The 72,089-nt window shown below is 31.2% G+C and overlaps 4 protein-coding genes across 6 annotated transcripts; 1 reads left to right on the top strand and 3 right to left on the bottom strand.

Moving 5' to 3' along the window:
- Positions 1-389: 389 nt before the first annotated feature.
- Positions 390-6,258, top strand: LOC105126395 (26S proteasome non-ATPase regulatory subunit 12 homolog A). 3 transcript variants are annotated; one of them, XM_011027254.1, is made up of 12 exons: positions 390-507; positions 620-814; positions 967-1,074; positions 1,211-1,315; positions 1,394-1,450; positions 1,735-1,931; positions 3,563-3,662; positions 3,745-3,857; positions 3,953-4,106; positions 4,212-4,289; positions 5,661-5,907; positions 6,060-6,258. In XM_011027254.1, the coding sequence occupies exons 1-11, from the start codon at positions 505-507 to the stop codon at positions 5,877-5,879; spliced, it is 1,329 nt and encodes a 442-aa protein (XP_011025556.1). In that variant the 5' UTR covers positions 390-504; the 3' UTR covers positions 5,880-5,907; positions 6,060-6,258. The 3 variants fall into 3 exon arrangements, 2 of the variants coding, with proteins under 2 accessions (XP_011025556.1, XP_011025554.1); XR_842422.1 differs by having other exon boundaries at positions 391-507; positions 5,661-5,951; XM_011027252.1 differs by having other exon boundaries at positions 391-507; positions 5,968-6,258.
- A 1,431-nt stretch (positions 6,259-7,689) lies between these two features.
- LOC105126397 (ethylene-responsive transcription factor ABR1-like) lies at positions 7,690-9,129 on the bottom strand. The gene is made up of 2 exons (XM_011027255.1): positions 8,573-9,129; positions 7,690-8,426 (listed from the first exon to the last, which is right to left on the bottom strand). Exons 1-2 carry the CDS (start codon positions 8,829-8,831, stop codon positions 7,717-7,719), a joined length of 969 nt encoding a protein of 322 aa, XP_011025557.1. The 5' UTR covers positions 8,832-9,129; the 3' UTR covers positions 7,690-7,716.
- Positions 9,130-26,513: 17,384 nt separating this feature from the next.
- On the bottom strand, positions 26,514-32,728 carry LOC105126394 (ribonucleoside-diphosphate reductase large subunit). Its single transcript, XM_011027251.1, has 17 exons — positions 32,227-32,728; positions 31,374-31,435; positions 31,195-31,282; positions 30,427-30,690; positions 30,059-30,299; positions 29,895-29,971; positions 29,594-29,764; positions 29,402-29,494; positions 29,165-29,314; positions 28,986-29,072; positions 28,691-28,855; positions 28,484-28,603; positions 27,890-28,092; positions 27,662-27,811; positions 27,426-27,573; positions 26,997-27,080; positions 26,514-26,911 (listed from the first exon to the last, which is right to left on the bottom strand). The coding sequence occupies exons 1-17, from the start codon at positions 32,452-32,454 to the stop codon at positions 26,804-26,806; spliced, it is 2,439 nt and encodes an 812-aa protein (XP_011025553.1). The 5' UTR covers positions 32,455-32,728; the 3' UTR covers positions 26,514-26,803.
- Positions 32,729-50,939: 18,211 nt separating this feature from the next.
- On the bottom strand, positions 50,940-51,650 carry LOC105126393 (uncharacterized). The gene has a single exon (XM_011027250.1). It carries the CDS (start codon positions 51,439-51,441, stop codon positions 51,010-51,012), a length of 432 nt encoding a protein of 143 aa, XP_011025552.1. The 5' UTR covers positions 51,442-51,650; the 3' UTR covers positions 50,940-51,009.
- Positions 51,651-72,089: the final 20,439 nt, after the last annotated feature.

The raw sequence follows: 72,089 nt of genomic DNA, 5'->3' as shown, positions 1-72,089 counted from the left end.
TAAAGAACATATAACACAATTAATCCATAGAATGAAGAAATAAAAAATATATAACACAATTAATCCATAAATTATCTGATTTAGTTTTGAAAATCATAATTTATTTCTTTTATCAGGGTTTTACAATAAACTAACTTTATTAAAATACTCAAGCTACCTTTCAAAAATGGCTTTTTGGTTTGTTTCTAGCTGTAATGCTGGAAATCTTGACTTCAAGTAAGGGTATTTCAGGAAGATAAAATATTGAATTATAAATGGACAAGAAAATACGAGTCGGCTGGTTTCTCAAACAAAAGGGACTAGATTATAATGTTTCTAAGAGCTAGGGACTAAACAAATAGTTTACTCAAATCAATTCTTGCTTGTAAAAGGGGTTTGAGTGCATAAAAAGCACGCAAGGCATTTTTCAGTCTTCACTTTCTCTCAACTTAAACACCACCTCGTCCTCCCCGTCTTCTAGGGTTCGTGGAATACTGAACTGAACAGAACTTTCTCTGGTTTAAGATGGTAAGACTCTCTCTCAGTTCTAAAACTAGATTGTTTGAATCGTTTTTCTCCTATCAATTTCGCTTCCATTTTGTGATTTTGTTTTAATTTATGAAAAAAACAAATCAATCAGGAGGGAAAAGCGAATTTGGAAGCGGCGATTGAGCAACTGCAGAACGTCGAAAAGCAGATGAGGCTCGCCGGAGACGTCGCCGGCACTAAGAAAGCCGTCACCGAGATTCTCCAACTCTGCTTCGAAGCTAAAGATTGGAAAGCTCTAAATGACCAAATTATCCTTCTCTCTAAAAAACGTGGTCAACTCAAACAGGTAATGTTCATTTTAATTAGTATGCAAATAAATTCAATTAAATTAGGTAATTTTTGTGCTATGATTTTTTGGGTGGATTTTGATTTTTTTCTTTCCTGGCGTAGGCTGTAACTGCAATGGTCCAGCAAGCATTTTTTTCTTTCCTGGCTTAGGCTGTAACTGCGATGGTCCAGCAAGCAATGCAATACATTGACGAGACTCCGGATCTTGATACTCGCATCGAACTTATTAAAACACTTAACAGTGTATCTGCTGGCAAGGTCTGACTGATTTTCATGATCCGTTTTATATATTTTTGTTTTTTATTTGATTATTTAATGTGGGGGTAAATATGACTGTTTCTATGAATTATGCTGGTGTTATTTCAGTAAGCTTGTTTATTTATATGACGTGTAGATATATGTTGAAATTGAGAGAGCAAGGTTGATTAGGAAACTAGCTAAGATTAAGGAAGAGCAAGGGCTTATAGCTGAAGCTGCGGATCTGATGCAAGAAGTTGCAGTAAGTTTGTAGTGTTTGCTTCCTTACTTCATAGAGCATGTAAGAAGATTGATGTATTTTCATGTTTTTGGGTTGCAGGTGGAAACTTTTGGTGCTATGGCAAAAACTGAGAAAATTGCCTTCATTCTTGAGCAAGTATGTGCATCTTGTATTTCTGTTTGTGTTTTCTCGTTATTTGTTGCTTGTACTTTAAGTTTCGGTAATGTCTTTGAGATTAAGCAAAGAAATTGGATGCTTAAAATGTCTTCGATATGCAATTAATGACGCATGATATGATTGTATCTAAGGTTCCTTAACCAGGGATCCTGCTTTTGTGGAACATGGATGACCATTGGCCTTTTTATCTTTGATCTGTTAAATTTGAGGCTTTTGTTGTTGGTTGTTTTAATTCTGATGGGGCATCAATTTTGTTGGGACAGGTTCGTCTATGCCTTGACCGCCAAGATTATGTTCGTGCACAAATTCTCTCAAGGAAGATTAGTCCAAGGGTTTTTGATGCTGATACTTCTAAGTCGAAGAAGAAACCAAAGGAAGGTGATAATGTTGTTGAAGAGGCTCCTGCCGATATACCATCATTGTTGGAGTTAAAGCGGATCTACTATGAACTGATGATACGGTATGTAAATTTTGTATATAGTTTGCCCTATTCTTGCTTTAACCTTTTTTTTTTAATAGTTCCACTGAGTTTCTTTAGTATTTGTCTAATACTTAACTAGGTTTTATGTGATGCCCAATCGATTCATGAGCTTCTTGGTTACACTACATTTGTATCTTTATACAGTGCATCTTTGAAAATTTGTGAGCTTATGTGGCTGTGTTTCTGCTTGCTGCCTTTTGGATTAAGCAAAATATACATCTAATGCTAAGAAATTACATAAATGTTGCGCTGTATCTTTATAATCTCTATTTATATACTTGCATTCACCATGAAATGCTGGAAACAGCTGTTTTGAACATGTTTTGAATTCTGTGTTTGGTCTGTATAAGGCCTTTAATTTGGTCTTAATTTGCATGCACCATGTGATGCTCAATCGTTCCATGAGCTCCTGTAACTGCTGTTAACATCATTGAAAGTAAATATTTGGAGGTGCTTTTATAGACAATGTGCTTAAGACCCTGATAGTAAGGTAATCCATATGATAGCATGTTTTCCATGTGAATGCACCATGGCTTCATGTTTGAAGCAGAGGAAAAAGCCCTTTTGCCCCCTCTTTTGAGGTTTTTGGTTTTGGTTCTTAATCTGGAGCAGTAATGCTGATAGATATGTTTGCCCAACTTAGTATTCATGCAAAGCTATGCGCAATGCTATATATCCTGGGAGTAGCTTTCTTTGCCACCATTGATTGCTTTCCAAGGTTTAAAGTCTGGTATCAAGAACTATATAATAGCATTTCCATCCTTACATTTTGCAGCTCATAGTTAGCAAACTGACTGGACGATGCATTTATGGTTTTTATTATGTTAGTGTTCCACATTGTCATTAGTTGTGTTTGCTTTTTTAACAATCAGATTCAATTCAGAAATGCTAGCGAAGTAATATGCATGATTTAAACAATTCTTAAATTGTCAAATATGATCACTAAAAAAAGGTTTGAACATGCATGCTACCAGCTTATGCTGGAAAGCTTCCTTCTTCGCACCATATTTGAGTTTAAAAGAACCTGTTGAAAGGCAAATTAAAGTTCCAGACATCAGAATTCATTGAACTGGAACTTCAAATAACATTGCAATACTATTTTATATTTGTGATTTCAGATGCAAATTGATAGGACCATGCAGCTGTGGATTTCTATAGTCTGAGACATTTCTGTTGAGATTTCATGTTTGTATTTTCTACTGAAAGAATGGTCTCTTCTTTTCCTCTTTTGAACAACAACCTGGGATTTTTTTTTTCAAATACAGTAACAAAACCCTGCAAAAATGATTTTTCTTTGTGGTATCTTTTCCAAAAACTTTCATGACCTGATCGCCTTTGCTTAATTTTTCTAAGAGGCCAAGGTTAATTTGATAATATTTTTTCATTGAAAAGTTCTTTTTGTTGATTTTTTTTTATTTTGTTTAAAGATTAGTAAAATATCCCAAGCATCCAACTTGTCTCTGCCAATTATTATGCAAATTCCCATGTCTGATTTCTTGGTTGCTAAATGCTTTGTAGCCTTCTAGTATTTGTGAACTAGTATATCTGCTGTAGATTTGAATAAGAGCACCATGTAATGCCTGTCTTTGTGCTCTCCACTTTTGTTATAGGTACTACTCCCATGACAATGATTATCTTGAAATTTGCCGTTGCTACAAGGCAATATATGAGATTCCCCCTGTAAAGGAAAATCCTGCCCAATGGATTCCAGTAAGAGCTTATCTTCAATTTTTTTTATCTTTTGAGGTTTCTGTGTGCTCTATTGGACAGCCCTGATATTTTCAACATGCAGGTCTTGAGGAAAATCTGTTGGTACTTGGTACTTTCACCTCACGATCCAATGCAGTCAAGCCTTCTGAATTCCACCTTGGAGGATAAGAATCTTTCTGAAATTCCTAATTTTAAGTACGTGTTGCTTTAATTTGTTTCTGCATTTTGTTGGTCATATAATTTAATAATCTTTTATTTAATACTTCTCTTTGTTGGATGCTGTTCCATAGGTTGCTGTTGAAACAGTTAGTGACGATGGAAGTCATCCAATGGACATCTCTTTGGAATGCATTTATGGATGAGTTTGAAAATGAGAAGAACTTACTTGGAGGATCCTTGGGTGACAAAGCAGCAGAGGATTTAAAGCAAAGAATAATTGAACATGTAATCTACTTTCAATTTTCATATTTGGGGACAATTATGGAATTTCTTCTTCAATCTACTGTTGAGTGTGGTTGTTAATCCATTTGCAACATGTTTTCTTTTCAGAATATCCTTGTTGTTTCAAAGTATTACTCCAGGATTACTGTGAAGAGACTAGCAGAGTTATTGTGTCTCAGCATCCAGGTTCCCCCCCACCCTCTCTCTGTATGTGTGTTTGTGTAGTTGTGTTGCACACATGCTTTTGTTTGCCCACACTAATCTTTGTTTTCGGCAATTGTTTCGATGGTGTCATTATGCCTGATTTTTGTCCTCTGTCTTGTGAACTCGCGCAAATCTCCATGAATGTGTTTCATTTCAAAGATTTGGATTTAATCAGGCGTGGTTAAAATTAATAAAGGCTTCATGGTTGCCTGGTGCTTCTGTTTAACTATTTATTTGGATTTCCATAGTAGTGGATAAAATGTAAGAGATTTGCCTCAGAAATTATTCAGTCAACATAATAATTGAAGTTATATTGTCCATCCTAATTGAAACTTCTGGTGTTCGTATCTGAATTTAGACATTGTGTTCAATTATTGAACAGTCACAGGCAATTTTAGAGCCTCTTTGACCTAATGTCTAGGAATTGGAATCTTACAAATCCCATTAGTTGTAACTTAATTTAATCTCATGGTGGTGGTTAATGTATTTGTGTTTAATCCATGTCTGAAAGTCCAATTAAGTTTCTGATGAGCAGGCCTGTTAATAGTATAAATGATCTTTAATTGACCTAATGACATGAGTGCGAATTTGACAATGGCACCAGGTTTTGCATTCAAGAATGATTGCTCTAATCCTCTTGGAGGCATTCTCCTTTAATCTTGTTTCAAGCATATTCGGAGCAAGCTTACAAACAATCATGAGCTCTGCTCTGCAATTGACGCTCCCAAGCAACCCTCCAGCCTATTCATACTTATACACATCTTTGCCTTGTATAACAATATCTTTCCCTTTCTGTTAGTGCTTGTGGTCCTTGGTATCAGTAATGACTCGTTGCCAATTAATGCTCTTCATAATTTATTTTGTTGTTAGTAAGACAATTTGGCTTGGGGTCAGATTGACTTAGAGAGGAATAAGATCTTTCCACTCACATTGCACGAAATTTAGGTTGATAGTGATTTGCATAATTTGGCAAACAGCCATCCTTTTGCTTTGGTGACTGGAGTTTGAATAAACAGAGGAACAGGGCTTTGTATTCTCTTGAACTATGTAAAGGATCTTACAGGTTTCCCTAAAAGCGTGACTGGAGTTTGAATAAACAGAGGAACAGGGCTTTGTATTCTCTTGAACTATGTAAAGGATCTTACAGGTTTCCCTAAATAATGGTCAGCTTTTATAGACCAGCAATGATTGCTATGTTTTAGTTCGTGCCGAAATCTAAAAAAAAATAGAAGTTAAATTAGTACTTTGAGTGAAATAGTTAGTTTATCAAACATGTTAATAATATGAGAAGTGTGTGCGTTGATCAAGGTACTTTGCATTTAATCTGCCTTTTTTTTTTTTTTTTAAATATAGGAAGCTGAGAAGCATCTTTCTGATATGGTTGTGTCCAAAGCTTTGGTGGCAAAGATTGACAGGCCAATGGGAATTGTGTCTTTCCAAGTAGCGAAGGATAGCAATGACATTCTCAACTCATGGGCAATGAACTTGGAGAAGCTGCTTGATCTTGTTGAGAAGAGTTGCCACCAAATACACAAAGAAACTATGGTCCACAAAGCTGCTCTAAAAGTTTGAAAGGGCTGGTGCCACTGAATGCACGAAGGTCTCTCTCTCACCCCCACGCCCGAAAAAAAAAATCATTTTTAGGTGACAGTACTTCTGTTTTTAATTGTGTTTAGAACCCATTTAAATCTCTGCTGAGTGGGTTTGGTTGGACATTCATCATATCCTGAAGATATTTCTTTTGTTGGTTAGGCTGTGATGATGCTTAGAATTGAGAGTAAAGATTGCTGTATACTTCTGGCACATGCTGTACCACTGACTAATGGCAGGACCCAAATGGGCTTCGTCTGTAGCAGTAGAGGGAAATCTCAATTTCAGCTTTGTTTAAGATTCTTCATTTGTTTAATATGGTTTATCTGTCATTTATCATCATTACCGCGGCATTTTATCATGATGTCTTGAAGTCAATTTGTTTGTCAGCAAACACGCCTTGTTTTCTTGGTTGTTCACGTTTCCTGGACAATGTACGAGACAGCTGGATGTCGTTCCCATTCTGGAGATTGAAATCAGCAAATTTTGTTTTTTATATTAGTGTTGATGTCCGGATTTAAGGGTGTCATCTTCCCATTTGGCGTTGATCAATCAATTCTACGTCACTGCTTCATATTGATCTGTGAAAGTTGAATAGTCCTCATCTTGAAAGAGAATGGGGATCCCTCGTGGAACAAATTGTGATTTGCCTGTTTAAGTTTATTTACAGGTTGTGATTACATGGTCGCATCTTGGTCTTAAAGTTCCAAGGAAGCCTGGGAGGAAGAGGCCTTGTCCGAGATACAAATCTTTGTTTCCTATTTCCCACCCTGGGCACATTCTTGCGCCCTAAAGTTACCTGTCAATTCACCATTGTTTGAAATAGCGAAGATGCTTCTGCTAAACGGCAAGCTATTTTTACTGATTTTCTTCACATTAATTTTTCAAATTTTCTGGTGTTTGTGTAACATTAAAAAAGAAAAATACTATCATGAAAGTATATTTTTTTATTTTAAATTAAAAATGTTTTCTAGAAGTAAAAATTCAAAAATATTGTTATTGGGTAATTTTACCAAGTTTGGTTCTTAATCTTTTAATTATTATATATTTTATTTTGAATTTTTATTTTTTTATTTTTATCCCATAAATTGAAATTTTTTATTTATCATAATTCTTATTTTTTGTTATTTATTTTATTTGAAATAAGTTATTTATTTTATTTTATCATCTTTTAGATTTAGTTTTAATTTTTTTAATTGTTATTTTTCTATTTAAAATAATTTATAGTTTTTTTTTTAAATTTTATCTTCCAATGTTTTTGTATGTCAACTTTAGTTTTTAATTTTTGATAAACTTGAAAAAAATAATTAAAATATTAATAAATTATTTTCTATCTTATAAATCAAACAGAAATAATAAAAAGTATTAAAATTTATTTTTAATGATAATAATAACCATCAAAAAAATAATTTATTTTCTAAAAAATTATTTTTTACTGGAATTGTTTTTTAAAAAGAAACTATTTTTTGGCTAAGTTTTATCCAGACAAATTCATGGTAACAAAAAAAATGCACTACTATCTTATCAATATACCTGAAATTATATAGATGAAAATCTCGAGAAATATATCTTAACTGGTTAGATTTTAAATTTATTTTTTAGATATTATTAATTAAAATCTTATAAATTTTAAAATTATTACAAATTTATATCATTAAAAATTTATATAATTATTAATTTCAAGCTTAATAAAATCAATTAAAATACATTATATAATTATGAATTTCATGTCCTGTAAAATCAATCAAGAAGTATTCGAACATCTATATAAATTTAAAAAAAGAAACTGCATAGAAGAATAAGAGTTGTGGTGTACGGATCATCTCGAAGAGGAGTTATAATGGCTATAACCTGACCAGGCCGGCAACTGACAATCGTTTCCGCCACTCTGACTACTAGTGGCAGGCCTAAACTCACCTGGTTTCTGAGCCGGAAAAGGCATACGATCGGAAGGTTTTGTGGAGGATGATGAAGAATTAGAAGAAGCAAACGAAGATGACAAAAACATTTGGTCGTGTAGACTCACGGGTTGCTTTTCATAACCACCAACACCCAAGATCAATTGAGGTTGGCTAACTTGCTCTCTTGAAATCTCACGGTTTTGCGTATGGTGAAGAGCTTGGGAGTGAAGCATGAACTCAGAGGATGTAGAAAGATATAAAAGGCCGGAACTTGGAGAATCAGAGACAGTCAACTGGTTTGCTGTTGGACTGGGGGGAGGAGATGGTCGAAGCTTGACGTTTTCTGGGAAGTTGAGCTTGGCTTTGCTGCCTCGAAATCTCAGAGCAGCTTCATCGTAGGCTCTAGCTGCAGCCTCAGGTGTATCAAAAGTGCCTAACCAAACTCTAGCTGCCTTCATTGGATCTCTTATTTCAGCAGCCCACTTGCCCCATGGCCTTTGCCTCACTCCCCTATATTTTCTCTGTGGCTCGTCTCTGCGGGTTTCATTGTGTTCATATACTGGAGTGAATGTCATCTGTGTAGATGCCGGTGTTACGGTGCTTGTAGTGACGACGGAAATTCCTGTAGCTGTAGAGACATGGGAGGGGAGAAACAGAGCGTTACATCATTAATGGGGCATTCTAGTGCATAAGACGAGCACAGATTAAGCTAGACAAATTAAAACTAGCTAGCTCGGGAGTAACCCTAGCCAACCGTAAAACTAACTAGCTTACCTCTCCCAGCAGTGGACGAGTCCCCATGTAAGAAGTCATCAGCAAATGCTCTACAGAGCCTTTCATTCTCTTCACTGCAACCACCCTCTTCCTCCCTTTCTCTCTTCGCCGACAAACCACCATGAATAAAGTCTCCATGATTATTTGAAAATGCTGTTGAGGAATCCGAATCATCTGCAGGTACATTTCCAGCCACTACAAGTGTCAAAGCAGTCACCATAATTGACATCTCTCTTTCCCTACTCGAGTCGGGAAGCATAATGGTATAGTTTGGTTTTGCAGCCGCTCTCCAGCACCACCACCTTCTCTCTCTTTTTTATATCAATTTTCTCCTCTTTGTTCGCCACTTTTAGCTCCCACATGGAACCTTGAAAAGCTTTAGCCACCTCCTTACCTAATTAATCCCTCCATTAAAGAAGAAGAAACATGCAAATTTAGTAATATTCTTCTAAGTTTCAATCTACTCTCTAGAAACCAGAACCTTTTAAGAATGTCTCAACGACACAGTTTTAGCGGCACCGAAAAGAAGTTACATGTCAGAATATCAACCTCCATCTTTGACATGACATATTTGTTTGACATTTTGTTATTCAAGTCGGTATCGAGATCTAGCTTCACCGTCAAGCAATCTGGTGTGATTAAGAAATATTATTATTTATTGTCAAAAATCCATTTTAGCTTTCTTTTATTAATTTCAGCGAGTAGGATGGCAATTTAACCCAATATGTATGTATATTTCAAATATGTATATTGTTTTGTTTTATCTTAAATAATTAATGATATTCAGACAATGAATATTCAAATAAAAATATAAAACCATATATTTAATAAATAATAAATATAATAATAATAAAAATCAATTTGTGAATTCTACTTCCTGTTCCTAGCGGCAACAGGTGGCTCTAACATAGCATATAAGTTCAAAGGACAGGCAATCGTTGGTGTGAACCTCGAAAATAAAAAAACACGTTTCTTATTGTTTAGAGTGAGGCATCGGACCGACCGCTTCCACTTGTATTCTGTCTTCGTGTTCTGTGCTGAGATGTGGACCATAATAGCCGACTAAAGAATGTCGGTTCGCTACTCGGACTCATATCCTATTATTATTATTATTATTATTTACATTGTAATATCCTATTATTATTATTATTATTATTATTATTATTATTATTATTTACATTGTATAGCGTATCTTTCAATTACATTGTATATTGTATCTTTCAATTATTATTACGTATATTTGCACAATATAATATCTAGAATACCTTTAAAAATTAAGTTTGTTTAATTATTTATGCAAGGATGTTTTTAGTTTTTTATTTTTCTTAGCACAATTTAATTACTAAGGTATATTTATAAGTAAGAAATCTATAACTTAAAGAGTTTTCTAGTCTTTTTATTATGATTTTTTTATTAATATTATATAGATTTAGAGTAACTTAGATCTTTTAATAAACTAAATAAAAAAATTAAAAAAAATTATTAGTGTCTGCAATGCATATACTAGAATATAGAAGGCATCACATTTTTTAGGCGATATATACAATATTTCTAATAACCAAAAAAAATAATAGCCATCTATTCTAACAGAGCACATGGAGGTATCAAAGGGTGTGCATGTAAGGCGTCCCGCGGTGGTTAAACAATAGTTTGATTTTTCTTCCCGCTCCTTTCCTCTCGCTTCCCCTTGTAAAACATGTCAACCCAACCCAAATTAAAGGGTGTCCTCTATTTTCTTTTTATTTTAATTGTGAATCTTATTCTTTTCATTGCTCTTTATTTGTTTTAAATTATTATTTTTAATTTTATCATTTAATATTTTATTGTATTTTATATTTATATCAAATTTTGCCCTCATTCTTTTTGTTTTTATTTTTTAAAGATTTGTTTCTTAATTTCTTTCCTTATTATTTGATTTGATTTAATTTTTATATATTATTTGGCCATTATTTTTTAATTATTTTTTCTTGGTTCCTTTTTTGAAATTGATTTTATTTTTTTTAATTTTATTCTTTAATATTTAATTTGTTTAGAATTGAATTTCGTTAATTTTTTTTTAATTCAGTGATCCTGATCTCATGATCCAGGTTAAAGGTATGTTGCATGTGGACGCGCGACATCTAGGGGTCATGAGAGTCATTACCTAGTTGTTTGGTTCAAAGTTGCTAGGAACCTGAGTATATTGGTTTTATGAGAGATTTAAAGGTAAGTGACTGATTGTGGATAGGGAGATTATTAACACTCATAGCGCACCCTACCTTTATGGTTTGATTATGTTACTGCCAAATGCTAAATATAGTTTCGATGAATTTTATTGGATCATCATTTGCTTATGTTTCTTTGCCACCCAACTAATTTGAATATTGTTTGTATTCCCTTAGAGGATCCACTGCATTGCTCCCGACTGCTCAATTGTTTAAAAAGTATTGATGTCATTTTCTTCAAGGATTTTACAAACTCGATCCATGGTTTTTTGCTTAAGAATTTTCTTTTATTCTAGAATCAACTTATACCTTTTAAAGATCATGTCTTTTCAAATCTAAATGTTGAAATGAAATAAAAAAGATGTTGGTGTTAAAAGTATTTTTTGAAAATCAAGCTTATTTGGTTAAAGACTCAATATATGCAATTCAACATATACAATCATTTGATTGTCTTGTATTTTGAAAATAGAAATTGACTTATTATAAGATTAAAATAGTTTTTTTATGGTTCTTTGTGTCAATTTTATTCTCTGATTTATGTATATCATTTGATGTTACACAACGACATGATCTTATGTGGATTTTGACAACAGGAGGTTTGAATAAAGAATCGAGGTTCCGTTGAAAATTTGTTTTATTTTCAACACTTACTTTATCAGCATACATAATAACCAACAGCTTAGTTTGTGAAATTATGACCCTTATGGAAAAGCTCTTTAATTTTTAAGAGCATCATTTATTAGTTCAAATCACCTACTTGATTAAAAAGAGCTTTTAAAAATATATAATGTAGGCTATGGCTCATGACTATGAAAGAAAGAAAAATTCATTGGCTTAAAAGTGCTTGAGGGCTTTAAAGACCTGGGATCACCATCAATTATTTACTAACTCTCTTTCTCTCGCTGTCTTTATAAAAGAAAATGACATGCCATATATTTCATCAATAAATATTGTTTTCTAAAATTTAACAAGAAACTCCATCATAATAACATATAACCATGCCTTATTCTTAATAAGATTTTTGATCAGTTAAAAACTTTTAATGCTCTCAATCAAGGTTATGTTACTTCTTTCATTATCAATCTTAAACTTAAAGAAAGTATTAAAATTCATAGTCCATCATTTTTTCTTGATACTCCTTTATTTCAAATTCCAATTAAAAAAAAGTTAAGGTTTTTTACCAATCATTAGCCTCATTATTTCCTTATTTCTATTTCACTATCTATGTAAAAGAATAACATATAACAATGTCACTTATTCTATGTTCACCTAAAAGATCAATATTCTTTTGATAGAGGTTGTAATGCAAATCAAATTTTTTCTTTGATGGATAACCAATCTAATAATTTAAAGACATTAGAGGTTTTATAGTAGATACCAAAAGATATGTTTATAGTTCAACATCCTTTTTTTCTTTTGAACTCTTTCCCTCAACATCGACTTTTGAAATTTGTTGTGCCCTTCCTAAAAAAAAAAAACCCTCTTATGCCTTTTCAGACTTGATAGAATTTTTCCTACCTTTAACCTTGATTTGCCTTTAAATGCAAGTGATGTATACTTTTTTGCTTTCACGTAACCTTCATTAAAGTTTTCTTGGAAGCCCTCCAGTTTAGAGCATTTTCACTTTTAGTCCTTTACTCAATAGTTAGATTTTTTTTCTTAGCAATTTTCTTTTTACCATTAATTCTACTATTGTCTTTGTTTTTCAACTGAAAACCCATAGTTTGCCCCTAATACGGGTTGTGATCTATGTCAAGGTTTCTTTTTTATTTTAAACTTTTTTTAAAAAAAAAATTCCATTAAGCTCAAATTAGAATTTGTAAGGGATATATACTTTAGGAATAGTGAAGGGAATAAACAAAAATGACCTTTTTTCCTTTTCAAGCAGGGTTAGCTAAAACTAATAAATTTTAACATCGTCCAGTATAATGTTTTAAACTTGTAAAGAATCATGATTCTCGAGTCCATAACTACAAAATTTACTATGTGTCATTATGTATACTACTAGAACTTAGCTCCATGATATGTGGTTTAATTTTGTATTTTAATTTTGTATATGAGCCCAAAATTTGCTTGGTCACCCCTACATTGTTTATCATGTCATTTTAACAAACACTGAGTTATTTCTGCAATCAAAACACCTTTAATCTTTTAGGATTGATTAGCTTTAATTTCACACATTGGAGTTTGATTAAAATATTTTGTCAAAATACCATTTGAAAGAAACATCTCTTTATTTCAAGACAAAAAACAAAGTACAATTCATTGAAAATATGTGATGCATTCATTATATATGAAAACACATTGAAGTAAAATACAATGCTCATTCTCTTCATAAATTCCAAAATTTTCTCACCAATCAAATGGCCCAAGACCCTACCTTGATATTCATATCTCTCGTCTAGATTATATCACATAGAAAATAGTGGTTGCATGAGATTTGATAGAGCTAAGGCAATAAATCTGAAATTTATCAGATGCTGGTAGACAAACTCGAGTGGCAAATGTATATCAATCTTTGACAAAAGCATGTAAACAGTTAATGCTACAATAAGACTTGGCTAGACCATACAACTAAGATTTTTCACTTAAAAGCCTTCTTATGATTGATTTCTCATCATTGTTCTGGAATTCATGGTAGGACATCCAATTTTTCCCTTGTTGATAGCTTGCTCATTTCTTTCTATCCTAAAAATATTAAGCTAAGCTTCTCATCAAATACTCATAATAAGAAGAGTGGAAGGTGTTGGCGAACAACATCATCATTTAAGTCTATATCAGTGGAGGTTAAACATGTGTTGCCTTATCTTTTTTGACACCATAATGTTTGGAACTAAACAAACTTTAGCTACCAATACAAGGTTAGTTAAAGGTTAGTTAGATTATTTCCTTCAACTACTCTCAATCTTTCTTCTAGAGTAACCCATCTATTTTTAAAAGTTCTTGCTATTGTTGGATCCAAGATGATTTAAGTTTGAGTTGGTTGGATGAAAGGAAAATGGATAAAAATATTGCCTATTTACTAAGTTTGCCCTTGATTTTGAGATGTGTGAGGGACTTGGGCTGGCGATGCTTCCACGGAGGGCTATGCAGATGTTCCCTTTCCATTCTTAAAACTCAACAGTAGTTCGAGTAAATTTGTGAGCCTAGCTATTTCACCTTTTAAGCTTTAAATTTCCTTGTGATAATAAGCTTTTATTTGAGCCCTTTCTTTATTTTCCACCTTTTCTCTCGGTCAAGTATAGTAGGCTTTAGATAGGGAACCTACATTTCAACTTGGAAACATGCATGTTAAATATATAAACATGTTTTTATATAATGAACTCGTCCTTCAAAGAATAACACATGGTCATAACTTTTACATGACAAAATAAAAATTTTGATTTTTGTCTATACTCTACAATAAAAATTTTCTGAATGACAATTATTTCATCGCCTGCAAGTCCTAAGTTCAATATGCATCAAAAAGTTTTTAAAAGAAAAACTTAAATTGGATGTTTTTTTATCAATAAAAATAAATTTTTAAAAATAAAAAATATTATTTTAATTTTTTTAAAATAAAAAATATTTCTCCCCTTAAATAACAGTACATGCATGTGCTGTGCCCGAGTCTGAGTCTCTGGGCCTATACTATTAGAGCATCTCCAATCCAAAATGCTATTTTGAAAAGCTAAATTGATAAAATAGCATTTTGAATAGTATAAATATAGCTTATCTTACCATATCTATTCCAATGGAAAAAAGCCATTTGAAGAGCCATTTATATTGGAGTGAAAAAAATAAGTGTTTTATTATTTCTTAATATTGTTTAATGCTATTTTTTTTCTATATATCTACATTTAATTGGTCTATTTTTTTAGTGGTCCCACTTTGTTGGTTTTGGCTCTTTAAAGAGATATATAGAAATAGCATTTGTGGGAGAGAAAAGGCATTTTAGCATTTTGTTTGACTTCTCCATTAGAGTATGCAAAACAAACAAAGAAAAGCCAAAATATTAATTTTTTATTTTTGGCTATTCATTTGGCTTCTCCATTGGAGATGCTCTAAGAGTGTTTTTATTATTATATAATTTTTTATTTTTTATTTTTTTAATGATGTTAAAAACTCATTTTTTAACATTGTGGTGGTGCATTCAAAAATAATTAATAAATTTATCTAGTAGTTAAACATTAACTAGACAGCCTATTTAATATTTAACCCATATTAAAAAAATAAAATCTCCACATATATCTTGAATTTGAAAAAAAAATGATAATTCCTTTGTAATGTACAGTTGAATCAAAAATCTCCATGGTAAAGTATTTTTTTTTTTAAATATAAATATTTTGATTAGTTTGTGTTATTTTAATTAATTTTAAAAATTTTAAAATTAAAAATTATATAAATTTCTAATAACTTGAAGATTTATAAAACCTAATAAACTCTAAAAAATGATTTAAACCTTTTCTTTTCTTTCTTGTGTGGTGGTTGTGAACGGGAACCGCGCTGTCCAGCTGATCTCTGTAAGCAAAGTGAGACCCCGTCATTCACGCCAGTTCCGTAAAAGAAGGCACAGCGACGCGTCTTGTTATCTTTTGTTGACAGGTTTAATGTAACATCAACAAATCTCGGAATCAAAGTCAACTAGTTACGTTGTAATTAGCTAGGCGGAGTCGCTGGCAGCAAGACATGATCTCTTTGGAAGTTCACACGTACGACGTTTCATCATTTGACCCCAATTAAAATGAGCTTCACTTCCGGGGAAAAACAAATTAAAATAAATACATAAGAAATTCACCTCTTCAACGAGGTGCTTTGCTGCTGTCGTACGACTTTCATGCAGCTTGTTTTCTTTTCTTCTAGTCCCCCCACAGTACTCTCGGAGTTTTTGTCTCTTTCAAATTCGCAATGGCTAAATACAAGTAAGGATCCAATTACAGGAGTTGAACAACAAACAAAACAGTTTTGGGCTCGTGTACATGCTTGCTTTGTAGATAATGGAGGAAATTTGAATAATCGTTCACAAATAAGCAACTCAAGTAGATGGCAAGAAATAAATAGAGAAGTCGGTAAATTTGTTGGATTTGTTACTCAAATTGAAAATCGTCAGCAAAGTGGAATGACTGAAGAATCAAGGGTAATGTTTATATTCATTTTTATGTTAAATTGTTTAACATATATTTTAATATTATTTAATTTATTTATTTTTTTACCAGATTAATGATGCTCGACAAATGTATGCTTCTTGCGTTGGCAAACGATTTCAACTAGAACATTGCTGGGTTATTTTAAGAAAAGAACCCAAATGGCAATTTGAGCGTGCAAGTCAACATCAAAGGTCAAATAAGAAACAAAAAGGTCATGTCAATGCAAGTCCAGCTTCATCAACTCCATCTACCCCTGATGCTATGAGTTTAGGAGAAGATAGTGAACCATTGATTTATCAAGATAGACCAATCGGTCAGAAGGCTGCAAAGGAACGACTTAAACGTAGACAAGGAAAAGAAAAGTTGGGGATGTAACTGTAACGAATCTCTTACAACAATTCAGGGATACTCTAGTTGAAATTGAGGATCAGAAGAAACAAGACAGGAAAATTATGTTAGAGCAACAAGCCATGATGATTCAACAAAGTCAAGAGAAACAAGAATTGGACAGGATTGAGAAAGAAGAACAAATTATAAAAATGGATATTTCTAATTTGGATCCAATTTCTGCAGTGTATTTTCAAAATAGAAAGTTAGAAATTATGCAAAAGAGGGGTTTTGATTTTTAATTAACTTTGATTGATTTATTGTAATGTAATGTATTTTTAATTAAATATGTAGAAAATTCTTGGTTATTTTAAATACATTGTTATGAAATTGATATCAATTCATAATACTTTTTTAAAGTTCCTCTAACACTTAACAATAACAAGTAGGATTAATTAACTTAAAAGATAACAAACATAATGAAAAAAAAACATAAAAAAACCTGAAAATTATGATAACATAAGAGGTTAAAATCTAAAGATTCTACTCGTTGCCATACTGTTCCCACAAATGTTCAATCAAATCTTCTTGTAGTTGAGAGCTAGTAGCTCTATCTCTAATTCGATTATGAGTTTGAAGAAAATCATGTAGTTCTGGTATTTCACAATGTGACACTGATATAAAGGAATTGACTTCATGTTCATGGTCAAATCCAAGGTTCATTGCTCCTTCATCCTCAATAATCATATTATGCATTATTATGCAAGCTTTCATAATATATGCAAGCGTTTCTTCATCCCAGTATCGAACAGGTCCACGTACAATTGCAAAACGAGATTGGAGCACCCCAAATGCCCGCTCCACATCTTTTCTTGCAGACTCTTGCTTGCTTGCAAAATATTTTCTCTTTGCTCCTAATGGTCTTAGGATTGTCTTAACAAAGGTTGACCAATTAGGATAAATCCCATCTGCTAAATAGTATCCCATTGTATATTCATGCCCATTAATTGTATAATTGACAGGAGCAGTACGACCTTCAGCAAGTGCAGCAAAGATAGGTGACCGATCAAGAACATTAATATCATTTAATGATCCAGGCATTCCAAAAAAGGCATGTCATATCCAAAGATCTTGTGAAGCCACTGCCTCTAGAATTATAGTTGGTTCACGACAATGACTAGTATACATCTCATGCCATGCAATTGGGCATTTCTCCCATTTCCAATGCATACAGTCAATGCTCCCTAACATCCCTGGAAACCCACGTTGCTCTCCAATTGATAATAATCGACAAATATCAGTTTCGTTTGGTGCCTTTAGATACCAATCACCAAAAACTTCTACGATTGCTTTGACGAAAGCTCTAAGACTTTCTATTGCAGTGGTTTCTCCAATTCGAAGATATTCATCAGCAAGATCTGCAGGAATACCATATGCAAGTATTCTGTGAGCTGCAGTTATCTTTTGAAGGCAAGATAAACCAAGAACACCAAGAGCATCTGTCCTTTGTTTGAAATATGAATTATGAGCTTCCACTGCATTTGCGATCCGAAGAAAAAGACGACGACTCATCCTAAATCTTCTTCGAAATTGACTTTCAGTGAATTTAGGATTTTCTGCAAAATAATCATTATATAACCTTAACTCACCTTCCTTTCTATTACGATTGACAACATTGTGACCAGAAATAGAGCCACGATACCTTGTTCTCCGCCCTTGATTATTCGATTCTTCTTCAGCAACTACAGCAGTAACAACTTGAAAAGCCAACACAGGAGTGTCATCATCAAAATCAAAAGCATCATAACAATTAAAATTAGAATGATTCATGATGAATTTTAATGAAATATAACAAAGATTGGAGAGAAGAAAATGATGAGAAAAAATGTTAAGATATATGAGAATATTTATAGATGGACTATTTTTTCAAATTGTAAAATCTTAGAATGTTGGCGGCAAGTTTTTTAAAATTTGAAATTTTAAAATTTAAAATATTGGCGGTTATTTTTTCAAAATTTAAAATTTAAAAATTTAATGTTGGCGGTTATGTTGGCGCTGATTTTTTCAAAGTTTGAATTTGAATTTAATTTTTAAAAATTTAATTTTTAACAATAACATATAAAACTTAAAATTAAAAATATTGATATAAATAAATTTTAAATTTAATTTTAAATTATATTTTTTAACTTTTATATTACTTCATTAATTTTATATTACTTTTATAAATTATTCATATTAATTATGTAATTAATAACATCATAATTATATTATATATAAAATATTTAAATTAGTTATATAATTATATTAAAATTAATTTAACATGAAATATATTAAAATATAAATGGCTTTTCTATATAGCTTTTTACCATTGGAATGCATATAATTTAAAAATCTATATTTATACTATTTAAAAAGCTATTTTTTTATTTAGCTCTTCAATATAATATTTTTTTTATTAGAGATGCTCTTAGAAAGATATTAATTCCTTATTTTTATAAATATTAATAGATTATGTTAAAATAATTGTGTATCAAATATATTAAAATATAATTGGCTCTTCTAAATAGCTTCTTACCATTGGAATGCACATCAACAAAAAAGCTATATCTACACTATTTAAAAAGCCATATTATCAATATAGCTCTTCTAGAAAGCATCTCCCGTTGGAGATGCTCTAAGGCGTCCCGCGGTGGTTAAACAACAGTTGGATTTTTCTCCCTGCTCCTTTCCTCTCGCTTCTCCTTGAAAAACATGTCAACCTAACCCAAATTAAAGGGTGTCCTCTATTTTTTTAAAATTTTAATTGTGAATTTTATTCTTTTCATTGCTCTTTATTTGTTTTAAATTATTTTTTTTAATTTTATTATTTAATATTTTATTGTATTTTGTATTTATATCGAATTTTGTCTTCATTCTTTTTGTTTTTATTTTTTAAAGATTTGTTTCTTAATTTCATTCCTTATTATTTGATTTGATTTAATTTTTATATATTATTTGGCCATTATTTTTTAAATTATTTTTTCTTGGTTCCTGTTTTTAAATTAATTTTATTTTTTCAATTTTATTTTTCAATATTTGATTTGTTTAGAATTGAGTTTCGTTAATTTTTTTTAGTTTAGTGAGCCTGATCTCATGATCCGGGTTAAACGTGTGTCGCATGTGGACGAGCAATATCTGGGGGTTGTGAGAGTCGTTACCTAGTTGTTTGGTTCAAGGTTGCTAGGAACCTGAGTATATTGGTTGTATGAGATATTGAAAGGTAAATGACTGATTGTGGATAAAGAGACTATTAACACTCATAGCGCACCTTACCTTTATGGTTTGATTATGTTACTGCCAGATGCTAAATATAGTTTCGATGGATTTTATTGGATCATCATTTGATTATGTTTCTTTTCCACGTAGCTAATTTGAATATTGTTTGCATTCCCTCATAGGATCCACTGCATTGCCCCTGACTGCTCAATTGTTTAAAAAGTGTTGATGTCATTTTCTTCAAGGATTTTGCAAACTTGACTCATGGTTTTTTGCTTAAGAATTTTTTTTTATTCTAGAATCAACTCATACCTTTTAAAGATCATGTCTTTTCAAATCTAAATGTTGAAATGAAATAAAAAAGATGTCAATGTTAAAAGTATTTTTTGAAAATCAAGCTTTTTTGGTTAAAGACCCAATATACGTAATTCAACATATACAATCATTTGATTGTCTTGTGTTTTGAAAATAGAAATTGACTTACTATAAAATTAAAATAGTTTTTTTATGGTTCTTTGTGTCAATTTTATTCTCTGATTTATGTATATCATTTGATGTTACACAACGACATGACCTTCTGTGGATTTTAACAAGAGGTTTGAGCAAAGAATCGAGGTTCCGTTGAAATTTTGTTTTATTTTCAACACTTACTTTATCAGTATGCATAATAACCAGCAACTTAGTTTGTGAAGTCATGACCTTTATGGAAAAGCTTTTTAATTTTTAAAAGCATTATTTATCTGTTCAAATCACCTACTTGATTAAAAACAACTTTTAAAAGTATGTAATGTAGGCTATGGTTTATGACTATGAAAGAAAGAGAAATTCATAGGCTTAAAAGTGCTTGAGGGTTTTAAAAACCTGGGATCACCATCAATTATTCACTAACTCTCTTTCTCTCGTTGTCTTTATAGAAGAAAATGACATACCATATATTTCATCAATAAATCTTGTTTCCTAAAATTTAACAAGAAACTCCATCATAATAACATATAACCATACCTTACTCTTAATAAGATTTTTGGTCAGTTAGAAACTTTTAATGCTCTCAATCAAGGTTATGTTACTCCTTTCATTATCAATCTTAAACTTAAAGAAAGTATTAAAATTCCTAGTCCATTATTTATTTCTTGATACTCCTTTATTTCAAATTCCAATTAAAAAAAAGTTAAGGTTTTCTACCAATCATTAGCCTTATTATTTCCTTATTTCTATTTCACTATCTATGTAAAAGAATAACATATAACAATGCCACTCATTCTATGTTCACCTAAAAGATCAATATTCTCTTGATAGAGGTTGTAATGCAAATCAAATTTTTTCTTTGATGGATAACCAATCTAATAATTTAAAGACATTAGAGGTTTTATAGTAGATACCAAAACATGTGTTCATGGTTCAACATTCTTTTTTTTCTTGAACTCTCTCCCTCGACATCGACTTTTGAAATTTGTTGTGCCCTTCCTAAAAAAAAAACCCTCTTATGCCCTTTCAGACTTGATAGAATTTTTCCTACCTTTAACCTTGATTTGCCTTTAAATGCAAGTGATGTATACTTTTTTTGGCTTTCACATAACCTTCATTAAAGTTTCCTTGGAAGCCCTCCAATCTAGAGCTTGTTCATTTTTAGTCCTTTTACTTTTGTTCTTAGCATTTTTCTTTTTACCATTAATTCTACTATTGTCTTTGTTTTTCAACTGAAAACCCATAGTTTTCCCCTAATATGGATTGTGATCTATGTCAAGGTTTTTTTTTATTTCAAACTTTTTTTTTAAAAAAAGATTCCATTAAGATCAAATTAGAATTTGTGAGGAATATATACTTTAAGAATAGTGAAGGGAATAAAAAAAGATGACCTTTTTTTCTTTTCAAGCAGGGTTAGCTAAAACTAATAAATTTTAACATCGTCCAATATAATGATTTAAACTTGTAAAGAATCATGATTCTCAAGTCCATAACTACAAAATTCACTATGTGTCATTATGTGTACTACTAAAACTTAGCTTTATGATGTGTGGTTTAATTTTGTATGTGAGCCCAAAATTTGTTTGGTCACTCCCACATTGTTTATCATGTCATTTTAACAAACACTGAGTTATTTCTGCAATCAAAACACCTTTAATTTTTTAGGATTGATTAGCTTTAATTTCGCACATTGGAGTTTGATTAAAATATTTTTTCAAAATACCATTTGAAAGAAACATCTCTTTATTTCAAGACAAAGAGCAAAGTACAATTCGTTAAAAATATGTTATGCGTTCATGATATATGAAAATACATTGAAGTAAAATACAATGCTCATTCTCTTCATAAATTCCAAAATTTTCTCACCAACCAAATGGCCCAAGACCCTACCTTGATATTCACATCTCTCGTCTAGATTATATCACATAAAAAATGGTGATTGCATGAGATTTGATAGAGCTAAGGCAATAAGTCTAAAATTTATCAGATACTGGTAGACAAACTCGAGTGGCAAATGTATATTAATCTTTGACAGAAGCACGTAAACAATTAATACTAAAACGAGACTTGGCTAGACCATACAACTAAGATTTTTCACTTAAGAGCCTTCTTATGATTGACTTCTCATCATTGTTCTGGAATTCATGGTAGGACATCCAATTTTTCCCTTGTTGATAGCTTGCTCATTTATTTCAGCAATCTTCACTATATCCTAAAAATATTAAGCTAAGCTTCTCATCAAATGCTCATAATAAGGAGAGTGGAAGGTGTTGGTGAACAACATCATCATTTAAGTCTATATCAGTGGAGGTTAAACATGTGTTGCCTCATCTCCTTTGACACCATAATGTTTGGAACTAAACAAACTTTAGCTACTAATACAAGGTTAGTTAGATTATTTCCTTCAACTACTCTCAATCATTCTTATAGAGTAACCCATCTATTTTTAAAAGTTCTTGCTATTGTTGGATCCAAGATGACTTAAGTTTGAGTTGACTGGATGAAAGGAAAATGGACAAAAATATTGCCTATTTACTAAGTTTGCCCTTGATTTTGAGATTTGTGAGGAACTTGGGCTGGCGATGCTTCCACGGAAGGCTATACAGATATTCCCTTTCCATTCTTAAAACTCAACAGTAGTTCGAGTAGATTTGTGAGCCTAACTCCTTCACCTTTTATGCTTTAAATTTTCTTTTGATAATAAGCTTTTATTTGATCCTTTTCTTATTTTCCATCTTTTCTCTCAGTCAAGTATAGTAGGCCTTAGGTAGGAAATCTATGTTTCAACTTGGAAACATGTATGTTAAATATATGAACATGTTTTCATATAATGAACTCGTCCTTCAAAGAATGACACATGGTTATAACTTTTACATGATAAAACAAGAATTTTGATTTTTATCCATACTCTACAACAAAAATTTTATGAGTAAACAATCATTGCATCACCTACAAGTCCTAAGTTCAATATACATCAAAAAGTTTTTAAAAGAAAAACTTAAATCATGGCTAAAAACTCAAATTGGATGTTTTTTTATCAATAAAAATAAATTTTAAAAAATAAAAAATATTATTTTAAAATATTTAAAAAAAAATATTTAAAAAAAAACACTATCACTATTTCAAACAAAACCATAGCTGCACTCAGATCATAGCCCAAGAAGTCACGTTCAAACTTCGAAATTCCGATCGAGAGAATGCATGAAATTATTGTTAATTCGTAGCTTTTTGACTGGTCATGTATATAGTGGTTAGATATTTCTCCCCTTAAATAACAGTACACGCATGTGCTTTGCCCGAGTCTGAGTCTCTGGGCCTATACTATTAGAGAAAGCATGAGCATTTGAATATAGCTTTGGACAACCTTTATTCTGTCTTCTTTGCATTTTGTATTTTGCTGATCAGTATCGGTCAAAACCTTACTGATGATCCATCATAAACACCAGATCCACTGGGACATTTGACATCTAAATTGTACAAATCATATTAAGTTCTTGAACTAATTTGGTTCTGGAAGAACATTCCCTAAGAACTCCGTAGTCAGAATGGAATCCAGACGCTCAAACCATGTTATAAAGTGAAAGGTCACCACTCTGCTATCCTAGCTCAGAATTCTTTTTTCTTTGTTTTTTTTTTTTCTGATTTACTTGTAAAAAAGGATGGGGAATTTCCGTAAAGCAGAGTAATGTAAATGGTTCAGGGTCAAAGGAAGCATGTTGTCAAGATCCATCCCCGAGAAAGTAATTTCATAATTTTAAATACAAAGTCAGTCAAAGCAGAGAGAAGACCCAGGCTGGCTCTACAGAGGCTGGGAGAATTCGATCCCTACAGCTACTGGAAACCACCCCTACCAGAGCTACAGGAGAAGGGCAACCCTGCAAGCTGGTTTGCAGTGTCCTGTGATCAATGGAAATCGACGTCCTGTCTGTTTGTCCTGTAATCGATTTGACGAATCGTGAAAAACTAAACCTCCAATTATTGTTGATTATAGAATTTGAAAGCGTGTTTGAATCTTCAAATGGAAAACGTTGACTACAACCATACAATTTTTTTTTATTATAAGAGGAATTGAGTAACCACAAATGTGTCCAATCTTAAATTCCGGCTTAATCCATTTGCTTCCCACCATTTTTCAGTTCCTAGGCAGGCCATTAATTCAACATTTTGAATAAACCCAGCTTTGAACAAGGAGGAACTGCCCTGTTGTTAGCTAAACACTTGAAGTTGTCTACATTAGTATTTTGTGTTTTTTTTTCTTTGATTTTTCTTTTAATTTTACTTTTCACCAATCTTTTTTCTAAAAAAATTTGTCCTATAAATAGTAGGTTATTTTAAGAATCTTGCTTCATAATACTTTTTATATTTTTTTATATTAGTTTATATACCGATCTCATGAATTTTTTTTTCTTGATTTCAACATTCAATGTTATATCTATTGGAAGTGGGATTATTATCTTTTTTAATTATTTTTTATAAATTTATCTCAATCTTATTATCTAGATCGTAACTTTAACAGGACAATTTTAGTTGACTTAAGTCATTTTTTTATTTTATTTTTTAATATTGGGTTAGTTAAAAATCAAGCTTTGTAATTTGTTTAATTTTATTTTTATAAAGTTATCTCAATATCATGACCTAGGTCACAAGTTTTGTAGATTTCTCAGGTTGATTCTACTTATTTTTTTATTTATTTTATATAGGATTATCTTGATTTCATGACTTGAGTTGCAAGTTTATCAAGTTAACCCAAGTTAATTCGATTTATTTTCTTAGATTATTTTTAATTGATTTTTTTTTATTTTAGTTTCCCTCTAACAAATCAATCTTTTTTATATATATATTTTTTAATTATATCATTTGACAATAGGTTGTTTGAGAATTAGATTTTATAGTCTTTTAATTTTTCTTTTTGTGGAGTTTCTTGATCTCATGGATTTCTTTTTTCGATTTCAACCTTCAAAGTTAGATATATTTAAATTTGAGTTTTATAATTTTTTTATTTATTTTTTATGAAATTATTCAGGTCTCATGATCTAAATTACAAGTTTAATAAATTAACCCATGTTGACTTGGGTTTTTTATCCTTTTTTTAATTTTATTATTTAACATTGAGTTGGTTGAAAATTGATCATATTTTTTTACTCTTCATTGGGATATACCAATATCATGACCCGAGTTGTTTGTTTAGCAAGTTGACTTGTATAAGTTTTTTTATTCTTTTTTAATATAATATTTTTTTTTAATTATATCTTTCAATAATAAATTAATAAAGAATTTACCTTCATAATTATTTTGGTTTACTTTCTATAGGGTTATAATAGTCTCATGAATGAAGTTGAAAATTTGATAATTTAACTCGGGTTGATCCTATGTTATCTCAATATTTAAAAATAAATATTATCTAATATATTGTCATATTAATATTCTTTTAAAAAATATCATCTAATATTTATTATATTTTGAATTCATGATTAAATTTGTTTTGTTATAAAACATATTAGCAATATTTAAATATATTTTTTGCGCGTGCTGAAAGAAATTTGATTTGATCTTGCAAGCCAATTATCTTATTAGCATAACCTAACTAGTATGGCAAAAGTACTTTAGACAAGTTGTGAGTTATTGTAAATTGAAAAGGTAAAATTATGAAAAAAAATTTAGACAATAAAAAAAATACTCTAAAAAAAAAAGTCTTCTTATAAGGTTATTATAAGGTTATCGGTGATTATAAAATTAAATGGGGTTAGTTCAACCATTTCATAATTTTTGTATAATAAATTTACTTAATTACTTAATATAATGACTATATTGCTCTTCCCATCAAAATTTCTTTTGGTTGCCCCCAAAGGTTTATTTCTACTTTCATCTTGGATTTTTTTTTATTATTTTATGGTATTAGAAATAATTTGATATTTTAATATATAAAAAATTAAAAATAAAATGTTTAATATACGAGATAACGGTGAGAGCTGCCAAGATTAGACAACATGTATGATTTATTTCCATCATCAAAAATGACATTTTATCGTGTCAGTTGAAATGGCAAGGCAAGGGTTATATGATGGTGCAATATATGGTTCTCAATAATAGATGGTGTGCCACTAATTGTCTTCTTTTTTTTCTTTCTTTTTCTTTCTTGGGATTTGTGTCATGCTTTATCAATTTTTTCTTACATCAATTTCAATCCTTAAAAATTTATTATAATTTATTTTTTAAAATAATATTAATTTCATAACTCAAGTTATTAATTTTTAAAATTAACTCAATATTTTCTCCCCTTTTTTTTTCAACCTTAAACATTTAGTACATCTAATTAACTTAGGTTGAGTTTTTCATTTTCTTTGAAAAATTCTTTTAAATTTCATCTTTTTACATTATACTAATTTTTTCAATTTACTTTACTCATGTCATGAACTTAATTATTATTTTTTTAGTTCAATATCATTTTTTACATTCTTAAACATATGAACTTGATTAAATTAATCTTATATATTATTTTGTGATTTATCATAGTGTTTTTTTTAATAAAAAGGACCTTAAAAATCCGCAGATGAACACTCAACATTGAAATTTGGAAACAAGGCATTTCCAGTTGCAGTTTGAAGTTGAGTTTAAGCCAACAATTACAGGGTTTAATGGATTTAATCAGCCGTAGCAGGATTAAGCTATACAGACATTAAAAATAACATATACCTATATAACTTCACTGGATTGGACTTGACCCATACACAAAAATCCCCTAAAAGCAACACCTAACAGAGGTGCTTGGCCACACCAGATCATTTTTGTGCCCTCCTGCATGCAAGAAGAACCTGAACCAAAGTCACATCTTTTCTGGCTCCTAAATCGAGCCCTTAACTTCCACAAGCCAAGCACTCCTCACGGTTTGTAAGGGAGCAAACCATTTGAGCTATTTTAGTATCGTCAGCAGCAGCATCATCATCCAATTCTGGCTTTTTTTCCTGCATTACCCATAAATGATACTTACTTTCAATGAAATAAATAAACTGAAATGGTAGAAAACTAGTGATTATGACTGGTAATTACTTTAAAAACAGAAGTATCAACAGTGAACTTGATGGCATCAGCCGCCGCTTGTGATCTTAGATAATACATCCCTGTCTTTAGACCCTTCAAAGCAGGAAATGAAATGGTTAGACAGTGAACATATTGCAACACAATACTATTAATTGCATGAAAGGGGAGGGCAGGGTTTCATCAAAATTGACATGGCAATCAAAAGATGGATAAAAAATTGAATCATCATTGCACAGCATCATACCATTATCCTGTAAATTATCTACAATAACAATAAAATCACTTGCTCGAAGAAAAAGAATAAAAATGGTTATATGCCAGTGGCAAAAATATTGGATAAACCTACTGTAAGCAGGTTGCATATAATCCATTATAGATATAGCTTGTTATATTTGTCTTCCATGTTTATGTTCTTTGTTGTCATTTCAATGAGCCTACCTTTGACCATGTATGGAAGGGTAGGGAAGTTAGTTTTCCAAAATTGGGTTGGTCCATATGTATATTAAGACTTTGACTCTGATCTATGAAGCATCCACGATCAACTGCCATATCAACTAATGTCCTTTGCTTGATCTCCCAAACAGTCCTATTTGTCACAAAAGTTATATTAGTTCATGGGTTAAAAATACAAAGAGAAGGGAGCAATGGCTATGAAGAAATTCACTTATCCATACTTGTATATAGACTTCAGATCATTTGAGATTTCTGGGATTTTCTGGACAGAGCCATCTTCATAGATTATTTTGTTTTTCAGAGCAGGAGACCAAAGGCCCATCTCAGTCAAGTCATGAAGAAGATGTTTGTTGACCACAACAAATTCACCACTGAAGAGAGAATCAGAGAGCAAACATAAGGCAATTGATCTTAAAATAAACTGAATAGAATAGGTTGACATTGCAAACCTTAAAACTCTACGACTATAAATGTTCGAAGTATATGGCTCAAAGCACTCATTGTTTCCAAGAATCTGGCTGGTTGAAGCAGTTGGCATTGGTGCCAAAAGAAGTGAATTTCTCACCCCATTCTTGGATATCATTTCTCTTAGGGCATCCCAGTTCCACAGACTGGAAGGAGTTACACCCCACATGTCAGGCTGCAGAATCCCCTGCACAATTCAATGGATAATTTACTAATCAGAAGCTAGTGAAAGTAATCTGTTCTGCTGGTTATTGGACCAGCAGGTCTTGAAAATTCTTACATATGGGAGCTAAAACTTTACAAAGAATTACAGCAACCAACTGATGAACGAAAGCTACTAAAATATTCACTTGCACAGGGGAAACGAGGAAATCTTTAATCAATTCAAGCAAATTAATGCAAAATATTATTGGTGAAAAATATATTGCTGTGCATAGCAAATATCTAAGCAATAAAAGGATAACAGCAGCTCCATTGTGACTTCTTTATCTAATGAAATGGAAAATAAAATTTCTTTAAAGAATAACACGTTATACAATTGCACTTGAGGTGCTTGCATTTGAAGAAACCCAGCATACCTTGCTCACAGGACTTCCAACGTATGTTTCATAGGGACCTTCTCTTGCAGCAATCTCAGAAGAAGCTTTCAGAGCATGATAATAAATGGTTTCAAATATGTCCTTATTCAGCTTTTGTGCCTGAAATTGATTGCCACTAAACAATCAGACCAACCAATTAATCAAAGTTAATGTTCAAGAAGAATAGCTGTTGGGAGCAAAATTTACCTCGGGTGAGTCAAATGCCATTCCAAGCAACATGAAGGTATCTGCGAGACCTTGAACTCCAATGCCAATGGGTCTATGTCTGAAATTTGACCTTCTAGCAGTTTCAACAGGGTAGTAATTAACATCGATTATTTTGTTGAGATTGACTGTAACCACTCCTGTAACCTGTCCCAAAAGCAGGAGGAAAACAGAAATTGCAGGCTGAGCTTATGAAACAAAATAGCTCCAAAAAGCAGAAGATGCATGTAGGTGCATATGCTAGGAAATGCTGTGATGCAATGAATGGAAAACAAACCTCAGCTAGTTTCTCAAAATCAAAATATCTTCTGTTGGAACCTCGACTGCCAACAAGTTTAGATGGATGAGACTCTATAGGAACTCCCTGCAACAAATGGCATGCCACTAGGTCACAAAACAAACAGAACCTACAAGAGAGAATTTTCAAATAGGCTTGCTTTGCAAGTATGCCCCCACCATCTCTCTAACAAATCGTGGTAGAGCAATCGAAGCCAGATTGCACACAGCAGTTTCTGTTGGACTTGTGTATTCAATTATCTCAGTGCACAAATTTGAAGATTTTATGGTACCCAGGTTCTGTTGGTTGCTTTTTCTGTTGCAAGTATCCTGGAACACAGGCGGAATAAGTAAACAAGAAAATACTATGCCATAATAGACAAGCATTTAAAAATCCAACAGATTCAAACAAATCACCTTAAAAAGCATGTAAGGGGTCCCAGTCTCTATCTGAGATTTCAAAATCTCAAACCAAAGGTTTTGTGCCTGGACAACCTTCTTGGCCTTGCCCTAGATATATGCATGAGTATTATTAACATCCAAAATCCATTAAAAAACTATCTTTCAAAAAATACAAACTTAAAACAAGATAAGAAAAAAAGAAATTACATCTCTTTCATAGCGGGTGTATAGTTCCTCAAATTCTTTGCCCCAACAATCTGCCAAACCCGGAGCCTCACTAGGGCAAAATAATGACCATTGCCCATTGCTTTGAACTCTTTCCATAAAGAGATCAGGAACCCACAGAGCATAGAATAAATCCCGAGCACGGTGTTCTTCCTATAAAAATGAAAATTACAACTCAAATTTAAACAGCAAGGCACATTGGGGCAGTGAACAAAAGGTGCTAGCAGATAAAGCAGACCAAGACAATTTGGAAGTGGAAAATTTTGCTACTTTTCAGCCATACCTTTCCATGATTTTTCCTAAGATCAAGAAACTCAAATACATCCGCATGCCATGGCTCCAAATACACAGCAAAGGCACCTACAAACATGATAAGCAATGATTTAATAGAGTTACATCAGGCAATGGATTTAAAATGACAATACAAGCACAACATTATGAACATACCTTTCCTCTTGCCTCCTCCTTGATCAACATAGCGGGCAGTATCATTGAACACCCGCAACATTGGAACAATGCCATTAGATGTCCCATTTGTTCCACGAATATAACTTCCAGTGGCACGGATGTTGTGAACAGATACACCAATTCCTCCAGCTGATTTACTGATAACAGCACACTCCTTCAATGTATCATATATTCCTTCAATACTATCATCTTTCATGCACACCAAGAAACAGCTGCTCAACTGCCAAGATACAGCAAATAACTGTGTTTATTTTCAGCAAAAAAAAAAAAAAACTCATTCCTAAACACCATATTCATAAACTAATTTGTACTCCCACAAACAGATATGCACATAACATAACACATACTTGGGGTCTAGGTGTTCCAGCATTGAAAAGGGTGGGAGAAGCATGTGTGAACCATCGCTGAGACATCAAATGGTATGTTTTGAGTGCCAAATCAATATCATCTTTGTGAATTCCAACAGCAACCCTCATTAGCATGTGCTGAGGCCTTTCCACAACCTTCCCTTGGACCTTCAGCAGGTAGGATCTTTCAAGGGTCTTGAAGCCAAAGTAATCGTAGTCAAAGTCCCGATCATAGATGATCTCAGAGTCCAGGCGAGCAGCATTCTGAAGCAAAAGGAAAATGTTACTGACCATCCATAGCTCATGACATTGGGTGGATATATCTATCTCCACAACAAACAACACAAACCATTACATTTAAATTGTTACTTCAGTCATGTTGACAAGTAACATCTAGAAACTCTTTTTCATTAAAGAATTGACATTACCCTTTTCATTTGTAATCAAGTGTTGCAACCTCTACAACCATATTAACTATACGGTCAGCTTCTTGCATCATATTGCTCAATTGTGCGCCATGCACAAAAAAAAATGTTGCCAGTAAAATGAGTTTCATAATCTAATGACAAGCACATAGAAATCCAAACAGAACAACATTCTACCTCTATAACTATCTATAGCATGGCAACAATTTTGTTAACATGACCACTCCACAACAATGTTAATAACAAGAACTACACGCTTTCTTTTTCCCCTTTTAATTTCAACAAAAGAAACAACTAAATCTAACAACTATCAGAATGGATAATATTTGAATTGAGTAAATACCTTCATAATTATTTCATAAACATCATCAGCAATCAAAGGAGCCTTCAGTCCAGATTTCTCATTAAAATGGTTGTACATAATTTTGATCCTGCAGCAACCACCAACCCAGATCAAACAACATTTTCCAAGAATGAAGCCAACTGGTTCAGTAGAAACTGGGCAATATAAATGTAACTTACGTCTCAGAAAATGATTTATGAGTGTTCTTATGCAGATTTGAAACAACAATCCTCGCAGCCAACTGCATCAGCACAATAATATTCAAAGAAAAAAAAATCAAGAAACAGATCATTTACTGTCCAGTCTCCAATTTTGTTAAATAAGGAACAGACTGTTAGGTGTTAATGTTACAACACAAAAAAATAGTACCAAGTCCAAGACTTAGAAACAACATGGCTTCCAAATGAAAATTATAGAAAACAAAAATATTTCACAAGGATAATTTGGTTGAATATCAAAGAAATTTGTATTATTATTATTATTATTATTATTTGTGTGAGGATTACAGTCAATTGTATCAAGCCCAAGAATTAGAAACAACTTGGCTCAATCAAGATGAATCTGCTAATAGTTTTCGGAAAAATTCTACAACTTCCAAATGAAAATTAAAGAAAAAAAAAACATTTCACAAAACACATTTAACAACTCGCAAACAATTGACTATAATCCACACAAACAAGAAATTCACATATTTCTTCGATACTCAATCAGACTTTCCGAAAACTTTATAGCCATTTAACCCAAACAAGAAGAAACAAAGCAAAACACCACAGTATATAAAAGAAGATCAAACCCAGAACCCAGCACCTTTAAAATCAAACATCTCAAACATTCCCCCACAATCAAACAGACCCAATCAAAGAGATCCAGCATGTGTGTGTCTAAGTCTGAAAGAAGATTCTATAGACCCCACTGAACAGTCAGTAAATCCACATAGATATGCAGGCTAGGAACGCACAGTGGCAATATCCAAAGCGTGCCCGGAAATCAAAACAAAAGAAAAGGACCAATTCATGAGAAGAAAAAACTCACAGAGGCGTAATCAGGATGATTAGCAGTCATAGCAGCGGCAGTCTCGGCAGCCAATTCATCAAGCTGGCTAGTGGTGACACCTTTGTAGACACCCGCACACACCTTCTGAGACACAAGGACAGGGTCACAGTGGTCAGTGCTAAGGCCATAGCTAAGTTTCTTCAATCTAGCAGTGATCTTATCAAAGTGGACAGCCTCTTGTTTCCCATCTCTCTTGACCACATACATATTTGCTTCTTTCGAGACTTTTATCAAACCGGTTTGGAGCACAGAAAGAAATGGGAGAGAAAAGGAATTATTATATAGGAAGAGAGAAAGAGAGACGAGGAGGGTGGGTAGGTTTGATTTTTAGGGATGTTGAGTTTTCTTCCCTCCTCTAACACCAATTTAGGTTTTTTCTTTAGAATTTGAAACATGAGCGCGGCGCCAAATAGCTGTGTTTTCGGATTCAGAGGGTTGCTATGGCGGGAGGGTAAATCTTTTGGAGCTGGAATGGCTATGAGGTAGGTGGGCCCATGTCGTTTGTTGTACTTTTTTTTGTCCTTTTGTTTTTTACTATGCAGGTATATTCCCTTCAACTCTCACATAGTAATTATTAATATTTATTTAATGAGTTTATTTACAAAATAAATAGGTAATAAAAAAATCACATTTAAACTCATTAAGAAGTTATAAAAATGTTTTCGTTTAGATTTAAAATATTTTTTATTCCCTAAAACACTATAAAATTTCACCTAAAACCACCATAGTTAAAACCAATTTTATTATATTATAAAAATAAAATTTTCATATCTTTTTTTAATTTTTATATAGATAATTGAGTAAAAATAATCACAGGAAAATAAAAATTAATCCAAAAATATTTCTTTATAAACGGTTTAGAGAGGTAACTGAAAAATATTTGTTTTTTTATTTAAAAATGATTGATTTTTTTTAAATTAATTTATTTTATGAATTTTAATTTTTTTGATATATTGATGTTAAAAATAAATTTAAAAAAATACTATACTATATATATATATACTATTTTAATATATTTAAAAAATACATTTGCAAAAAATAATTATTATCGTAAACATAAATACTACCTAGATTGAATATAAAAGAAATGAAAATGGAAATGGAAAAGGAAGAAAGATGGGAAAAAAAGGGTTGGACGACTGAAGGAAGGGGCAGACAAAGGGAGAGGGAATCATTGCAGGGGTTGGCGCGGTTTTGAAGTGGGCGGAGACGTGGTGGTGGGGTTGATCTTGGCGCCCGTGAATGATTCATTTTCTTTCTATTTTTTAAGCTGCTTTTTAGCTGGATAACCATGCAATGTTATAATAAAGTTAATTCTTCCGGATTTTAGGGTGCTATTTTTTTTATTTTTCAACCTAATTTTCCTGGGATGTACGTGTATTTTTTTTAATGGTGCAAAATGTGTGTCACTTTATTTTTTCACAATCAAAAGGTTATTACTCAACTACTCCCGTACTTTAGTATTTTTCTCCAATAATAGAATGTTTTGAATTTTTACATAAATAAATGAATATGTTTGGATTTTTATTAAATTAAATGATAGATCTTTAAATCTGAATAATTTTATGTAAAGTTTGAATGGTTTATGATAAGATTAGTTTGTATACTTTTTAAAATATAAAAACAAATTTTAATTACTTTGAAATATATATTTGTGCTAATTTATTTATAAGCTTAGCTAGAGATTAAAGTAATGTTTTGATGTTTTGATTAAAAGATTAGATATTAAAAAACAAAAATGATAATTGATGATGCTTTAACAATCTTTTAACATTTTGGTCTTGATTACAAACATTTATAGAATGTCTCAATATCACTTTTTATGAATCCATGTTTTAAAATTAAAAAAAAAAATTATAGAAAGCCTTTTTTTTTCAGCAGTCTTTTTACAATACAATAATAAAATTAAACTAAGAACAACTGTGATGGAATAAAAAAATTTTATGAGTTTGTATTTGGTATTTTAGTAGTTGTTATTTTTTAAAGTTTTTTTTATTTTTAAAATTTTTTTTTATTTTTTAAAATTTATTTTTAACATCAACATATTGAAATTATTCAAAAAAATTAAAACAAAACAAAATTAAAAATTTTTCAATATCTTCAATGTTGTTTGTCATGCTTTATACCATCAACATATCATAATGTTGTCAAATACACCAGTACATAGTGTGAGAATATCATCTAAGGTTCATACTCTATAGAGCATTGATTAATATTTAAAAGTGTATTTTTATCAAGATTTTATATCATCAGTTTATACTTAAAGTATCAATAACTCCTTAACTAAAACATGTTTTATAATAACAAATGTGATATCATAAGATACCTTTAATTTATGATAATAATTCATCTTAAATATAGGTATATCACATAAATGAAAGGATTGATTAATGAGTTTAAGTACTGAAATTGAAAGGACAAAAAGATGACCATACTTAAAAAAAAAATACTGGTTCAACCTAAACTGGAACACTATTTGGTCATTGGGTTATATTTGGAGTTGTAGATCTTGGATTTAGATCTGCTCTTTATGGATGAGAAGCTTAAACATAGGGCTAAAACATTTATGGGAAGATAAGACTCAATTCTACTGTTTAGAAGTCCAAATCTTAGCAACAACAGAGAAGTCCAAATTTATCTTATTTATGTTTCTCTCTTTTATTATGTTTAGCTAAGTTTGTCATGTCAAGGTGAAAATGTTATATTCATGGTGTAAGAATAAGTAGAGTGTAAACTCAGTATGGACTTTAATATTTGATACTAACATGTTTTGTATTTGTTATCTTGTTCGCTCTTAATACTTTACTTGTTAAATGGTTAATCAAAATTTATGTTGTATAACACTTGGCAGAATAAATACTTGACATTTTCGTAGTCCAACTAACACAACCAAAAGATTAATGTCTTCTCCTAAGTGCAGGAGTGTCGAAATAATAAATAACCTAGCAAGACCAAGGTCGAACCATAAAGAGGTTAATTGTATAAATTATAAACAACAATAATAATAGTAATAATAGTAGTAGTAGTAGTAGTAGTAATAATAATAATAATAATAATAATAATAATAATAATAATAATAGAAAAAGAAAAAGAAGAAGAAGTTAATGAGAACTTTGAGATGGAAGATCAATGTAAGGATTAAACAATGATAACAACAAATGTCAAAGTTAGAGGATCCACTAATGGTATTTCAAACAAGTATAAACTCTTATTGTTCAACTGGAAAGCACACACAATAGAGGTTTCAAACATAAATATAATGAAAGAGAGAAACATGTTTTGAAACCTCTATTGTGGTGATTTAGCTAAATATAATGAAAGAGAGAAACATAAATAAACAAGATAAGAACATAAATAAAATAAAAGTTAACTAAGTAAAGAAAAGAAAATATAAGGCATAAACCAGATATTAATGAAAGCAAAACTTAAGCATTACAAAAATACAAAGAGAGAAAGCAATATCATGATTTTGATATGGAAACCAAGATGCCTAAATGCATGAAAATTACTTCCTTTTATATGCTAAAATTAAGAACTATTTTTTTGATGACTAATTGATGAGTGAGTGACCAACTCTTGACTTGATGACAATCCTTATCTTCTCTTGTCTGAATAAAACATCATTGATAACATCATAATTTGAACCAAACCTCCACATGAAAGTTCTAGAAAATTATCTCAGCTTTTTAAAAAAAAATTGAGGTCATTTGGACTCCAAGAACTCAAGATATAGGCTGGACACTTAATAGTGTTTGGACTGCAGGATAGATTCAGACTTCTTTGTTGTTGCTATAATTTGGACTTGAAAATGACCCTTTTAAATCTTAAACTCTCTTGAAAGTTGTAGGCCTATGTCTTACCTTTCCATCCATATAAAAGAAACCTAAATTCAAGATCTACAGCCCCAGATATGACCCAATTACCGAACAATGTTCCAATTTGGATTGCACCAGCATCTCTTTTTTAAATTTGGCCATCTCCTTGTCCTTTCAATTTCAATACTTTAACTCATCAATCAATCCTTTTATTTATGTGATAGGCTTGCATTTAAGATGAACATTTACCATAAATTAAAGATACCTTATGGTATCAAACTTGTTATTATAAAACATGCTTTAGTTAATATAAAACATATTTTAGTTAAGGAGTTATTGATACTTCAAGTGCAAAATGATGATATAAAACCTTGATAAAAATGCACTTTTAAGTACTAATCACACCCCCCAATCAGCTTATTACTCTTCCCTAGTAATCAAAGTGTTAAAATAGAAAAATAATTTGTAAATTCCACAAAGTAAGGCATTCATTATTCAACTTCCATTAGTCTATCCAAATAAACAAATTCTTATTAAATTTATATATATGCTCAATACCTCTTAAACAAGATATTAATAAACCTTCCTTTTATGCTTAATATATTAACACATAGTTATGACGTTTTACTTAAAAGAAAATAAAATTTTTGTTCTAATGTTTAAGGTTAACTTTCTTGGGTTGAGATTATTCTATTTTTCTTTTTTTAATATACATATAACTAAAAAACACAATGCATCTTTAACCATATAATGAACTTTCTGCTAATGACTCTCAGACCAATTGGTCTTAGGGTATTGGGTGTTGAGACACCCCATCAAGCTTAACAACTCGGGTTGCAGGTATTGATTCATAAATAGTGCAATGTTTGATTCCCTTAAACTTTTCTCCTAAACCTATGTAACAAGCGTTAGGCCTCTCAAGTTAGTTGAATTTAGGGTATTAGGTGTTAAAACACCCCTTCGGGCTTAATTGTTCAGGTTAAGGAGGTTATGAAACCAAACTTATTTATGTTTTTATTATCATTATTTTTTTTAATTTTATTTTTTTGCAATTTATATACTATCCCTTTCCCTTATTTGTTACATTTAACAAAAGAACATAAATAATATAATAATCCAATATGCAACCCATAATTATATGTTAAAATGTGTATGTGAAAATGAAGGTTTAGAATACTTGTTAAATGAGTATATGAGCAGAATTAAGTGATAACAATGCGAGAGTTTGTAAACCTGAATATTTCAAGAGGTATTTTGATAGACCTTGTTATAAATATTGCAAATAACCATTGAAAAATATTTACCAAGATACGTCTCAAGAGTCAATAAAATTTCTCCTTACTCTGTCATCTTAGTAATAACAGTTTTGCAAATGGTTTATGAAATAGAAAACACAATTAGTTTTTTTTTTTAATATCAACTACTACCCTCTCATACCAACTAAAATGAGATATTGTCCTCAATGTTTTAATGTAGAAAGATAGAGTATAGAAGACATCATCTGAAATAGCGACTACTGACAAACTTGAAACACACTTAAACAAATATAAGAAACAATAAAACACAAATATTATGCTCTATTAATAAAACTAAAAGGCATAATTTTTTACAAAGTAAGACTAAAATCATAATTGTGATTGTGGCTCACACCTTCTTTTGGTTTTATGTCCAATAACGGCTTAAACGCCCTCTATGGGTTGGGGATAACCTTTCTATCCAGTTTTCTTAAAAACTGACAAACAAGGTCTTTTTTAGTTAGATTCCCAAGACTAAGTCGATCATGTTCTTTATGAAAATGGGGCCATAAATCATGAATTGCACAATGCATATCTCCACTAGGATGCATCTCAAGAGTTAATAGAAGATTATCTAAAGGCTTCTTATTCAGGCCATCCTTAATGAATTATATTTTATTTTTATAGTTTATAGATACCATTCATAAAGAATGACATTATCCATTACAAGTCCATCTGGCATATCGATGACAGACTTTCAGTCATTTTGCATGACTTTTCTTTACAAAAGTGCTTTTACCTGTTCCAAACATGTATGAAATAAAAGAGTTGGAAGACTCACCTGATAATCAAACTTTTGCTTCAATTAGCCAGCGAATCTTTTCAAGAATTCCATGGTTCATTAACAACCTCAATCTTGCACACCTAGTTTGATAAATTTTTATAATCGTATTTTGAGGCAAAGCGGGAAAATACTTTTTTAATTTTTTAAGAGTGGTGTCTATTTTTTAAGATGAGAAATGGAAAAGAGATGCAAAGAAAAGAGAAGGAATAAGGAATTGAAAAAATATATACACAGATATTAGTTATCATAGAAAATTGAAAGAATCAGCTTAAGAGTTATGGAGTACCGTTATCCGCCATTTAACCGGGGTGAGAGAGAATAGCAAAACAAGAGTCACACATAAAAAAAGAAAAGAAAAAAAAAACACCAAAACAATGTAAGAAAAATAAAATAATCAACCTTTATTTATATGATCATTCAAACCAATAGATTCATTTTCCTTAGGAAAATTATCAAAGTAAGCTTTCAAATGATGTCTATTTACCTTAAAAACATTGTTATTCTTTGGATTCTCAATATAAAAAGCCCCATAAGGATACACATGTTTCTTAATAAATGAACTACTCTATCTTGATCTTAGCTCTTTAGGGAATAAATGGAGTCGATAATTATAAAGCAAATTTTTTTTGCCAGTATAAACCTTTTGATAATTTTCAGAAGTTTTGCAGAATATATGTATGTCCTTAAACATGGTAAGCCAATAAAATCTATTTCGCAGCTATCTTTTTTGACAAGAAATGACTCCTACATGCCTCAGAATGACAAAATTTAATGACACTACTTACCTCATTATCGGAAACATATATTTGAAATATTTGATCAGGACAATATTTGAATAAGTACGAGTCATTCCAATAAAATTTCTTCACTTCATTCAAAATTTTTTCTTTGTCTTGGGTATTGTAATGAGCTGTCAAATCTCCTGAAGTAAGAAAATTGATATTTTTAGCAAACCAAGGCATTAAACTAAGAGAAAGTAAGGATTCATTAGGAAAGTAATCATAGATTGGTGTGATGTTGGATGTTGAATCTGTTGTCACTTTTGATAAAAGATCCGCATCAATATTTTCGGTGCCTTTTTCATCTGTGATTTCTTCATAAGAATAAATTATTTGGAAATCTTCAGATTTATCCTACTTAATTTTACTCAAAGTAGACTCAAGTTGATCATAAACTAATTCTTCAATACAATCTACTTCTTGTAAATCATTATTATCTCCAAGTTGCTTGCAAATGTTGAAAATATTCATCTCCAATGTCATGTTTCCAAATGATAGCTTCATCAGTCCATTCCTATAATTAATCAATGCATTAGAAGTTGCAAGAAACGAACATCCTAAAATAACAGGAAATGAATTACATGCTTTAACAGGTTGTGTGTCCAAGACAATAAAATCCATAGGATAAATGAATTTATCGACTTGTATTAACACATCTTCAATTATTCCTCTAGGCACTTTTACAGATCTATTGGCAAGTAAGAGAGTTACAGAAGTTGGTTTTAACTCACATAGATTAAGACTTTGAAAAACTAAATATAGAAGTAAATTCACACTAATTCCAAAATCAAGTAAGCTATTTCAATTTTATATTCTTCAATAAAACAAGAAATTATAGGACAACCAGGGTCTCTATATTTTAAAGTATTATTATTCTGAAGAATGACACTTACTTATTCGGCTAAAAAGTCCTTCTTTTTCACATTCAGTTTTCTCTTCACAATGTATAGATCTTTCAAAAATTTAGCATAACAAGAACATGTTTGATAGCATTCAGCAAATGTATATTGATCCTTACGTATTTGAAAGTTTCAAAGATTTTAGAGTTGTGATTGATGATTGAAGCTGGTTGGGGGGTGTGATTAGTACTTAAAAGTGCATTTTTATCAAGGTTTTATATCATCATTTTGCACTTGAAGTATCAATAACTCCTTAAATAAAGCATGTTTTATAATAATGTATCTAATAATATAAGATACCTTTAATTTATGGTAAATGTTCATTTTAAATGCAGGTCTATCACATAAATGAAAGGATTGATTGATGAATTTAAGAACTGAAATTGAAAGGACAAAGAGATGGTCAAACTTCGAAAAGAGATGTCGGTGCAGTCCAAACTAGAACACTATTCAGTAATTGGATCATATCTAGAGCTGTAGATCTCAGATTTAGGTTTACTTTGTATGGATGGAAAGGTAAGATATAGGCCTACAACTTTCATATGGAGCCCAAGATCTAAAAATGTCATCTTCAAGTTCAAATTGGAGCAATAACAAAGAAGTCCAAATCTGTCTTCCTGCCCGAGCACTATTCAGTATTTTGGCTATATCTGGAGTTCTAGAAGTCGAAATGATCTAAATTTTTTACAAAAGATAGCTGAGACAATTTTCTACAACTTTCATGTTTCAAGGGGTTTGAATTTTGACGTTATTAATGATGTTTTGGGCAGACAAAAGAAGATAAAGATTGTCACCAAGTCAAGAGTTGGCCACCCACTCATCAATTAGTCATCAAATCAATAGTTCTCAATTTTGGCCTATAAAAGAAGACATTTGCCATGCATTTAGGCATCTTGGTGTCCAGATCAAGATCATGCTCTTGCTTTCTATCTTGTATTTTTTTGTATTGCTTATGCTTTGCTTTCATTAATATCAAGTTTATGCCTTTCATTTTCTTTCCTTTACTTAGTTAACTTTTATCTTATTTATGTTCTTATTTTGTTTATCTATTTTTCTTTCTTTTATTATGTCTAGCTAAGTTTGTTATGTCAAGGTGAAAAGGTTACACTAATGGTGTAAGAATAAGTATAATGTAAACTTAATATGGACTTTAATGTTTGATACTAATATGTTTTATATTTGTTATCTTGTTCACTCTTTAATACTTTGTTTGTTAAATGACTAATCTTGATTTATGTTGTATAACACTTGGTACAACAAATGTTTGGCACTTTCATAACCCATACTGTATGGTATAACCAACATCTGAGCTATGAAAGGAACTTGATTTGTTGTTAACATAAGTTGTAATCATGAATACTTGATGAAATTTACAAGTATTAGCATTAATTGAATAAGATGACTAATATAATCATGTTAACAATCTATAATCCGATTGGAACCTTCTTTGTGTGTGGTTTCCAATTGAACAATAAGAGTTTATACTATACTTGTTTGACATACCATTAGTGGAACCTCTAACCTTGACATTTGTTATTATCATTGTTTAATTCTTACATTAATATTCCATCTCAAAGTTCTCATCTTCTTTTTCTTCTTCTCCATCTCTTTCTTTATTACTATTACTACTACTACTATTTCTATTAGTATTGTTGTTGTTTATAATTATCGTTTATAATTTGTACAATTAACCTCCCTGTGGTTCGACACCGGTCTTGCCGGGTTATTTATTACTTCAACACTCCTGCACCTGGGAGAAAATATTAATCTTTTAGTCATGTCAATTGACTTTTCTTTATTTGGTCATGGCATGAGGAAATGAAAGTGTTAGCGGGGAATCAGTCTTTTCTTTGCAATATTCAGATTCAACCTTTTTCTTATCCTTAGAGATTAACTCATCATCTTTCTCACAAGATTTAGGAGTGGGTTTTTCCATAACCTTACCACTGCGAAGAGTAGTGACTGATTTGACTTGATCCATGTGTTGGCTTCTAAAACTAATTGCATTTGCATTATATTGTCCTTTCGGATTTTGTTATAGTTGAGATGGAAACTTACCTTTCTCTTGGAAACTAAAAGCAGATGTCAATTTTACAAGAATATCTTTAAAATTTGTCATGCTTTGAGCAAGTTGAGTATTGATTATCTTTTGCTTTTCAATGAATGCATGAAATTTTCCTCAAGATTTCTTCTAGGAGGTGGAGCATAAGGAGGTGCATATCTATAAGAATTTTAGAAATTATGATGTGCTTTGAAACGATGGTTATGAAGTTTGTACATTGTTATTATCACTCTTCCAATTGAAATTTGGGTGATTTCTCCAACCAGGGTTGTATGTTTGCAAGTATGGGTTATGATTGGGCCTTTGAAAACTGTTTAAAGCATGGGCTTGTTCAATGTAACATTCCTTAAAAGAAGGCAAAGTTGGACAATAATTTGTTGAGTGTTTATTTATTTCACAGATTTGACATATAATGTCTTGAACAGATTTTAATTGACCACTCTTTTTTAGTTCTAGTGCCTAAACTTTTCTAACTAAAGAAGCAAACTTAGCTTGGAGGTCATGATCTTCCCTAAGGTTATACATACCTCTACTAGATGTATGAGGTTGAGTTTTACTCGGTGCCTTATAAGTACCCGCAGTGTCCTAATTTTGAGTATTTTCAGCTAACAAGTCCACGTACTATATTGCTTCATCATGGTCTTTATCTTCAAAAGTTTCATTGCACATCAGTTCAACCATTTGCCTATTTGTAGGTGTTAACCCTTCATAAAAATGTGAAACCAATCTCCGTGTTTCAAAACCATGATGAGGGCATGTATTAAGCAAGTGTCGATATCTATCCAAATATTGGTAAAATGCTTCTCCTGGTTTTTAAGTGAAAGTGGTGATTTGTCTTTTGAAAGAGTTTGTTCTGTGAGAAGGCAAAAACTTCTTTAAAAACTGCTGTTGCATTTCATCTCAAACACGAATAGATCCTGGTCTTAAGTTTTGTATTCATGTTTTAGCCTTGTCTTTTAATGAAAAAGGAAAAAGCTTTAATTGATGGTGTTCATGTTATAATTTGAGTCATTATAAATGTTACAGACCTCCTCAAATTTCTTTAAATGCAATTATAGATTTTTTAAATCTAAGCAATGAAAAGAAGGTAAAAGCTGAATAATGTCTGGTTTAAAATTAAAATGAGATGCATCCAGGGGGAACTATGTATGAGGATGCACTTGTTCTTGTGGGATTTATGCGATTTCTAAGTGTCCTAAAACGGTTATTCTCATTATAAAGTGATTGATTATCTTCTTTGGCCATACTTTCTGAAAATGATGAGGATACCCTATAAAGTTTACCACTTAATGTATGTGACCAAACTCTCATGCACATGTAGGAATAGAAAATAAAAGAAAAGGAAACAAAGTTAGATACAAGAAAACTGAAAAGAGAAAATAAAATAAATACTATAATTTGTACAAGAGTTTACCTTCCTAGCATTGGCGTCAAAAACTTGACACGACCAAAAATTAATATCTTCTCCCAAGTGCAAGAGTGTCGAAGTAATAAATAATTCGGCGAGACCGGGGTCGAACCACAAGGAAGTTAATTGTATAAATTATAAACAATAATAATACAACAATAACAATAATAATAGTAATAATAATAATAATAATAATAATAATAATAATAATAGAAAAAGAAGAAGAAGAAGAAGTGAATGAGAACTTTGAGGTATAAGATCAATGCAAGGATTAAATAATGATAACAACAAATATTAAGGTTAAAGGATCTACTAATGGTATTTCAAACAAGTATAGTGTGAGCTCTTATTATTTAACTGGAAAGCACAGACAATAGAGGTTCCAATTGGATTATGAATTGTTAACATGATTACATTAGTTATCTTATTCGAATAATGTTAATACTTATAAATATTGTCAGGCATTTATGATTATAACTTATATTAACAATAAATCAAGTTCCTTTTATAGCACAAGTGTAGGTTATACCATACGGTTGATCTATGAAAGTATCAAGTATTTGTTGTACCAATTGTTATACAATATAAATCTAGATTAACCATTTAACAAGCAAAGTATTAAGAGTGAATAAGATAACAAATACAAAACATGTTAGTATCAAACATTAAAGTCTATGTTGAGTTTACAATATACTTATTCTTACACCTTTAGTGTAGCTTTTTCACCTTGACATAATAAACTCAGCTAAACATAATGAAAAAGAGAAACATAAATAAACAAGATAAGAACATAAATAAAATAAAAGTTAACTAAGTAAAGGAAAGGAAATGGAAGGCATAAACAAGATATTAATGAAAGCAAAACTTAAGCATTACAAAAATACAAAGAGAGAAAGCAAGAGCATGATCTTGATTTGAAAACCAAAATGCCTAAATGCATGGCAAATGCCTCCTTTTATAGGTTAAAATTGAGAATTATTGATTTGATGACTAATTGATGAGTGGGTGATCAACTCTTGACTTGATGACAATTCTTATCTTTTCTTGTCTGAATAACATCATAATTTGAACCAGATCTCCACATGAAATTCTAGAAAATTGTCTTAACTTTTCAGGAAAAAAAGTGAGGTCATTTGTACTTTTAGAACCCATGATATGGGCTGAACACTGAATAGTGTTTGAGTTGTAGGACAGATTCAGACCTTTTCATTGTTGCTATAATTTGGATTCAAAAATGGCCTTTTTAAATCTTAAAATCCTATGAAAGTTGTAGGCCTATGTCTTAACTTTTTATCCATATAAAATAGACCTAAATATGAGATCTATAGCTCCAGCTATGACCTAATTACCGAACAATGTTCCAGTTTGGACTACACCAGCATCTTTTTTCTAAGTTTGGTCATCTCTTTGTCCTTTTAATTTCAATACTTCAATTGCATTTAGGATGAACATTTACAATAAATTAAAGCTATCTTATGATATCAAACTTGTTATTATAAAACATGCTTTAGTTAAGGAGTTATTGATACTTCAAGTATAAAATAATGATATAAAACCTCGATAAAAATGCACTTTTAAGTACTTATCACCAACGTATAACCTACACTTGTCTATGAAAGGAACTTGAATTGTTGTTAACATAAGTTATAATCATGAATACGTGACAACATTTACAAGTATTAACATTATTCGAATAAGATAACTAATGTAATCATGTTAACAATTTATAGTCTGATCGGAACCTCTTTTGTGTGTGGTTTCTAATTGAGTAATAAAAAGAATTTATACTATACTTGTTTGAAATACCATTAGTGGATCTTCTAACCTTGACATTTGTTTTTATTGTTTAATCTTCACATAATCTTACATCTTAAAGTCCTCTTTAACTTATTATTATTATTATTATTATTATTTATACAATTAACTTCCTCGTGGTTCAACCCCGGTCTTGCCGGGTTATTTATTACTTCGACACTCTTGCACTTCGGAGAATACATCAATTTTTTGGTCTTGTCAAGTTTTTGGCACCATTGCCGGGGAGGTAAATTCTTGTACAAATTCTAGTATTTATATTATTTTCTATTTTCACTTTTCATTTTATCTAAATTTTTTTATCTTTTGTTTTGTTTTGTTTCTTTTTGTTTTCTTTTCTTCCTTTTATTCTTTTTCTTACACATGCATGAGAGTTGAGTCACATACATTAAGTGGTAGACTTTGTAGGGTATTCTCATCATTTTTAAAAAATATGGCCAAAGAAGATAACTAGTCTCTTTACAATGAGAATAATGAGAATAACCGTGCTAAAACACTTAGAGACCACATTAATTCTACAAGAACAAGAGCACCCTTATGCATAGTTTCCCCCCTGATGCATTTCATTTTAATTTTAAGTCAGACATTATTTAACTTTTACCTTTTTTTCATGGCTTAGATTTAGAAAATCTATACTTGTATTAATTTGAGGAGGTCTGTAACACCTATAATGACTCAAATTGTAGCATGAACACAATCAAATTAAAACTTTTTCCTTTTTTATTAAAAGATAAAGCTAAAACATTGTTATAAAATTTGAGAACATGATCCATTCGTGCTTGGGATGATGAGTTAATTTTCAAAATTCTCATGGATATACACCTTCGTATGCTCCCCCTTCTAGAAAAAATCTTGAGGAAACATTACATACATTCATTGAAAAGCAAGAGACAATCAATACTCAACTTATTTAGAGCATGATAGATTTTAAAGATACTCTTGCAAAATTGACATTTGCTCTCAGTTTTTAAGAGAAAGGTAAGTTTCCATATCAACCACAACAAAATCCCAACGTGTAATACAATGCAAATGCAAGTAATTCTAAAAGTCAATATATGGATCAAGTCAAATCAGTCATCACTCTTCACAGTGGTAAGGTTATTGAAAAACCCACTCTTGAACCTTGTGAGAAAGATGATGAGTCAATCTTTGAGGGTAAGGAAGGGGTTGAATCTAAAAATTGCAAAGAAAAGATTGATTTCCTGCCAGCACTTCCATTTCCTCATGCCATAACCAAATAAAGAAAAATCAATCATAACTATGAAATATTTAAAACTTTCAAACAGGTAACAATCAATATACCTTTACTAGATGCTATTAAACAGGTATCTTCTTATGCTAAATTTTTGAAAGGTCTGTGTATCATGAAGAGAAAACTGAATGTGAAAAAGAAAGTCTTTTTAGCCGAACAAACAAGTGTCATTCTTTAGAACAATAATGCTTTGAAATATAAAGACCCTGGTTGTCATATAATTTTTTATTTTATTAGAGAACATAAAATTAAAAAAGCTTTACTTGATCTTGGAGCTAGTGAGAATTTACTTCCATATTCGGTTTTTTAAAGTTTCAATTTAGGTGAGTTAAAACCAACTTTTGTAACTCTCTTATTTGCTTATAGATCTATAAAAGTGCCTAGAAGAATAGTTGAGAATGTGTTAGTATAAGTTGATAAATTCATTTATCTTAGGGATTTTATTGTCTTGAATACATAACTTGTTGAAGCATGTAATTCATTTCCTATTATTTTAGGATGTCCTTTTCTTACAACTTCTAATGCATTGATTAGTTGTAGGAATGTACTGATGAAGCTATCATTTGAAAACATGATTTTAGAGATAAATATTTTCAATATTTACAAGTAATCTGGAGATCATAATGATTTACAAGAAGTAGTTTTTATTGAAAAATTAGTTTATGATCAACTTAAATATACTTTGAGTAAAATTGAGTTGGATGAATATGAAGATTTGCAAATGATTTATTCTCAGGAAAAAATCACGGATGAAAACGGTATCGAAAATGTTAATGTGGATCTTTTGTCAATAGTGAGAACATATTCAACATCCAACATCACATCAATCGATGATTACTTTCCTAATGAATCCTTACTTTCTCTTAGTTCAATGTTTTGATTTCTAAAAATATCAATTTTTTTACTTCAGGATTTTTTTCATCTTACAAGAGTACCGAAGATAAAAGAAAGTTTTTAAACAACGTGCAAAATTTTTATTGGGATGACTCTTATTTATTCAAATATTATCCTAATTAAATATATTGAAGATGCATTCCTGACAATGAGGTAAGTGGTGTCATTAATTGTTTTCATTTTGAGGTACGAGGGGGTCATTTCTTATCAAGAAAGACAATTATAAAAATCTTACAAAGTGAGTTTTACTGGTCCACCATGTTCAAGGACTCACATGCATTTTGCAAAACCTGTAAAAATTATCAAAAGATGAGATTTATTTCAAAACATAGAGTCTTTATATAATCTTCTATTGACTCTTAAGTCTTATCATAGTAGAGATATGCATCATGAAATTCATGACTTATGACCCAATTTTTATAAAAAACATGCTTGGTATAGTCTTGAAAATCTTACTAAAAAAAAAACCATGTTTGCCAATTTTTAAGAAAACTGGATGAGAAGCCTATCCCCGACCCATAGAGGATGTTTAAGCCGTTCTTGAAAGTAAAACCAATAGAAGATGTGAGCTACAATCACAACTACATGTACATACATATGTTTTTTTTTTTTTTTAAAATATGATATAAATAAATACATAGAGAGAGAGAGGGTGAGACTCCAGCTAGCTTACATATGGGTGATATGATTGCATTTTCAAGTTCTCATATATAAAATCTTCTCTTCCTTCCCTTTATTTATACTCAGCCCATACATTTAACATATATAAAAGTGTGTAAAAATGACAGGTTTCTCAAGTTATTATATAAGAAACATTTGTGTTTTCAGTGGATCTAGTCTTGGAAAGGAAATACAATTTTTAGAATCAACAAATCATCTTGGTCAGGTACTAGCTGGGAGAAAGATTCATTTAGTGTGTGAAGGAGGCAACCTTGGGTTAATGGGGAGAGTGTCAATAGCTATATTTTTAGGAGGTAGTGAAGTTTTGGGGGTTGTCCCCAAACCTTTAGCAAATGAGGACATCATTAGAAAAACAATTAGAGAGGAACTACAGGTCTTCACAATGTCTGATCAAATAAATGCAATGTTTAAACACACTGATGCCTTCATTACCTTGCTAGATGGTCTGGGCACATTGGAAGAGATCTTTCATATTTCCTTTTGGGCCCAACTACACATTCACTATAAACCCATAGGTCTGTTAAATGTTAATGGTTTTTATGATAAATTATTGTCTTTTCTTGATTATGCTGTGGAACATGAATTTCTAATATCTTCGGTATGACAAATCATAATCTCTGCTGCTACTGTTGAACAATTGATTGACCAACTACAATATTTCATTCTTGTAAATCCTTGTACTCACATAAATTGGTCAACTAAGAAAATCAGTAAAAAGCTTAGAATGGATTTGAGCCTTCGTTTGTGAGTCCTTGTGTCTTTTGGTTTTAATAATAACATATTATTTTGTTTTGTTATTTCTTATCTTTGTTTAAGTGTGTGGTTTGTTAGTGTTTGATATTTCAGATGATGTCTTCTATACTCTATCTTTCTATGTTGGGACATTGAGGACAATGTCTCGTTTTTGTTGGTGGGAAAGGGTAGTAATTGATATTACAAAAAAAAAAATTAACTAACTGTGTTTTCTATTTTATAAACTATTTATAAAACTGTTGTTACTAGGATGACAGAGTAAAGGAGTTCTTTTGTTAAAGTAACTCTTGAGACGCATTTTAATAAGCATTCTTAATAAGATCTATCAGAATACTTCTTGAAATATTCAGGTTTATAAAATCTCGTATTTTTATCACTTAATTTTACACATATACTTATTTAACAAGTATTTTTAAACCTTCATTTTCACACACAATTTAACATATGATTGTGGGTTGCACATTGAATTATTATATTATTGATTATTACATTATTTATGTTCTTTTGTTAAAGGTAACAACTAAGGGAAAGGGATAGTATATAATTAAAAAAAAAAGAAATAAAAATAGAAAGAAAGAAAAGATATATATATAAAATGATGATAATAAAAATATAGATAAGTTTGGTTTCGTAGCCTCCCTAACCTAAGCAATTAAGCTTGAAAGGGTGTTTTAACACCTAATACTCTAAAGTTAACTGACTTGGAAACTATTGGCACAACGCTTGTTACATGGGTTGAGGAGAAAAGCTTAAGGGAATCAAACATAGTATTATCTACGTATCAATATCTGCAACTCGAGTTACTAAGCTCGTAGGGGTGTCTCAACATCTAATGGCCTAAAACTAACTGATCTGGGTGTTATTAGTCGAAAACTCGTTATATGGGTTAAAGATGTATTGTGTTTTAAGTTATATGTATATATATTTAAAAAAAATAAAATAATCCCAGCCTAAAGAAGTTAACTTTAAATATTTGAACAAAAATTTTGTTTTCTTCCAAGTAAAGCCTTATAACTATGTGTTGATATATTAAGCACAAAAGGAAGGTTTATTAATATATTGTTTAAGAGTTATTAAATAGATATATAAATTTAATGAGAATTTATTTAAGTTATTGAATAATAATTCTAAAAATAATGTTAATAATATGAATTAATTAAAAAAATCCATAGCAACCGATTAAAAAATCAACAATTAAAATTTATATCAGCAATTAGTTATTCATTTAAATAATAAATAAAAAAGCTCATATAAACAATATAAAATTTGTTGATGCTAACAAGTAATTCGCATGTGTCACTTATTATTTATGAAAATATTTCCGCTACTGATGAATCAATAATCATAAATCTATATTTAATCATTTTTGTTATTGATTATTCCATTGCTAATTTTTATCAATAATAAATTTTAATTTTATATTAGACAAATACAAGACACGTCAACAAAAATATTCCATTCACTCGTTTTAAGATGAATTTGAGAAATGTTTGAAAGAAGGACTTCTTTTTCTCAACTCTACGGAGACACGTCTACAAAATGACAAGACAAATACAAACACTGCCCCCTTGTATCCAATAACTATAAGCCACGAGAACGCCTACATAAACACGTCAAAATATTCCTGAACCTTTAGCGAATTCATCCCTCCACGATTCCACACAGGGCTTAGACCTTTGAGAAGCTTTGACCCATCTTCCTGCAACAATGGCAACTTGTCTAGAGCGAAAGAGTGCTCTAGCAATGAATCAAAAACTCATCAAACTAGAGTTGAGGAGTGAGCTCTGAAGTCCTACAAGAAGATTGCATAGCCGTGAACGTTGAGTTTCTTTCATCCTTGTTAATCTTCACACCAATATATAACATTGCAATGTGCCTATGGGTTTTCTGTGATTCCATGATAACCTTGTTTGATTATGTGTTCCTTTGAATCACAAGGTTCTAGTCCATGATCAAGTTCTTTTCTCAATTGATTTTCAAGTCGGAATTTTCACTTCAAATCGATTCCAATGAGAAAATTAATTCCCTGAAGTTTAGAATATTTCATATTGTTGCTGGGATTTTCAAGCATAGTACTGTATGAAACGAGTAGAAGCTTTCGCACCATACGTTCAACGTTCTGAGTTAGGGATAGGGCTTACGCAAGAAGCTGGCACAACGATACTGAAACGAACAAGGAGAAAACAAATAAAATAAAAATCCCCCCAGCAAAAATTGAAGTTTCGTGATCATCCAGTCCACACCAATGCAGCACATAATCATCAAGAATAAAAATTTAACTTAATTGTTATCCGTAGAGTGCAAAATCTCCAGTTTTCCCTAAAACAATCACTTAATTGCTTGTGTTTTACTACTTTGATTACCCTCTTCTGCCCTGGCTACAACTCTATTTGGGTTTTCTTCAGTGCTCACCTTCTTCCCATACCTAACATTATTCCTGAGTGGCATATCCATCGCCTGGTAAATAGACACAAGAGACCTGTATCTTCTCTTTCTTGGTCGAGCAACCTCCTCTTCTATCCCGAAAATCTCTTCAATCATCCTCGAAGTGATCTCGTTTTGGCTGCTTCGATCGGACTCCTGATCATCTTCAAAACCACTCTCATTCTCGTTCTTCCTCCCCTTCTTGTTGCTGCTACTGCTGTTGTCTTCACCGCTTAGCTGGACGAGTTGTTGTGCTGCAGCCACGTCCGAGTCTGTGAAGGTCTTGGGATGGATTGCACACAAGGCTTTCAATTCTGCCATTGCCATGGCCGCCATCAGGATTCAAGAAGAGAGAGAGAGAGAGAGAGAGAGAGAGAGAGAGAGAGAGAGAATAATTAAGCTTGTTGTTTCAGTCATCTATTTCTTCCATATTTTAAAAGGTTTTATTGATTTCGGTTTATGGGCTTGACATGGGCGCAGAGATAGCGCGTTTTGAGGGTATCTACGTACGTGTGTTGTATGAAAGAAACTGCAAGGTTGATTCTTTGAAGATGGCAGGAAGATGTGTAGGATAGATAATTGATGGCTATTTGAAGACTTGAAAACCATATCAGATGTAAGACTTCTTCTAACTTCTTGCTTCTTTGGGCTCCACAACATTGACCCAAGTCATCAATAAATGCAAATTGGTACCTGAAGATCAGATCCCAGCAATATCCTCAGATTTTCGAGTCATTGGGTTTACACGTCCTGAACTGTTTTCCTTGAATTTGAGCCCTAGCTCCATGAGATTTTCAAACCAAGGAACATTTTTTATGGTGCTTTCTTGTTTTTCTTACTTTGTCGCTATATGGATTATGGAAAAATAGCAATGGAGAATGTTTACCTGCTTTTCAATGAAGCTCTTCTTTTCCCTCTCAACAAGTCTTGCTATGTTTGGGGTTTTGCTTGACTTCTGAACTGTTCAGCATGATTTAAGAATAATCAATTTATATCTTGGATCCGTTTCCTTCGGTGCATCATCTAAATGGAAGCACTAAACGAAACAAAGAGGCAATTTCTATTTATTATTTGGATATTGGGGTAAGATTAAAATTAATATTTTCAAATGCTATAAAACGATTAAGACAAAAAAAAAAGAGTTACAATTAATATAACTTAATCTTGGATTAGTTTTTAAAAATGCATTCTCTTAGCAAAACCAAATTCAATTGATAGTTAAGTATGATTGTTCTCTTCTAATTAGCTGATTGGGATCCAATCTCAAGTTAAGAAAAGTAGATTTTTTATGAATTTTCTAGTATTTACATGGATTAATGTTTGCTCTCAACATATGAAGAAATGGACTTACTCTTGATGTACTAAAACTATTTTGAGGCTTCTTCAAGTCATAAATTCATAAAAAAAAAGAATATGAAATTATTGACAAAATAATTATTATATTTTTCTTAAAAAATTTCTTGTCCCATTTTCACAATGGGATTGGGGGGGGGGGGTGTATTTTATTTGGCAATGAACAAATGCAAATAAAATGATTAATACTATATTATTACATGTGTTAATTGCATGGTGCCATGTAATATATATTACTAAACAAACCTTTTTCAGGCGCACATTTTTAATTTGAATGGTGTAATGACTGAGAAACAAATGTTATTGTTATTTAGTTGAATAATTTTGACAGTACACATTAGACAGCAGCTTATAATTTATTTATTTTTGAGTTTGAAATTAAGATTTTTCAATAAAAAATATTAATATTAATTAGTTATTTACCTTCTATACTAAAGATTTGGCCTTCTTTTTTATATGAACAATGAACTTAATTTCTCTTCCTTTTCTTTCAAGTTCCATCCTTTTTTTTCTTTCTAAATTGTCCTTTTGTTGTTTATTTTTTTATTGAATCATTTTATGGTCTAATTAGATGGGATTAAGTGAGAAATTGTGTTAGAAAGACAAAAAAGAAGAAGAAAAAGGACTGATATATAAAACACAAAGAAAATACATGGTCACTTCTAAATTCACGATAGTTTTCATTATGGTTTAAAAATTCATTTTGTTATTTTGTAATATCTAAGTCCAAGAGAAAAGAGAAAGATAATTGCCAGGTAATGATGAAGAAAAAGAAGTCATCGATTAAACATAATTTAACCACAAAAAGGGATCTTTGAGTCAACGAGTTCCTCTTCTTAAGATAAGTTTCTAGTACATGTTCTTCTCTCTCTAAACATAGCAGGATTGACAAATCAGGTTTGATTTGAATTGTTTGGATTTGATTGATTTTTATTTTTTGATGTTTTAGGGTTGTTAGAAAGTTTATATAGGTTTTTATGGTGTTTTTAGGTGAAAAAAATTGACAAAAGAGATTTTAGGGCAAACCTCGGTTTCCCAACCACCATAATGTTAGTTGGATTTTTGGCAACAACATGGGATGTGTCATTTGTTGTTTTTTTTTATATATAAAAATAGGGGCAAACGACATGACCCTTAAAATTTTTTTTTATTAAAGATGCTTGTCCAAACGCCCGTGTACTTGGGCTTTTTTAAAAGACATGTGTGTCTAAGCTATTTTATTTTAATATGGTTTTTTTTTTTAATTTAATCATTAGTGTTAGGTTTTTTTTTTTTTTTAATTTTATCATTCAATATTCAGTTTTTTAATTGGTTTTCATGATTTGTTTCAATTTGCTTTCCATAGGGTTATTGTGGTCTCAAATAAACACATCAATATTTAGTTGGTGCTTGATTTTATTATCATATAATTAAGTAGAATTTTTTTAAGAAAAATTAAACTCAATGAAGTTAATGACCTGGATTACAAGTTTGACAACTTAAATCATAAAGCTCGAATTGATCCAGTTCCTTGTTGTCTTCATATTTTATATATAATTCCATCTTTAAAAAAAAAAAAAGCTAACCATGTATTTACAAGTAGTACAGGTTGTTTTTAGACCCATCAAATATAAAAGATTATGTTGGGAAAACTCTTATATAATTTAATTTAAACTCGTGCTAGATAAAGAATTAAATTAATTTAAATTTTACTCACCAACCAAGTTTAATTACAATGTCAAATGCTTCCCTGTACATAACATATACATAACAACGTGGACATTATTTTTTACATTAAAAAAAAATTGAATCTGACCCCAACATATTGCATAACCTGATATAACTTGAATGTTTCTTGCAAGATGACCTCTTTATCATGATGAACGGTTATTTTATATTTCAATAACAGACATTGCATTGTTATTACAATTGTATTTATATATATAAAAGAACACAATATTACAGTGTGGATTCACACAATATAATTAATTTTTTTTGTTCCTTCAACTATTTTTTATTAGTCACTAATTTTTTTTCTAGTTATGTCCTTTCACATTTTGTTTACTTGGATTTAGGTCTTATAATTTCAATTTGCTTGTTATAAGTTTCTTGCGTGTAAAAAAAAAAAACTATCAATATTAAGTTATTGCTTTGATTTTGCAAAATAAGCTTTAATTTTATTGCTTAAAACAAATTAAAATTATGAGGACCACATTTGACATTGAAACAAAAGAATGTAGTTTCTTTTTCTTATTGTTCATGAGGCATGAAAAGCTCCATTTTATTCTCCAATATTTTTATTTTATTTTTTCCCTGTTTACTAAGGTTTTGACGTTACAATCCAATACTTTATTTATTAATTATTTTATCCCCTAGAATTTATGAGGAGAGAACGAGAGCCTTTGAAAATAGTGGAGGAGAAAAAGTGGTAATTGATCAAATTATGGGAATAAAAATAAATAAATTTGATATCAATATGAATAAGAAAAGTGTTATTGTTGTATCTTTGAACTTTTATATCACTAAAAAAATAAATTGGGGTTAAGAAAGAATTTATATATTCAATTTAATTTGTATTTCTTAATCAATTTAAACCCCATTTGTTTTTATAGTTGGAAAATGTTTTTGTAAAAAAAAAACTTTTTTAATTTTTTTTTGTGTTTTTAAATCATTTTGATGTATTAATGTTAAAAATAATTTTTGTTAAAAAATATTTCAATGTATTTCTAAAAAAAAATATTTTAAAAAACAACCTCTATCATAATATTAAATAAATATTTTTTAAAGTTAAAATAAATTACTGGGTAAAAAAAAAACTTGACTCAAGTTTTTAACCACCATTTTAATGATTAGATTCTTTACTAAAAGACAACATAATGTAAACAATGTATTATTTAATATTTTAAAATAAAAAGATAAACAATATATTATCCCTCTTTAAACATAAACATAAAAATAAAAATAAAAAAAGCCCATGTATGCTAAGCTTTCTTTTTTAGGCCATATTTCTAGCCTCTTTCTATGTTTTTTTTTCACTAATTTTTTTTATTTGTAATGAAATACATTATAAATAAAATAATTAACATGATGTTTAAATTATTATTTAATATTTTCATATTTCTTAAATAATATTATAGGAATGTTAATAATTTTTTTAATTATTATATACCTAATATGTAAAAAACAAATTAAAAATATCCTCATGAATATTTGATGAAAATAGAATTTTTATTTTTTATTTTTAATAGATTTTTTACATGATTTTATCATATTAATTAATTTTTCACTTCTAACTACATATAAAATATATTGAGACATTATTTTAATATTTTTTAATTAAGACTTACTTTGCAGATCAGTTTTAGTTAAAAAAATGCTTTGAATTAAAAAACATATTTGTTAAAATAAGGAAAAGATGAATTACTAAGGAAAAGGAATCTATATTGCAAAGATATATATTTTTTTACTTATTAATTAAAATGTTTTAAAAAATATTATGTTAATTATCACTGCCTTTTATTCAATAAACCAGGTCTTAACAAAGTCGTATGTGAACACGCTAGGTCTACCGGGTGAAATTAAATCAACTTCAACATTGTTTAATTTGAAACTTAGCGTGTCGAGCCAGCAAGTCATTTCCTTGCTCCAGGAGAGAGATCGGGGCGTCTAAAGTTTCAGGCTTCTCATTTGATCTATTCACTATATGGTATGCTGTTGTGGTGCCGTCGTCACCTATGGATGCTTTTGGATTCTGTCTAGGTGGTTGGTGGAGCTGTCTATTGTCGAACGAATTGGAAGAAAGAAAATAGGCTATTGGTTTCGAGTTCGGGTGTCGAGGAGAGAGGATGAGGGAGCTTCTAGCGTTGATGGCGATGAATGGTGACAGGGTCTATCGTGGTGGTGACAGTGGAGATGAGTGAGGCTGTTGCTAGGTTGATATAGCTAAATCTGGTGGCCATCACCGTGAGAGTTTCCATGGGTTTCCTTCAAAAAAAGATCGATGGTCTGTGTAAAAATAAAAGAGATTGGTTCCAACCCTCCTCTCCTGCTCTCCTTCTCTGTATGTCTTTGAGAGAGTGTTGATGGTCGGCGGAGGATTTTTGTTTTCTCTTGTCCGTGGAGGGAGATAACGGCTGGTCTTTTTGTGAGAATGGCGGCTGGTTGTTGCTTTTCTGTGGGAAAACGGAGGCCTTTTTGTCTTCTCTTGCCCGAGAGATGAATGAATGGTCGGTCTCTCTTTTGTTTGTTTAGGTTCCTTCTTCCTACCATCCGATTAAGGGAGGTCTTTGGCTGTATTTTTGCTGGGAAAATGGAAGGCCAAGATGATGCATGCTTGGTTGGTGCAAGGAAATGATTCTTCAAAAGTTGACCATATGAATTTGGATACTTTGGTGTTAGACTGGCTCTTGGAGATTTGTTTGGGTGATTCACGCCCGCAGTGATTGCTAGAGTAATTTCTGCTCAAAAGTTAAAATTGATGATTTTTTAGAAGCACTTGCTTCTCAAAAGTGGTGTTCCATGCAAGAATAAAACGACATCCTTGGGCTTCTTTTCAATTTATGCTACAAAATGGCACATTTTTTTAAAACTTAATTTGACACATAAAAATAATGAAAAGTAACAAAAATGTTAAACTTCACCAGTTTTATGGAACATTTGTTTTAGAAATTTTATATACTTTTGAAATATATACACAATACTAAAAAAATAGAGTTATTATCATCATATTTTAGTAATGGATAATTCAATTGCTAATTCAATAAAAGATTTGCAACAAATTATATATATTATTTTTTTAATATCTACAACAGACAACAGGTTTAGCAATAAAAATCTATTGCTAAAGGCAACTTAAAATCTGTAATTGATTATCTCTTGTTGATTGAAAAAATAATTATTTAAATCTTAACTTAAAACTAAAATTATGATATTATAAAATCTTAACTATTGATTAGCGTAAAAGAAAAATTCTTTTCTTGCTCTCTCTCCCTCTCATAAATGAAAACACAATAAAGAAAAAAAATAGTCCACTAGAAAATTAACTTGTAGTGGATCTCTTCATCTTCTTCATCCTTAATATTCATAACTCTAGAAAAATAATTAACTTGCACTCTCTTTTCATCGATCTAATTTTCCTTTATCCCTAACTTTTCTCATCATCTTCTATTCATTCGTTTCTAACATGCATCCCTAACTTTTGTCTTCATCTTCTTCTTCTTCATCTTAACAGATGCAATCTTCCTTCATAAACCACCAAAAACGCAGACCTATGACAACATCCCACTAAACCCATCATTATCACCATCGAACATCCTGAATTGCCCCCTCTATTTGTATAGGAGTTGGGTTTTGTACTCTTCTTTTCAATAATTGAAGTAATTAATTTTAGGATTTATTGTTTTTTCTATTGAAATTTAGCTTACACTAAAAGGTTTTTGCTTAACTTTCCCAATCTCATGTGTTCTCTAGTGTAGATTTTATCTTGCTCGTCTAAAACTCAAAAACACAAGTAACAATTTTTTTTTTTTATCGATACTTTGAATAATGGTTTTAGGTTGCTCATTTGATCAAATAAAGGTTATGAAATGTTTTTAACATGATCTATAACCTAATTACGCATGTTTAATTTAAAATTTATCAAAACTCCCAATTTAATTTGTAAGGTTGTAGTTCATAAATTATTTGATAATATCTTTTCTAGGCTTAGGATTGCCTTTTTTCTTTCCTTATTCAATGCGAGTTTGTATAAAAAAATTCTTTCATTATTTTCTTTCATTAAATTTGATATGGAGTTTCTTTTTGGATGAAAATTATAGGACCAAAATGAAACCTGGGAAGCCAATATAAGTGTTCCTAAAAATTACCATGACATTATAGGTGCATGGACTTATAATATATCCATTAACTATAAATTTATGTCCATATAATAGTTAAGTATTGTTAAATATTAATTGATATGGAGGTGACTGTATATCTTAAGGATATGGAATCTAGTATATTGTTATCAAATTACCTCGTAGAGTTGGATAAATAATTAAAGTTTGTTTAAATTATTTTACATTAGGTACATGTCTTAAATTCAATTTCTGTATTTGGACAATGTTATGAACTTTGACTAGAGATTTATGTGGTACATATTTTATTTTAAAGGATTATTTAAGTAGTAGTAGTTAAGGAAGTATGCTTATTTTCATGACTTTCCGAGTCAGATTTTGAAGCCAACATTTAAAAGAATTTATTAAATTTTTTTAAGTAAATCGTAATAATTTTAGGGTACTTTTTTAAAATTGACTTAAAAGAAATTTAGTTTTGATCAACATGTTGATTCAAGTTCTAACTTAGGAGTATTGTGTATTGTTGATGAAAAAAACATTATTTATATATGATAAATGGTTGGGGTTAATTTAAGTGTGTAAGAAATGCCTAAAAAATATATCCTAGTAATTAACGAAGTTGTTTTGATAATTTATTACATAACATTAAACTTTTAGATTAAGAAAAATATTAAATTAATTAACACTCTAAAATATTTGTTTCTAAAATGCATATTGGTGTTATCATGTCAATTAGATTAATATGGTTGATCGATCGTGGATGTATTGTCGTCTTAAGGATAGTCATCTTCATCCTAAATACATTGCATTGCAGGTGTTATAATATCTATCAATTTTGCATTTTCAATTAATAAAAATGTATTTGGGGGAAAACTTAGATGTCCTTGTGTAGGTGAAAAAATTAAAAGTTTTTAAAGGAAGATGATTGTAAGCACCTATTGACAAAAGATCTTTTACCTTATTATAAAAATTGGTATATTGCAAAACCATGTTGTGAATGATGTTTGTCTAGAAAATCCATATAGGAATCTAGTTATGGATGCAATGGGGGTTAGTGATGCATACTTTAATGATAATGTTTATAGTCCTATGGTAGTAGAGGGACTTTCAAATTCAGAGGCAACTAATTTTTATAAACTTTTGAAAGCTACAAAGGAGCTTTTGTGGGATAGGTGTACCAAGTAATCTAAATTACTTGTTTGTGTACAATTATTTAATATGAAATCAACTTTAAATTTGACTCAAACTACCTTAAAAGTTTTTAGGGAGTAACTACTAGTTATTTATGTTTAAATATGATTGGTATGATACAAAATAAGGGATTAGAGTGCATTGTTCAAATGGTTTGGTTGAAATCAAGTATAATCTCAATTACATGAAAATAAAAATTTTGTGTTAGCATAACAATGTTAATAAGTCTACTATACATATCCACCTGATAATAAATCCTTTGAATGGTGGATGGTTATTAAGACAACTGCTAGAAGCACTATAATGTTGACATGGGTGAATTTATTGAAAATACCAACAATGTGAGATCATTTGATGTTGATCAATTGATTAGTACTTAAAAGTGCATTTTTATCATGGTTTTATATCATCATTTTGCACTTGAAGTATCAATAACTCCTTAACTAAAATATGTTTTATAATAATGTATCTAATAATATAAGATACCTATAATTTGTGGTAAATGTCTATTTTTAATGCAGGTCTATCACATAAATAAAAGGATTGATTGATGACTTGAAGAACTTAAATTACATGGATAAAGAGATGGTCAAACTTAGAGAAGAGATGTCGGTGCAATCCAAACTAGAACACTGTTCGGTAATTGGGTTATATCTGGAGCTACAGATCTCAGATTTAGGTCCAATTTATATGGATGGAAAGGTAAGACATAGGCCTACAACTTTTATATGGAGCCCAAGATCTAAAAAGGCCATTATCAAGTCCAAATTATAGCAACAACAAAGAAGCCCGAATCTGTCTTCCAGCCCGAGCACTGTACGGTATTTTGGCCATATCTGGAGTTCTAGAAGTCCAAATGAGCTGAATGTTTTACACAAGAAATCTGAGACAATTGGCTACAACTTTCATGTTTACAACTGGCTCTAATTTTGACGTTATCAATGACGTTTTGGGCAGACAAGAGAAGATAAGGATTGTCACCAAGTCAAAAGTTGGCCACCCACTTATCAATTAGTCATCAAATCAATAGTTCCCAATTTTGGCCTATAAAAGGAGGCATTTACCATGCATTTAGGCATCTTGGTTTCCAGATCAAGATCATGCTCTTCCTTTCTCTCTTTGTATTTTTTGTAATGTTTATGCTTTGCTTTCATTAATATTAAGTTTATGCCTTTCATTTCCTTTCCTTTACTTAGTTAACTTTCACGTTCTTATTTTGTTTATCTATTTTCCTTTCTTTCATTATGTCTAGCTAAGTTAATTATGTCAAGGTAAAAAGGTTACACTAATGGTGTGAGGTGAAAAGGTTACACTAATGGTGTAAGAATAAGTATAATGTAAACTTAATATGGACTTTAATGTTTGATACTAACATGTTTTATATTTGTTATCTTGTTCACTCTTTAATACTTTGCTTGTTAAATGACTAATCTTGATTTATGTTGTATAACACTTGGTACAACAAATGCTTGGCACTTTCATAGCCCATAATGTATGGTATAACCGACACCTGAGCTATGAAAGGAACTTGATTTGTTGTTAACATAAGTTATAATCATGAATGCTTGACGAGATTTACAAGTATTAGCATTAATTGAATAAGATGACTAATGTAATCATGTTAACAATATATAATCTGATTGGAACCTCCTTTGTGTGTGGTTTCCAATTCAATAATAAGAGTTTATACTATACTTGTTTGATATACCATTAGTGGAACCTCTAACCTTGACATTTGTTATTATTATTGTTTAATCCTTACATTAATTTTCCATCTCCAAGTTCTCATCATCTTCTTCTTCTCTTTCTTTATTATTATTATTACTACTACTACTATTATTATTATTATTATTATTATTATTATTATTATTATTGTTGTTGTTGTTGTTGTTGTTATTATTGTTATTGTTATTGTTGTTGTATTATTGTTATTTATAATTGGTACAATTAACCTCCCTGTGGTTCGACCCCGGTCTTGCCGGGTTATTTATTACTTCGACACTCCTGCACTTGGGAGAAGACATCAACCTTTTAGTCATGTCAAGTTTTTGGCGCCGTTGCCGGGGAGGTAAGTTTTGTATAAATTATAATATTTATTTTATTTTCTCTTTTCACTTTTCTTGTATATAACTTTGTTTCTTTTCTTTTGTTTCTTTTTATTTTGTTTTCTTCCTCCTTCTTTTGCTTTCTTCTTCTCTTTTATTTTATTCCTACACGTGCATGAGAGTGTGGTCACGTACATCAAGTGGTAGACTTTGTAGGATATCCTCATCATTTTCAGAAAATATGGCTGAAGAAGATAATCAATCACTTCATAATGAAAATAATGAGAATAACCGTGCTAGAACACTTAGAGACCACATGAATCCCACAAGAACAAGTGCACCATCATGCATAGTTTTTCCTCCTGATGCATCTCATTTTAATTTTAAACCAGGTATTATTCAACTTTTACCTTCTTTTCATGGCTTAGAATTGGAAAATCCATACTTGCATTTAAGGGAATTTGAGGAGGTGTGCAACACATATAATAATTTAAATTGTAGCATGAACACCATCAGATTAAAGCTTTTTCCTTTTTCATTAAAAGATAAAGCTAAAACATGGCTACAAAATTTAAGACCAGGATCCATTCGTGCTTGGGATGAAATGCAACAACAGTTTTTAAAGAAGTTTTTCCCATCTCATAGAACAAACTCTTTCAAGAGACAAATCACCACTTTCACTCAAAAACCAGGAGAAACATTTTACCAATGTTGGGATAGGTATCGAGACTTGCTTAGTACTTGCCCTCATCATGGTTTTGAAATATGGAGATTGGTTTCACATTTCTATGAAGGGTTAACACCTAAAGATAGGCAAATGGTTGAATTGATGTGCAATGGAACTTTTGAAGATAAAGACCCTGATGAAGCAATGGAGTACTTAGACTTGTTAGCTGAAAATGCTCAAAATTGGGACACTGCGGGTACATATGAGGCACCGAGTAAAACTCAACCTCATACATCTAGTGGAGGTATGTACAACCTTAGGGAAGATCATGACCTTCAAGCCAAATTTGCATCTTTAGCTAGAAAAGTTGAGGCACTATAATTAAAAAAGAGTGGTCAATTAAAATCTATTGAAAACATTGTGTGTCAAATCTGTGAAACAAATGAACACTCAACCAACGATTGTCCAACCTTGCTTTCTTTTAAAGAATGTCTCCATGAACAAGCCCATGCTTTAAATAGTTTTCAAAGGGCCAACCACAACCCATACTCCCAAACATACAACCCTGGTTGGAGGAATCACCCAAATTTCAGTTGAAAGAGTGAGAACAACAATGCACAAACTTCACAACCACCGTTTCAAGCACACCATAATTTCCAAAATTCTCATGGATATGCACCTCCTTATGCTCCACCTCCTAGAAGAAATCTTGAGGAAACATTGCATGCATTCATTGAAAAGCAAGAGACAATCAATACTCAACTTGCTCAAAACATGACAGATTTTAAAGATACTCTTGCTAAATTAACATCTGCTCTCAGTTTCCAAGAGAAAGGTAAGTTTCCATCTCAAACACAACAAAATCCCAAAGGGCAATACAATGCAAATGCAAGTAGTTCCGGAAGCCAACACATGGATCAAGTCAAATCAGTCACTACTCTGCGCAGCGGTAAGGTTATTGAAAAACCCTCTCTTGAACCTTATGAGAAAGATGATAAGTCAATCTCTGAGGGTAAGGAAGGGGTTGAATATGAAAATTACAAAGAAACGACTGATTCACCACCAGCACTTCCATTTCCTCAAGCCATGACCAAACAAAGGAAAGTTAATCACAACTCTGAAATTTTTGAAATTTTCAAACAGGTAAGGATCAATATACCATTGTTGGATGCTATTAAACAGGTTCCTTCCTATGCTAAATTTTTGAAAGATCTATGCACTGTGAAGAGGAAACTGAATGTGAAAAAGAAAGCATTTCTAGCCGAACAAGTAAGTGCTATTCTTCAGAACAATAATGCTTTGAAATATAAAGACCCTGGTTGTCCTACAATTTCTTGCTTTATTGGAGAGCATAAAATTGAAAGAGCCTTACTTGATCTTGGTGCTAGTGTGAATTTACTTCCATATTCAGTTTTTTAGAGTCTCAATCTAGGTGAGTTAAAACCAACTTCTATAACTCTTTTACTTGCCGATAGATCTATAAAAGTGCCTAGAGGAATAATTGAAGATGTGTTAGTACAAGTCGATAAATTCATTTATCCTGTAGATTTTATTGTCTTGGACACACAACCTATTGAAGTATGTAATTCATTTCCTATTATTTTAGGACGTCCATTTCTTGCAACTTCTAATGCATTGATTAATTGTAGGAATGGACTGATGAAGCTATCATTTGGAAACATGACATTGGAGATGAATATTTTCAACATTTGCAAGCAACCTAGAGATGATAATGATTTACAGGAAGTGGACTTTACTGAAAAATTAATTCATGATCAATTTCCAACCACTTCTAATAAAATTGAGATTGATGAATCTGATGATTTGGAAATGATTTATTTTCAGGAAGAATCAAAGACAAGTAATTGGAGGCCACAAATTGAGGAATTGCCACCACGACCAATTAAGTCCATACCTTCAAGTGTTCAACCACCAAAACCTGATTTGAAGTCGTTGCCATCCAATCTCAAATACTCATTTTTGGGAGAAAATGAAACTTTTCCGGTAATAATCTCTTCCAAACTTAATGCACATCAAGAAGGTAAGTTATTACAAACTCTGAAAATGCACAAAAAAGCATTAGGATGGACCATAGCTGATATAAAAGGAATTAGTCATTTGATTTGTACACACAGAATTTATTTAGAGGAAAATGCTAAACCCTCTAGAGAAATGCAACGAAGGCTAAATCCTAATATGAAAGAAGTAGTGAAAAATGAAGTCATTAAGCTTCTAGATGATGAAATCATTTATCCTATTTCTGACAGCAAATGGGTAAGTCCTACCCAAGTTGTACCTAAGAAGTCTGGAGTCACTGTGATAACAAATGAGAACAATGAGTTAATTCCCACTAGAACTGTTACTGGTTGGCGCATGTGCATTGACTATAGGAAACTTAATTCAATGACTAGAAAAGATCATTTTCCTTTACCTTTTATGGATCAAATCCTAGAAAGAGTTGCAGGTCATGAATTTTATTGTTTCCTAGATGGCTATTCGGGTTACAACCAAATTGAAATTGCATTGGAAGATCAAGAAAAGACTACTTTCACATGTCCATTTGGTACTTTTGCATATCGAAGGATGCTTTTTGGATTATGTAATGCACCAACCACATTTCAAAGATGCATGCTTAGTATATTTAGCGATATGGTTGAACATTTTCTTGAGATTTTCATGGATGATTTTTCTGTTTTTGGCGATTCATTTGATGATTGTTTGACTAATTTAGGAAAGGTTTTAACCAGGTGTGAAGAGAAGAATCTTATGCTGAATTGGGAAAAATGTCATTTTATGGTAACAAATGGCATTGTACTTGGTCACATTGTTTCATCAAAAGGAATTGAGGTTGACAAATCTAAAATTGAGTTAATTGCAAACTTGCCAACACCAAAATCTCTTAAAGATGTTAGATCATTCCTGGGACATGCTGGTTTTTATAGAAGGTTCATCAAAGATTTTAGTGTAATATCTAAGCCTTTAAGTAACCTTCTAACAAAGGATACTATTTTTGAATGGACTGAACATTGTGAAGAAGCCTTTGTTAAACTTAAAAACTTGCTTACTTGTGCTCCTATCATTCAACCTCCCGATTGGTCATTACCTTTTGAAATAATGTGTGATGCTAGTGATTATGCCGTAGGTGCTGTTTTGGGACAAAGAAAAGATAAGAAACCTTATGTAATTTACTATGCAAGTAAAACTTTAAATAGTGCTCAAATGAATTATACCACCACTGAAAAAGAATTACTTGCAGTAGTATTTGCATGTGAAAAATTCAGATCTTATCTTGTTGGCTCACCTGTTGTTGTTTTTAGTGATCATGCGGCATTGAAATATCTTCTTTCTAAGAAAGATTCCAAGGCTAGATTGGTGCGGTGGATTTTATTACTTCAAGAATTTGATATCACAATCAAAGATAAGAAAGGCACCGAAAATGTTGTCGCAGATCACTTGTCAAGATTGACAACAGATTCGAAAACTGACATCACACCAATCGATGACTACTTTCCTGATGAATCTTTACTTTCTGTCTCTACAATGCCTTGGTTTGCTAATATTGTCAATTTTCTTGTTTCAGGACAATTGCCAGCTCATTGGAATACCCAAGATAAAAGAAAGTTTTTGAACGAAGTGAAGAACTTTTATTGGGATGATCCTTATTTATTCAAATATTGTCCTGATCAAATATTTCGAAGATGCATTCCTGACAATGAGGTAAGTAGTGTCATTAAATTTTGTCATTCTGAGGCATGTGGGGGCCATTTCTCATCAAGAAAGACAACTGCAAAAATCTTACAAAGTGGATTTTACTGGCCCACCATGTTCAAAGACTCACATGCATTCTGCAAGTCTTGTGAAAATTGTCAAAAGTTGGGATCTATTTCAAAACGTCACATGATGCCTTTAAACCCTATTATTGTCATTGAGATCTTTGACTGTTGGGGTATAGATTTCATGGGCCCATTCCCTCCATCATTTGGTTTCTTATACATATTAGTCGCAGTAGATTATGTTTCAAAATGGATAGAGGCAATTCCAAGTCGAAACAATGATCACAAAACAGTGATAAAGTTTTTGAAAGAAAATATTTTGAGTCGATTTGGAGTCCCTCGAGCTATAATAAGTGATGGTGGAACACATTTCTGCAACAAGCCATTTGAGTCTTTAATGAAGAAATATGGAATCACACACAAAGTTGCCACCCCTTATCACCCTCAAACAAGTGGACAAGTAGAACTTGCTAATAGGGAGATCAAACATATTTTGGAGAAAACAGTGAACCCTAATAGGAAAGACTGGTCTTTAAGACTTAATGATGCACTTTGGGCTTATCGAACTGCTTATAAAACATCATTAGGTATGTCACCTTATAGACTAGTCTATGGAAAACCTTGTCACTTGCCTGTGGAACTTGAACATAAAGCTTATTGGGCTATTAAAACTTTCAATTCAAATCTGGATGATGCTAGTCAACTGTGAAAATTACAAATAAATGAGCTTGAGGAAATAAGAAATGATGCATATGAAAATTCAAGAATTCATAAAGCAAGAATAAAAGAATTTCATGACAAGAAAATACAGAGAAAAACCTTCAATGTTGGTCAAAAAGTCTTGCTTTATAATTCTCGACTGTATTTATTTCCTGAACAATTAAGATCAAGATGGAGTGGTCCTTTTATTGTGAAACATGTGTATCCATATGGGGCCTATGACATCGAGAATCCAAAGAATGGCAATGTTTTCAAGGTAAATGGACATCGTCTGAAAGTTTACTTTGACAATTTTTCAGTTGAACATAACTCTATTGAATTGGGTGATCCTGTATATAAAGATTGATTTTATTTTATTTTATTTTTGTTTCTTATATAAATATTGATTTTATTTTATTTTATTTTTGTTTCTTTTTGAGTGATTTTTGCTAGTTTCTCTCACCCCGGTCAAATGGCGGACAACGGTACTCCGTGACTTAAGTCGGTTCTTTCAGTTTCCCACAATTACTGATATCTGTGTATATTTCTGTGCAATTCTTTGAATCTCTCTTCCAATTCTCATTTGAAAATGGACACTAATCTTGAAAAATTGAAAAAGTATTTTCCCGCTCTGCCTCAGAATGCGATTACAAAAATTTACCGTGCTAGATGTGCAAGATTGAGATTGTTAATGAATCATGGAATTCCTAAAGATATTCGCTAGTTGATTGAAGCAAAGGTCCGATTATCAGGTGAGTCCTCTAACTTCTTCATTTCACACATGCCTAGAACAGGTAAAAGCACTTTTGCAAAGAAACGTCGTGCAAAATGACTAGAAGTCTGTCATTGATGTGCTAGATGGACCTGTAATCCACAATGTCATTTTTTAGGAATGGTATCTATAAACCGTGAAGATAAAATACAATTCATTAAGGATGGCCTGAGTAAGGAGTCTTTAGATAATCTTCTATTGACTCTTGAGACGCATCCTAGTGGAGATGTGCATCGTGTAATTCATGATTTATGGCCACTATTTCATAAAGAACATGATCGATTTAGTCTTGGGAATCTGACTAAAAAAGACCTTGTTTGCCAGTTTTTAAGAAAACTGGATGGGAAGCCTATCCCCGACCCATAGAGGGCGTTTAAGCCGTTCTTGAACGTAAAACCAAGGGAAGATGTGAGCCACAATCACAACTACCTGTACATACACATGCTTTTTCAAAAAGTAAATAAATAAATAAATAAATAAATAAAAAGAGAGAGAGAGAGAGTGTGAGACTCCAGCTGGCCTACATATAGGTGTTATGATTGTCTTTCTCATTTCTCATCTATAAAACCCTCTCTTCCTTCCTTTCATTTCTACTCAACCCATACATTCAACAAATATAGAAGTGTGTAGAAATGGCAAGTTCCTTAGGTCATCAAATAAGAAATATTTGTGTTTTCGGGGGATCTAGTCCTGGGAAAGAAAAGGAATTTTTAGAATCAGCAAATCGTCTTGGTCAGGTGCTAGCTGAAAGAAAGATTCATTTAGTGTATGAGGGAGGCAGTCTTGGGTTAATGGGAGGTGTGTCAATAGCTGCATTTTTAGGAGGTAGTCAAGTTTTGGGGGTCGTCTTTGAAGCTTTGGCACAAGGGGACATCATTGGAAAAATAATTGGAGATGAACTTCAGGTCTCCACAATGTCAGCTCGAATGAATGCAATGTTTAACCATGCTGATGCCTTCATTGCTTTACCAGGTGGTCTAGGCAAATTGGAAGAGATCTTTCATATTTCCTCTTGGGCTCAACTGCACATTCACCATAAACCCATAGGTTTGTTAAATGTTAATGGTTATTATGATAAATTGTTGTCTTTTCTTGATCATGCTGTGGAACAGGAATTTCTAACATCTTCTGCACGACGAATCATAATCTCTGCTGCTACTGCTGAACAATTGATTGACCAACTACAATCTTTCATTCCTGTGATTGATCCTTCCATGAGTCGCATAAATTGGTCATCTAAGGAAAGCCGTAAAAAGCTTAGATTGGATTTGAGCCTTCATTTGTGAATTTTTGTGTCTTTTGGTTTTATTATTGTGTTTTGTTATTTCTTATTTTTGTTTTAGTGTGTTTCAAGTTTGTCGGTGTTCATTATTTCAGGTGATATCTTCTATACACTATCTTTCTACCTTAAAACATTGAGGACAATGTCTCGTTTTGGTTGGGGGGAGAGGGTAGTAGTTGATAAAAAAAAAAATTTGTTTTTATTTCATAAAGCATGTGCATAATTGTTGTTACTAGGATGGCAGAGTAAAGGAGCTCTTTTGTTAAAGTGACTCTTGAGACACATCTTAGTAACCATTCTTAACAAGGTCTATTATAATACTTCCTGAAATATTCAGATTTACAAACTCTCGCATTGTTATCACTTAATTCTACTCACGTACTTATTTAACATGTATTCTTAAACCTTAATTTACACACACACACTTTAACATATGATTGTGGGTTGAATATTGGATTATTACATTATTTATGTTCTTTTGTTAAAGGTAACAACTAAGGGCAAGAGATTGTATATAATTAAGAAAAAAAACATGAAAAAAAAGAAAAAAAAGAAAAAGAAAAAATGATGATAATAAAAATGTAGATAAGTTTGGTTTCGTAGCCTCCCTAACCTAAGCAATTAAGCCCGAAGGGGTGTTTTAACACCTAATACCCTAAAGTCAACTGACTTGGAAGCTATTGGCCCAACGCTTGTTACATGGGTTGAGGAGAAAAGCTTAAGGAAATCAAACATTGCACTATCTACATATCGGTATCTACGACCCGAGTTACTAAGCTCGTAGGGGTGTCTTAACACCTAATACCCTAAGACCAACTGGTCTAGGAGTCATTAATTGAAAGCTCGTTACATGGGTTAAAGATGCATGATGTTTTTAAATTATATGTATATATATTTTAAAAAAAGAAGAAAAAAAAAGACAAAAATAATAATCCTAGCCCAAGGAAGTTAACCTTAAACATTAGAACAAAAATTTTTGTTTTCTTCCAAGAAAAGCCCCATAATTATGTGTTGATACATTGAGCACAAAAGAAAGGTTTATTAATATCTTGTTAAGAGGTATTGAGCAGATGTATAAATTTAATGAGAGTTTGTTTATCTGGATAGATTAATGGAAGTTAAATGATGAATACCTTGCTTTGTGGAATTTGCAAATTGTTTTTCTATTTTACGCTTTGATTACTAGGGACTAGTAATAAGCTGGTTGGGGGGTGTGATTAGTACTTAAAAGTGCATTTTTATCATGGTTTTATATCATTATTTTGCACTTGAAGTATCAATAGCTCCTTAACCAAAGCATGTTTTATAATAATATATCTAATAATATAAGATACCTTTAATTTGTGGTAAATATTCATTTTAAATGTAGGCCTATCACATAAATGAAAGGATTGATTGATGACTTTAAGAACTTAAATTGCAAGGATAAAGAGATGGCCAAACTTAGAAAAGAGATGTCGGTGCAATCCAAACTGGAACACTGTTCGGTAATTGGGTCATATCTGGAGCTATATATCTTAGATTTAGTTCCAATTTATATGGATGGAAAGGTAAGACATAGGCCTACAATTTTTATATGGAGCCTAAGATCTAAAAAGGCCATTTTCAAGTCCAAATTGTAGCAACAAGAAAGAAGCCCGAATCTGTCTTCCAGCCCGAGCACTGTTTAGTAGTTTGGCCATATTTGGAGTTCTAGAAGTCCAAATGAGCTAATATTTTTACAAAAGAAAGCTGAGACAATTGCCTATAACTTTCATGTTTGCAACTGGCTCCAATTTTGACGTTATCAATGACGTTTTGGGCAGACAAGAGAAGATAAGGATTGTCACCAAGTCAAAAGTTGACCACCCACTTAACAATTAGTTATCAAATCAATAGTTCCCAATTTTGGCCTATAAAAGGAGGCATTTGCCATACATTTAGGCATCTTGGTTTCCAGATCAAGATCATGCTCTTGCTTTCTCTCTTTGTATTTTTTGTAATGTTTATGCTTTACTTTCATTAATATCAAGTTTATGCCTTTCATTTCCTTGCATTTACTTAGTTAACTTTAATCTTATTCATGTTCTTATTTTGTTTATTTATTTTTCTTTCTTTCATTATGTCTAGCTAAGTTTATTATGTCAAGGTGAAAAGGTTACACTAATGGTGTAAGAATAATTATAGTGTAAACTTAATATGGACTTTAATGTTTGATACTAACATGTTTTGTATTTGTTATCTTGTTCACTTTTTAATACTTTGCTTGTTAAATGACTAATCTTGATTTATGTTGTATAACACTTGGTACAACAAATGCTTGGCACTTTCATAGCCCATACTGTATGGTATAACCGACACCTGAGCTATGAAACGAACTTGATTTGTTGTTAACATAAGTTATAATCATGAATGCTTGACGAGATTTACAAGTATTAGCATTAATCGAATAAGATTATTAATGTAATCATGTTAACAATATATAATCTGATTGGAACCTCCTTTGTGTGTGGTTTCCAATTGAGTAATAAGAGTTTATACTATACTTGTTTGACATACCATTAGTGGAACCTCTAACCTTGACATTTGTTATTATCATTGTTTAATCCTTACATTAATCTTTCCATCTCAAAGTTCTCATCTTTTTCTTCTTCTTCTCTTTCTTTTTCTTTATTATCATTATTATTATTATTATTATTATTATTACTACTACTACTACTACTACTACTATTGTTATTGTTATTATTGTTATTAGTATTATTATTATTGTTGTTATTGTTATTATTGTTGTATTATTGTTATTTATAATTTGTACAATTAACCTCCCTATGGTTCGACCCCGGTCTTGCCGGGTTATTTATTACTTCGACACTCCTGCACTTGGGAGAAGACATTAATCTTTTCGTCGTGTCACTATTCCTATCAAATATAATTCTACAACAACAACAGGTACATTCAGAACATATTAAAACCACAATCACAATAATAAAAGTTGATAAAAGTACAAAGTTAAAATACACTATACAACAAGAATAAATATATAAATTTTATAATGATGTTTTACTTTTAAAATCATTTCAGATCCACTATTTAATTTAAATCCTTATCATCTTATTTATTATTTTTTGTATTTCCACTAATACTTAATATTAATATGAACATAAATATTCTCTATAATATGCAAATTTGAATATTCTTCCAACTCAGTAAATAAAACAACTTGATATGGATCAATTAACTCATCTAGTTGAAATATATTTTCTTCCTCAATTACTTCATCATTATTATTATAAACAACTTAGAAACAATTTCTAGGTATGATTTTCATAACAAATAACCAATCAATTTTATTATAGTCATTTCTAAATGAGTATATATGTAATATTCTTGTTGGCATTGTCTGGCTAATA

The sequence above is a fragment of the Populus euphratica genome, unplaced genomic scaffold (assembly GCF_000495115.2).
Source record: "Populus euphratica unplaced genomic scaffold, PopEup_1.0 scaffold78.1, whole genome shotgun sequence".
NCBI lineage: Eukaryota > Viridiplantae > Streptophyta > Magnoliopsida > Malpighiales > Salicaceae > Populus > Populus euphratica.
Note: the sequence above shows the minus strand (reverse complement) of the source record. Positions and strands in the feature narration are given on the sequence as shown.

What these genes read in the sequence shown, in the direction of transcription:
- LOC105126395 (XM_011027254.1), top strand. An exon ending in TCTGAAATTCCTAATTTTAA is followed by an intron (nt 3,858 to 3,952) that starts GTACGTGTTGCT and finishes GCTGTTCCATAG; the next exon opens with GTTGCTGTTGAAACAGTTAG. An exon ending in TATTGTGTCTCAGCATCCAG is followed by an intron (nt 4,290 to 5,660) that starts GTTCCCCCCCAC and finishes TTTTAAATATAG; the next exon opens with GAAGCTGAGAAGCATCTTTC.
- LOC105126397 (XM_011027255.1), bottom strand. Translation starts at nt 8,831, where the DNA reads ATGCTTCCCGACTCGAGTAGGGAAAGAGAGATGTCAATTATGGTGACT. An exon ending in CTCGTCCACTGCTGGGAGAG is followed by an intron (nt 8,427 to 8,572) that starts GTAAGCTAGTTA and finishes ATGTCTCTACAG; the next exon opens with CTACAGGAATTTCCGTCGTC.
- LOC105126394 (XM_011027251.1), bottom strand. Translation starts at nt 32,454, where the DNA reads ATGTATGTGGTCAAGAGAGATGGGAAACAAGAGGCTGTCCACTTTGAT. An exon ending in CACGATTTGTTAGAGAGATG is followed by an intron (nt 29,073 to 29,164) that starts GTGGGGGCATAC and finishes CATTTGTTGCAG; the next exon opens with GGAGTTCCTATAGAGTCTCA. An exon ending in TATAGTCGTAGAGTTTTAAG is followed by an intron (nt 27,812 to 27,889) that starts GTTTGCAATGTC and finishes TTCTCTCTTCAG; the next exon opens with TGGTGAATTTGTTGTGGTCA.
- LOC105126393 (XM_011027250.1), bottom strand. Translation starts at nt 51,441, where the DNA reads ATGGCGGCCATGGCAATGGCAGAATTGAAAGCCTTGTGTGCAATCCAT.